Source organism: Lathyrus oleraceus, chromosome 2 (genome assembly GCF_024323335.1).
Source record: "Lathyrus oleraceus cultivar Zhongwan6 chromosome 2, CAAS_Psat_ZW6_1.0, whole genome shotgun sequence".
Lineage (NCBI taxonomy): Eukaryota > Viridiplantae > Streptophyta > Magnoliopsida > Fabales > Fabaceae > Lathyrus > Lathyrus oleraceus.
Window position 1 is genome coordinate 477977906 of NC_066580.1, and position 72089 is coordinate 478049994.

Consider the following 72089-nt stretch of genomic DNA (forward strand, 5'->3'; position numbering starts at 1 on the left):
TGATAAGCAATCTTCAGATTCATGATATGAATCTCAACGGAGATGAACCTGTAAAGAAATGAAAGTTTCTTGCTTTGAAATCTGTTGGTCAATCTACTAAGTCTCCTTAAGTCTAGGAATCTAAAGAAGATGCTCATGCAAGAGTTTTTAAAGAAGATTCAGATGATGAATAAATGGCTTTTATAATTAAAAGATTTAAGTATTCATCCAATAAGAACAAAATATTCTCAGACAGAAGTAGTGGCTTCAGAGGATCTAGTTCTAGAGACAGGAAATGTGACCAGAAGAGATGTTTCAACTGTAAGAAGTTTGGTCACTTTATTGCTAACTGTCCAGAGTTGCAGAAGGACAAGTCAAAGAAATGAAGCTGTCAGAAGGACAACTTCAGAAACAAAGCCAAGAAGAGTCTCATAGATACGTATGATGAACTTGATAAAGAAGAAGATTTCTATAAAAATGAGGAACAAACCAATCTAGCTATGGTGGCTCTTACATCTTTAGATATAAAATCCGACTCAGATTCTGGTTCAGAGTCTAAAGAAGAAGAGAAGGTATTTTCAAAATTATCTCGTTCTGATTTAATTATTCTTATTTAAGACTTTATGGGTCGATGTAAATATAAAGCCACGCATTTTGAAATTTTGAAAAAGAAATAGGAGCAAGTGTCAATTGAATTAAAATCTTCTCAAAGTAGAAATGAAATTTTAGAAAAATATCACATTGCTCAAGTAAAAATTATGTCTGAAAAATTTCTAGATGAGCATGAAGTTGCTCTTCAGGATTTTGTCATAAATGGCTTTAACAGGACAAAACTTGCATCTATGATTTATGTTGTAAGTAGGAGCAAAGGAGATGGTATTGGTTATTCACAAAAACCATTCAATCCAAGATTTGGAACAATGGTTAAACCAATAAAATATTCTTGTTCTAGCTCTGCTAAAAAATGGCTATATTCATATTTTGTACCAGTTGTCGACAAAGTAAAGGTTCTAAACCAGTTATAACCAAAAACTGTAGAGTTAAAGGTTCTAAAGAAACAAGAATCAGAGACTTCAAATTCAAAATTTCTGAAGAAAACAGAACCAGAGACTTCAAAGTCAAAGGTTCTGAAGAAGCCAAAACCAAAGACTATAAAGTCAAAAGTTCTTAACAGACCAAAACTTAAGACATCAGAGCCTAAGGTTCTAAAGGGTTCACAACCAAAGGCTAAGTATGATTCAAGACATAAAACTTTAAAACCAAGAGTCTTTAATGATCCCAAGCCCTACTACATGAAGGATAAGTAAAACAATAATAAAAATCCTTTCAGAACTAACCCAAAAAGACCCATAAGATTATGGGTACCTAAATCTGAAATTATTTTTGCATCAGATATGCTTTAAGGGAGAAGCAAAGCAACAATATTGGTACCTGCATAATGGTTGCTCATTTCCATACCCTAAAATTTATCCTCCTCTTTTTACTTTTCATCTAACATTTGGCTTGAGATTCATCTGTACTCATTCATGCCTCGTACATGTGCATCATTCATTCATGATTAGCACTTTCTAATAATCATCATAGATTCAAAGTTGGTGGTTATGGAAGCTAGGGTTTACTTGTGGATCAAGCCCTAGGATTATGGTATTGCTCTTCATTTGGAACCAAGAAAGGGTGAAACCCTGATTTCTTGTGCAATCATGGTTTTCATCTGTGCATCCAAACCCTAATTCTTGACTTTGCTACTATTGGATCATGTTGTTTGACCTTATGAGCTTGTGTTTGATCTTGAAACCCTAATTTTTGGGCCATTTATTAGAGATGCGATTATGGAGCTTTATGATTTGTTTGAAGCCCTTGATTTGATGGTTGACATCTTGAAACCCTAACCAGAGAGCCTTGGTACTTATGTCCCATGTTGGTTTTAATTTTGGTCTTGGGATTGACTTAAACCCTAATTCATTAGAATGTGGTTCTTTACCACTATGTCATGCATCATCAATCATCAAATGTGCTATTTGATCATGGAAATCATTCAGCATGTTTGCCATTTGACCTACATGTCTACATGCTTGAGGACTCATTTGATCCAAGGCCTTGTTTAACCATCCATACATGTGCATTATATTTGGCCATTCAAGTGCATTGGTTCATGATTCAAGTGCATAAGTCCATGGTCATTGGTTCATGATTCATAATTGCATTGGTTCATGATCTTTTGGTCCATTATTTTCATTATCGCATTATGATTCATGGTGCATAGTATGTCCATTAATTCTTGATTCATCATATGCCCTCAATCCACTTGTTTTAGTCCATTTAATTCATGTATTGTCATACATTCATAATCCTAATTATTCAAGTTTTTAAAGGTGTTGATTCATTTACTTCTAACTATGGATTAAACTTGGTTTTCAATGCAAAATGCATTGTGAAATTCAAACATGTTTTCAGTCATAAAGATCATTCATCAAATAAATGTCCATTCATTCATTAAAATAGCATGTACAATGTCCCTTACAAAAGAAAATATAAAAAAAATACATTTTTTTACAAAATTTGACTTTTGGTCAACTATTGATTTTTTGATCCACTAGTTGATCAAAGTCAACTATCACATTTTCCCATCCCTAAAACCCTAATACTAATTACGTCCTCCTTCTTGCATCATTTCTTGAGTTTCCGCCATCATGTTGCTTCAAGAGCAAGAAATCCCATTTTGCATCCATTTGGTCATGCCTTGGTTGGTCTCACTTTGCCATGCCTTGAATTTGCCTCGCCTTGCCATCATGCCACAAACCAAAAGCCATAGTAGCTCATGTTGAATCAACTAATAGCTGCAACATCTCATGACCTAGATTACACCTACAAGCATTCACCAAGCCAACCATGTACAATGTCAAAACATGTCAAATGTAGCAACTAGGACATATCCTGCAAGAAATCACCAGTAGCAAGGAAATGTAGTGGCAGCAGACGAAGAAGCAACATTCAGAATCAGCTCAATCATACATTAACACCACTTATATCATGTAAAAACTTACCATGGCATGAGAAAACCAACCACATGAGTACATCCTGCAGTAGTACACATAGGCAAGCATTGCATCAGATCATCACTAGCTCATGACACATAAACTTTGGCCTTGAAACTTATCTTGCCCTGCCACAGGTCCATTTACACCATCTAAAAGAACTTGTAGCCTTGGTTCATCATCATCATCTATCCACACCTACATCAGACATTTATGACCATGGCATATCCTGCAGAAATACACATTGAACATGACATGCAACCTACTAAGCTTGGCCAACGGTGTTCAAACAACCTGCCTACAAAATCCTACAACCTGTAAATTCCAAAACTTGACTTGTAATTAAACCAAAACTTATGTAGCAGGTAATCATCATGCCACATCCATGACCATTCCTTTAGGATAACCTACAACAACCAGTCAAAAGCTAACATTTAACTAACTGAAACTTTGGTTTTGAACTAACATTTCAATCGAGTCAGTTAACTTTTAACAATCAAACTCAGTTAACTGAACTTTCACTTTTCTCTAACATAATTTCACAAGCATAATTAACCTAACTAACTGAAACTAACACCGTGATCACTCCTGACCAATTTTTGATTCATTGAACTAACAGAAGTTGGATTTCTCAGTTAACTTTCTCCTAAAAAACCAATTCACCTTGCTCATTCACGAGGATCCTAATTCATTCATTTCACTATCCCCTAGTCGTCACAACCTCTCATTCTCTCAGAACTCAGAGCTCTCTTCCTCTCTAGAACTCACATTTCATCCATATGTTTTCTCAGATTCAGATTAAGATTCAGAAGAAGAAGCGGTAAGAAGAATATTAAGGAAGAGAAGATTCAAGAAGAAATAGTTTCGAAGGGTTCAGAGAAGTGTACATGAAATTTCCTTCGATCTGGATATTATAGAAGGTTTCAGGAGAATTTGGTTGTGGGTTTGGTTAGAGCATGAGAATTAGAGCATTTTGGCTTTTGTGATTTTGTGAGTGGTTTCTCCACCACCGTCGGTGGTGAGCTCCGGCTCGGCGTCTTCTCCGGTGAGTGCATTTCTTTCCTTCATAGATTCACTTCATGTTTGTTACCATGATGTAGAGGATGTTGAGGGGAGTCAAAGCCCTAACCTCTAGGGCTTTGATTCTAAGTATCCATCATTTAATTTTTGTTGCAATAGGTTGGGGTTCTTGGACATTTTCCTTCGATCTGGATATTATAGAAGGTTTCAAGAGAATTTGATTGTGGATTTGGTTAGAGCGTGAGAATTGGAGCATTTTGGCTTTTGTGATTTTGTGAATGGTTTCTCCTCCACTGTCGATGGTGAGCTCCGAGCGGTGGAGGGAGAAAGGAGGGAGAAGAAGTCATTTGAACTTGGAGAGCACGTGTAAAACGTGAATCATGTGTGGCACATTTAGTTTTTAGTCTGAAGCCCCTTTTTCCTTTCCCTTCTTCCTTTCCCTGCCAATTATGGATTGGGCCTGCACTCCCTTGGGCCCAATTTCTACTTCTTACACCCTAAGTCCAATAATACACCGTTGTTCCTACTATTCTCATATTATTTTCCATTTATTTTCATTTTTAATTGATATTAATTGTTTTAATATTATTTAAATTCAGTTATACATTTTTTTACATGAAATTTAATTTTTAGAATTAATACTTGATTTAATTAGTTTTATTGTAATTTTTTAATCATGTAAATAGAAAATAATTAGGATTTAATTATATATTAATTATATTTTTGATTAATTTGCAACTTAGGATTTAGAAATTAATCCATTTGATTGATCCATTATATATTGGCATTGTTGCGCTTAGGTTGTAGAAACCCTTAGGTTGTAGAAACCCTATGCAATTCACATGTTCCCTTAGTTTTAGGGTTTATTTAGAATCAAGATTAGTATAGTTTGATTAATTTATTAGATTGTTAGATCATTAATATTTTGTACATAATCCAATTGATTTTCATTCCCATTGATTGAGTTTATCAAAGTTCACTTTGATCAACCAAATTCTTTGATATGTGCTCAATCCCCAAGCTTATACAAGTGATAAAAAGACCATTGAACACTTAATAAGGCAAGTACCTTGTGTTGAAGTTGTATTGGATCTCATAAGTTCAAGACTCAAGTTCAATTTCAAGACTTCAAGTCAGTACAAGTCATTCACATTGCAGACATAATAGACTACTATTCAATCATAACAAAGGTGTATCAACATTTATCAATCATGATTCAAGTTGTGTGCCATGAGCCTTATGCAATAGAGAAGGGGTGAGAGGGAGCATCCATATCCTTATTCTGAATATCTTTGGGTACGGGACGAATGACCCAGTTGCTCAGAGTATTCACCTATATTCATAGACTTTAGTACAATTTAAATAAAATGATTGTCAATTCTCATTCTCCACAAACAACACTTCATCATAAGGAGCAACAAGGAAAGTCTTCTTAAACCACTTGCCAGTTATGATGAGTATCACATGCGATGAGCCTTAAGTAATAAAGAAGGGATGAGAGGGAGCATTCCTATCCTTATTCTAAATATATTTGGATATAGTACGAATAACCCAGTTGCTCAAAGTATTAATTTTTACTCGTAAAATTTAGTGTTGTTCAAGTCAAATGACTATCAAGTCTTGTGCAACTTCATTCACATTCCTCAGCAGCGATATACTATTTTATTAGGACTGAATACCATCTTCCTTTGGATTCCATATGTACCCTTTGGGTCAATAACCAATACCCACTTTTGAATCAAGAGCTCTTGTTTGTATTGTTAATCATAGTTGTTTAGACAAACATCCCTTTTGTTTCCTTGAAAGTCCTAATGTTAGGAAAAAAAACCCCTTCTTTTTAGCCATGCCATATATTGGTTCATGCCACCTTTACTCTTTGATTCAAACATCATTATGAAGGAGAATAGCGATCCAAAATGCAGCGCAATTTAAATTTTTTCTCCTTTAGTGATCCTTATGAATGGGCATGATCAGTGATAGAATCGTTACCTCTTGTTGCGATTGAAATCTTTGATACAAATCTAAGGAGTGATCACAAACTTTGAATGGTGACAACGCCTCTACTCAGTCCATACGAACGAATTCCTTCAGTCTCAGTGCTAGCTGTTATGAATGAAGGATTTAAGTGAGAAAGAGAGAAATGAAATTTCATATGAACAAATGCTTCTGCATAATGGTTCTAGTTATAGAACCACTTGTGTGGGTTGTAAGCTAAAAAGCCCATTTAAGTGTATGTGGCCCATATCTTATAATATACCAAAATCACTTAAGCGCGTGGTACCTTACCATATTTCATATTCTACTTAAGTGCACCGTACCTTACGATGTTCTACAATTAACTTAAGTGCACAGTACCTTACGGTGTTCCTTATTTGCTTTATCTCTCATCAATTCTTCCTTTTGTGTGTGACCCTGTAGGTTTTCGCGGTATTGGAAATTATATTAAATCACGTATTTAACATAATAAACAGTGAGCGGTATCTAGAAACACATCACTGTTACCCAAGACACGAAAATGTCATGTGATCTGATAAATCTTTTTATGATAATACTTGTGTGTACAATTAACCTTTTGCCCTTATGTCTATATTGAACACAAGGCATAGATGTGTCATCCTTGTCCAGTTCAATATTGGGCCCGTAGACATTTATCCTGTTACGCAGGATGGGCAAATTCCATCTAGATCACTCATGTCCCTTAACATGCTTCGTGGAGTGCCCATCAATTGTCATTATGGTCATCCAGTTACGGACAATGTTTGATCAACAATAAGGCACTCGACTCTACATCTAGGGTCTATAGTGGTTTCAGGTCGAAGGATGGTATACACCATTATCACCATGAGAATAACTTATGACACTTTGCATAACATTCTATATAGTATTCTTATGGCGGGTCAATCCAGTATAAATATTACTCTTAATATTCATACCTATGTTGAAGACTTGATAACTCCTTATCCATGATCCATGAGGTGTGATCGCCAGTCTATATACATAATAGTCTTAATGCTTTAATGTTATCCCACTTCATAACAAAGCTCAATTACAGATACTTTAAGAATAATGTCCTTATGTTTAATGGGATCTCATGATTAAGTCACACTTGATACATTAAACGGACTAGCTATTCTAGAGACTTTATTAAACAAATATAATAAAGAAAAATCCTTTTATTATTAATAAATAATTCGATACAAGTACCAAAAGTATTGACCTCTAGGGCTTACACCAACAATCTCCCACTAGCACTAGAGCCAATCAGGCATAACCCTAACGCCCATAGATCTAGTATGCCCATCATGCTTCTGCTGCGCAAGAGGCTTTGTCAGTGGGTCAACAATATTATCAAGTGTAGGTACTTTGCATATTTTCACATCTCCTCTATTTATTATCGCTCGAATGAGGTGATAACGCCTGAGTATGTGTTTGGATCGTTGGTGAGATCTAGGCTCCTTAGCTTGTGCAATAACACCATTGTTATCACAATAAAGACTAATGGGATCCACAATGCTAAGAACTACACCAAGTTCACTAATGAACTTTTTGATCCAAACATCTTCCTTTGTTGCACTTGAGGCAGCAATATACTCGACCTCGGTTGTAGAATCAGCAATTGTATCTTGCTTTGAACTTTTCCAGCTCATAGCGCCACCGTTTAAGCAAAACACATAACCAGATTGCGATCTAAAGTCATCCTTATCTGCCTGGAAGCTAGCATCGGTGTATCTAATTACATCAAGCTCTTCCTGACCTCCGTATATCAAGAATGAGTCCTTAGTCTTTCTCAAATACTTAAGGATATTCTTGACAGCTACCCAATGAGCATCATCGGGATCAGATTGGTACATACTCGTTGCACTTAAAGCATACGAGACATCTGGTCGAGTATATAACATGGCATACATGATAGATCCTATTGCAGATGCATATGGAATCTTATTCATGTAATCCCTTTCTTCCTTAGTTGAAGGGGATTGCGTTTTTGATAGACACAGGCCATGTTGCATATGTATGAATCCTTTTTTGGAAACATGCATATTAAAGCGTCTCAGTACTTTGTCTATGTATGTACTCTAACTTAGGCCAAATAGTTTTTGTGATCTATCTCTATAGATCATGATTCCTAATATATAGGTTTCTTCACCTAGGCCCTTCATAGAAAAGCATTTCCCCAACCAAGACTTTACTTGTTGCACGGTAGGGACATCGTTTCCAATGAGTAATATGTCATCTACATATAATACCAGGAAGACGATCATGACCCCACTAACCTTCTTGTAGACACAAGGCTCATCTTCATTCTTGATGAATCCATATTGTTTTACTGTTTCATCAAAACGAAGATTCCACCTTCTGGAAGCTTGCTTCAATCCATAGATTGATCTTTGTAACTTACATATCTTTTGGGCTTCTTTTGGTATGTCAAATCCTTCAGGATGCGTCATGTACACATCCTTAAGAAGATTCCTATTAAGGAAAACAGTTTTGACATCCATATGCCCTATTTCATAATCATGATATACATCAATAGCAAGTAAAATCTGAACAGATTTAAGCATTGCAACTGGTGAAAAGGTTTCATCATAGTCAATCCCATGAATTTGTTTATATCCTTTTGCAACCAATTTTGCCTTATAGGTGTTCAACTTACCATCAATGCCAGTCTTCTTTTTGAAGACCCACTTGCATCCTATATGGTTAACTCCTACAGGAGGCTCTACCAAGGTCCAAACCTGGTTTATATACATGGAATCCATTTCATATTTCATGGCTTCTAGCCACTTCTCAGACTCGGGACCAATTATGGCCTCTTGGTAGGTCACAGGCTCATCTTTATCCATGAGTAATACATTACCTTGATCAGTTATGAGATATCCATATCTCTCAGGTAGGTGACGTATCCTGCTTGACCTACGTTGGCCTTGTTCTACTTGAGCAGGTTGCTCTTCCACAACTACTTGTGTTTCTTTCTCTAATTCCTTCATAGGTGTATCAATGCTTTGTGATTCTCGAATTTCTTCAAGCTCTACTTTCCTCCCACTAATTCCTTTGGAAATAAAATCCTTTTCTAGGAAAACTCCAGTTCGAGCGACAAACACTTTGCCCTCAGAAGGATTGTAGAAGTAATACCCTCTTGTTTCTTTAGGATACCCCACAAATAAGCATTTGTCAGATTTGGGCTCAAGCTTAGTTAAAATTTGTCGTTTCACATAAACTTGCAACCCCAAATCTTCATGTAAGACATATGTGGTTTCTTACCACTCCATATCTCATATGGTGTCTTCTCAACCTTTTTGGATGGAACACGGTTAAGTGTGTAAGCTGCTGTCAATAGTGCATGTCCTCAAAAGGAGTTTGGAAGATCGGTGTGACTCATCATGGATCAAACCATGTCTAACAAGGTTCAATTTCTTCTCTTAGATACACCATTCCATTGGGGTGTTCCAGGAGGAGTAAGTTGGGATAGAATTCCACACTCTTTCAGATGGTCATCAAACTCTAGGCTTAAATATTCACCACCTCGATCTGATAGAAGATTTTTAATATTCTTACATATTTGGTTTTGTACTTCATTCTTGAATTCCTTGAACTTTTCAAAGGACTCTGATTTGTGTTTCATTAAATACACATAACCATATCTACTGAAATCATCAATAAATGTGATGAAGTACTGAAAGCCTCCTCTGACTGGTATGTTCAATGATCCACATACATCAGATGTATGAGGGCTAAAAGATCATTAGCTCTTTCACCTTTTCCTGTGAAATGAGACTTTGTCATCTTTCCAATTAAACAAGATCTACATGTCTCATATGATTCATAATCAAAAGAGTGTAAGCGTCCATTTTTATGGAGTTTGGAAATGTGTTTCTCATTTATGTGGCGTAATCGACAATGTCAAAGGTAAGTTAGATTTAACTCGTTAGATTTCATCCTTTTAGTATTAATGTTATAAATAGGCATTTCAAGATCAAGGACATATAGTTCATTATTCATTTGTGCAGTAGCATAGAATATATCATTCAAATAAATGGAGCAACAACTATTCTTTATTATAAATGAAAAACCAAACTTGTCTAAACAAGAAACGGAAATAATATTCCTGCTAATTGCAGGTTCATAATAACAGTTCTCTAACTGAATTATTAAACCACCAGCTAAAGTCAATACATAAGTTCCTACAGCTAAAGCAACAACCTTTGCTCCATTGCCAACTCGTAGGTCAACTTCACCTTTTGCCAAACCTCTACTCCTTTTTAGCCCATGCACATTGGTACAAATGTGAGAACCATATCCAATATCTAATACCCATGATGCAGAAGTAGATAAATTAATTTCAATAACAAAAACACTTGAAGTTGAAATCTCTACTCCATTCTTCTTATCTTCCAGGTACTTTGGGCAGTTTCTCTTCCAATGTCCGGTCTTACCACAAGGGAAGCAGGTGCCTTCCTTTGTTATTCCTCCACTAGGATTCAAAGCAAGAGCTATGGGTTTGAGTTTGGTAACTTCCTTTCCTTTCCCTTTACCTCCCTGCTTGGTGGGTCTTTTGTTCTATCTCTTTCCATTTTCGATCATCAGAATGGACTTCCCTTTTGACTTCAGATTCTTCTCAGCAGTTCTTAACATGGCTAGCAGTTCAGGAAGAGACTTGTTCATATCATTCATATTGAAATTAAGGAAAAATTGACTGGAGCTATTTGGAAACGATTGCAAGATCAAATAAGTCGCAAGTTCCTTTTCGAGGGGAAAACCCAACCTCTCAAGGTTCTCCACATACCCAATCATCTTGAGGACATGGGGACCTACAGGGGCTCCCTCAGCTAACTTGCCTTGAAAAAGGGATTTTGAAACTGCAAACCTTTCATGCCTTACCTGCTCTTGATAGAGCATCTTCAGGTGTTCGATCATATCGAACACTGCCATGTTCTCATGTTGCTTTTGCAACTCTGAGTTCATGGTAGCTAGCATGAGGCAAGCAATTTCATTGGCATCATCGACATGCTTCTTATAAGCATCTCTTTCTGCCTTAGGTGAAGAACTAGGAGGTTTCTCTTCAGGAACAGGTTTCTCCAAGACGTACAACTTTATATCATGTTTGAGGACAATCCTCAGATTTCGGTGTCAATCCAAAAAAATTGTCCCAGACAATTTTTCCTTATCAAGGATGGATCGCAAAATGTTGTTAGAGGTGTTTGTTGTCATGGTAATCTACATGAAAAATAATAAAAATATAAGTATCACTAAAATAACATATTTAATTAGGCCTTTAATTAAATATGCTCCCACTATTTTACTCAAAACAAATGACCCTCATCAATTTGCGGTTAGGTAATGTTAACCGAAGATTAATATCTAAGCTTAGCATGTTAAAACTTGTCAAAGGTTTTCCAGAACTCAATTATCACTCAGATGCTCTTTGTGGAGCATGCCAAGTAGGAACAGTTAATAAAAATTCTTTTAAATCAAAGAACATTATGTCTACCTCTAGACCCTCAGAACTAATTCACATTGATTTATTTGGTCCAATTGGTATTGCATAAATAAATAAGAAGAAATACATATTAGTTATAATTGATGACTATAGCAGATGTACTTGGGTCAAATTCCTTAGAACTAAAGATGAATCATATGATGTGTTTAGCATCTTCTGCATACAAGTACAAAATGAAAAGAATCAAAGATTTTAAAAAGTCAGAAGTGATCATGGAGGAGGATTTGAAAATGATCCATTTTAAATCTTTTGTGGAAAACATGGAATTCTTCATGAGTTCTCTTTTTCTAGAACTCCAGAATAAAATGAAGTTGAAGAAATAATGAACAAATCTTTACAACAAAATGGCTAAAACCATGATTCATGAAAATAATTTACCTAGGTACTTGTTGGAAGAAGTTTTAAACACAACATGTTATGTTCAGAACAGAATTTCTATTAGACCTATTCTGAACAAAACTTCATATGAGCTTTTTAAAGGAAGAAAGCCAAGTACTTCTTATTTTCACCAGTTTGGATGTATATGTTACATCCTAAACAACAAAATCCATCTAAAGAAATTTGATGCCAAAGCTCAAAAGGGTATCTTCTTAGGATACTCTGAACGCTCAAAGGCATACAAAGTATATAATTCGGAAACCAAATTATTTGAAGAGTTAATACACATCAAATTTGATGACAAAAAGCCTGACAATAAAATGTCAGAGCTAGTTAAAAGTTTTTTAGAATTTCACGTATATGAAGACACTTTAGAAGTTGGTGGTTCAGACACTACCAAAACTTCAGAAGATGAATGTCTAGAAAATGATGGTTCAGAAGATGATCCAACTTCTGAAGCTCATCCAGAGGAAGAAGCTTCTGATGAAGCCCATGATGACTCACAAGAGGAAACACAATCCAAGAAGACCTTCAAGTACAAGTCTTCACATCCAAAAGAGCAAATACATGGAAATAGAGATAGTCTTCTAAGAACAAGATTTTCATTCAGAGATGAACACTCAATGTTAGGACTAATCTCTATGATCGAACCTACTTATATTGATGAAACACTATCAGATAATGGCTGGATTATGACAATGCAAGAAGAGCTGAATCAATTTTGAAGGAATAATGTTTGGGATCTAGTACCCAAACCCCGTCAGAAGAATATTATTGGAATAAGATAGGTATTCAGAAATAAGCTAAATGAGCATGGAGAAGTGGTAAGAAATAAAGATAGATTTTCACCTTAAGGCTACAATCAACAATAAGGCATTAGTTTCTCTGAAACCTTTGCACCTATTGCAAGGTTATAGACAATCAAATTACTTTTTCGTATGTTATTAATCATAATATCACTTTATATCAAATGGATGGTAAGTGCACATTTTTAAATGATGTTATTTTTGAATAAATGTATGTCAAACAACCACCTATCTTTGAATTTAAGAAATCACTCTATGACCTCAAACAAGCTCCCAGAGCTTGGTATGAGAGACTAAGTAATTTCCTATTAAAAAATAATTTTCAAAAAGTACAAGTTGACACTACATTGTTAAGGAAGATACTGAAAAAATGACATCTTAATTATTCAAGTATATGTTGTTGATGATATCATTTTTGGTGCTACTAATGCTACTCTTGGAACACACGCTTACATGAAATTGAAATATATATATATATATATATATATATATATATATATATATATATATATATATATATATATATATATATATATATATATATATATATATATATATATATATATATATATATATATATATATATATATATATATATATATATAAAATTTAAATTCATTAAGTTATATTATGTTATCTCTGGAGGGGTCAATTAAGGGGAAAACCCTTCTGTTAAATATCACTAAAACAATTGGTAAACTCAACATAATACAAATAATAAAAAGTTTAGGTGACAATCTATTTACGGAAATATGGCACAACATATACACCATACTTGTAAATTATTCTCCCATAACTTATGTAGGTTGGAATCAAAACATATTAAACCAACCCGACTTAATTTTTTTCAAAACCCCTACAACTTCATAAGATATTAAAACAAGTTATTAGTAATAAAAGTCCAAATAATCTCTTCTTTGAAACTATCAAATTCAATTATCACGATAAACACGCGTCAATTTCTAGTTCACTGTACCATCCTCTACAACCAGGAACGCATCTCCACCTCCTTTAGTCACATTAGTGACATAACATAACTTTGTTTTTCCGCCTAAATAAACAAATAATCGTAATTTATTAGATAATTAAGAGCAACAAAATTATGGATTTTTCCTAGAAATTCAATACTCACTAAAGAAATCAAGTAATCACATTCCACGTCCATAAGAAAACCTTCATTCATGAAAGCTCTGCAAAATATATGAACGACATATTAGATAAACAATGAGATTCCTTCCGACTAAGATTCCTTCTCAGACTAACCTCAAGCTACTTTGTGAATTACCATGATAACAAAAGTCCAAAACTCACATCCATTATTGACCTAAGTCAATAACATGCACTCACTAACATCTATAACTATAGATAAAGGGGATACAATATTTTGACTTAATGTGAGTCTGTTTCTTCTTGATCATCATACTAATGTTAAATTTGATCAATGTGAAAACATTGACATCTTTGTGGTAACATTGTGAGAAATTGAGAAAAATATATATAAAATAAAGTGTAGTACGATCATTGAAGATCTCTCCGGTTAATATCTATGTGTTGGGGTTGACAACCATATTCTCCATTTTTTTTGATAGTGGCTTCCATGTTGATGTCATTGAAAATCCAAAAATCTTCCCTCTTTTCTTTCTCTTTTTTCCATCTTCTTTTCTCTTTATCCCAAAAAATTATTTATATTTTCATGTGCAATAAAACAGCACATAAAGGAAAAAATCAGTTTCTCATATGCAACACAACTTTAATATAAAACATAAAAATTAACTAATAATTCTATATATTTTAATAACAATTACAGTCAAATAAAAGAAGATAGAATAATTAGAAAGACAGGAAGAAAAAAAACTTAAATGGTGAAAATAAAAATTCAGTGCTAAATCACTTTTTAATTATAGATAAATCATTTCCCAAATTTCTCAATTTTCCTCTTTAAAATCAACTTTAAAGCAAGTACTATGGTGTAAGAATTCAGAGGGGGATAAAAATCACAAGGAGAATGAATTGGGATATAGACAAACATTTTAGATTTTAAAGAATAGTTAAAATCTGAATACAATAAAAAAAAATTGAACAAATTTTGCAAATAAATGATTACCACCATGTATGTCAGTTGTCTAGTCAGTTTTCACTCATGTTTGTTTCTCTTTCAATTTTTAACTCTACTTTGCTTACAAAATTTTATTAGGTAATTTTATTGTTGAAGTTATTATCACACAATTTTGTTTTATTATTTATTAAAAAAATTAAAAAATTAAATAAGAGTAATTTTGGAAATAATAAAAGTCACTTCAAAATATTGTATCTCTTTATCTATAGTTATAGATACCGACACATATGCTGATGTTTTCTTTTTTGTTTTTATTTGAGATTCAGTATAATGATCAACTATTGCATATTCTCATTGATGATTTATTTATTTGTATTATATGATATTTTTAATCTATGTTCAAATTTTCTTCTTTAATTTCTACCAATAATTTTTTTAAAGAACAAATATAACATGCCTATAATTACCAAATTTGTTAAAATATATCGTCTATTATTTCATTAAGTTTGTTATTTCAATTTATTTTACTTTATTATATTATTTCTGATTTTTAAAACATATAGTATTATATTTATTGATAATAGATGATTAATGATTATTATTTGTCTGACATTTAACTTGATTTGACTCTCATTCATACAATTTTTCGTCTCTTTTTTCTATTTAGTTAAAAATCGAAATAGATTTATGGACATAAAATTTTAAACAATTGTAAATTTTTTAATATAAAATATTAATTTATGTTGATATAATTTATATTTTTACATGTGTGCATATTAAAAAGGAGGAGAGAGAGATTAATTATAAATTAAGATAAATAATATGAGAGATATGATACTAAGAAAAAGAATAGGAAATAATTTAAAACAATTTAGAATTTAACGATTTAGAAGTACAATATGATTTTTAATTATTATAATATGCCCTTTGCATTATTAAATTGGTTCCTAGAACAATATTATTTATTTGAAATTTAACTTAAAATTTTATCATCTAACTTCTATTTCTAATAATATTGTCCAAACAATATTCTTTTTAGAGGATATATGTAAAAAACTTCGTACAAGACATACACACCTTAATTTAATAAAAAAAATAAAGAGAATCTGATTACAATGAAGTATTTCAAACAACCTATGACATTTTATTTTAAATTCTAATTAGTGTATTTATAACGGTCTATAATAGGGATATAGGGATATGCTATTTTGAAGTGATCTATTTTCGTTCCAATTATACCTTTATTCCAACCAACCCATTACTTATGGATTCCTGTTACCAATTAAAATATTCAACTTCCTCATTTAATTTAATTTAATTAAAACAAATAGTATTATCATGAGTACCATACACAACGCACTCATCAAAAATAAAATTAATAAATATTAAAAAAAGCTGACAAACGGGCACTCCCGTGCCCGTTTGAACGCTAGTGATAATAACCATGACAAATCATACGATACATTGGGAATCAATTGTAACAACCAGTACTAGATTGTGTCGGTGAGAGAGATGCAAATACGACGATAATGCCACAAGATAATCACAAATGAAGCAAAAATTGAGAAATGAAAGTACCTGAATTTTGATATTGTGAGTAGATACGAGAACTTCCTTCTTGATGTCACACTTGAGATCGGAAACTAAGAGAGAGGGAGGCGTCTGACTTCATATATATTTGATTGAAGCCAAAACCCATTTTTCTTGTAGTGATATTAAACCGACGCTATTAGCGTCGAAGTCGTGGGTGACGCTAAAATATTGAAGCCAAAACCCATTTTTCTTGTAATGAATGCCACATGCAAGATTACTTTTCTATTCTAAATTCAAGATCAAATCCTAAGGGAGAGGAAACTCACCTTAGAAGAAATAGATGATGGTGATGATGACGACGATAACGAAGACGATGAGTTATATCCCTTTATTAAGTACGCACGAGTAAAATTTAAAGCTTCATATGATTTTCAACCTTTGATGGAGTCAAGGATGATGCAATGAGTGGTGAACTTCTTGTGTCCTCCTTCCAAATTCGTGTGGCTCCTCAACCTTCACCTTGGTTCTTCACTTTTTTTATTTCCCATACAATGCTTTCTTATGAATTGCAACGCCTTCTCTAAGAATGACCAAGATTGTAGAGATGTGCATTACATGCAAGCAATGGGAGCTCGCACACAAGCTTACCTTTCAAGTTTCCTCTTCATCCAAGTGTGGAAGAAGATGATTGTAGAAGAGAAGAAAGAAATGAAAAAATATTTCGGTTTCTTCTACAAGACATGTGTATTTATTTGGAAGCATAAAGATTTTTATGCCCCTCACTTAACAAGTGTGAAATGACCATATTGCACTACTTTATAAATTATCTCTACTTGGCCTTATTAGATCTTCATTAAATACTTAGTGACGTAATTAATTCCTTAAATCCAATTTCACCCTAACTTGATTTAAGTTAACATAAGAAATACTTGAGAGTTTAATGTACACTTTATGTTTTACCCTTCTTTCTCAAAGTCTCTTTAATCTACGAAAAGGGATGAGATCAGAAATTTTGAGAAGTGGGGTCAATATAAAAAAATTCATATTTTTTATAAATATTTTATGTTTCTTATTATTAAAAACAAAATAAAAAAACAACACATGTAAAATTATTAGAGACGGTTCATCTAATATTATAAAATTAATTAAAAATATATAACAATTTCAAACAAACACAACAAAATTGTAAGAATATATTTTCTATCATTAACACAATCTCAAACTCAATAAATTAATAATATATTTTTACTCTTATAACAATAATAAAAATTTATAAGAGTAAAATATAAATATTTATCTTTTAAAAATCAACAATAAATAAGAGACTAGAAATAGAGAGATACTAAAAAATTAACAATAATAAAAAGACTGAAAATAGAAAGACACTTTAAGGTGTAAGGAGCAAAAATATGTATGTGATTTGTTTGTGCTTAGGAAAAGTCAAATGAATAAATATAAATAAAAAAAGGAAAAAAAATGAATTATTTCCAATTTTATTAAATGTTTTTATTTTATTTATTCATAGAAATAAGTATTTTTAAAAATATATAAGGATAAGTAAAAGTAACAATTAGTTAAAATTTTAATATAATAGAGTGATGATTTTTTAATATGTATTTATTAAGTATAGACTATTGTATACCCTTCTTTTAATTTACAATACATTTAATATATAAATAAATTATTTATGATACTGAAAGTTAAACTTATTATAAATATAATGGGGGCATATGCCCACCCCTGACCTTGATTATTAGTATAATTTGTATGTAATATAAAACCTTCATAGGTTCTGATGATATACTCCCACATGAATTAGGAGGTAGGTTGCAGTAGACGAAATAGGTTCCTTAATGACCATTTCGTTGTGTAACTGTGTTTCGTAAAATATTCTAATTATTTGTGCACCATAAAATCTTCGCCAAATGCGATGATATTCTTCCAAATGCAATGGGAGACCGCAAAAGAGACATAATGGGTGATTTACAGATCAATTTGTTGAGTAGTCATGTTTTGTAAAAGCCATAATTTAAAAAGATTTATTATAGGTTCAAACTTAGATTATTCACGTGAAAAGACAATTCAAGGGGGAATAAATATTTTTTAAGTAGTGTTACTTGCTAATTTGGAAATTAGTCAAATCAATTTAAGAATTGAATCAATTCAATAAATAATGGTTTTCTAAATTATGAAATGTTTTCATCTAAGAGAATACAAAGGGTGTGTTTGTTTTGAGTTATAAAATAGCATCTGTTGAAATCATATTTTCGAGATTATTATTTTCAGGAATAATATTTTTATGCATGTGTTTGGCCAAATATTAGATTTTTAAAAAATGCCTGCGAATTTAATTTAATTAAAATATTATACAAAATAAAAATAAAAATAAATGTGAATATTAGTGGAAAGTTAGAGTTAGTTGGACTTTATTCTCATAAAATTATGGATTCCCATCCTTTAACCTGAGAATAATTATAAAAAAATATGTATAAAATAAACTCTTGGGAATAAATAATCTCCATGAACAAACACACTCAAACAATCTATTCTTAATCCTTTTTTTTAATTAAAATTAATGTATCATGTAGATGATTTTATTCTAGCCGACAATGATATTAAGGAGATTATTGACATCAAAAGATTTTTTCATAATATAATTAAAATCAAACATCAAAATTGTTTGAAGAATTTTCTCGGATAGAAGATTTTAAGATCTTATTTCAGTATTTATATTTGTCAAAGAAAATATGCAATGAATGTTCTAATATGACATATTTATTTAAATAATATTTACCTATTTTATGATGACAACCAATCAACTCGTCACATAACGGCAAATTTCTCATTTTATATTTATACCTATAGATAAAGAGGATAAGTGTTTTTGGGCTGACCTATTTCTTTTCCAAACACACCCTTATGAAATTCATTTTATTCCAAAGTTACCCATATGTAACTCCCCAAAGAATTGCAAAAAACCGCTGCATGCGACTGATATATGTATTCGTTCATATATTAGTATTAAAATTGTCACTCAATGTTCACGTTTATTGTTGAAATGAACTTCACATGTGTTACGCACACATTCATATAATACATTATATACTTGCATTACTTCTTTTATTGATATCATTGAGAGAAGATATTCAAAAGTACGCTATCTTCTCTTTCATATCTTCATCTCTAACAATATATAAAAGAGGGATGTAGGTTTTCTCTTTGTGGGTTGGCCTACTTTTTTTTCAATTATCCAACGTTTTTCAAACACCATGTCAATTTCAAAATACTAACGGCTATATCTAAACACCAACCGTTTTTATTCTAAAACAAAAGGTTTTTTTAACTCACATTTCATTTAATACATTACTCGTGGGAGTTTCATTCTCTCACTCCTACAACTGCTGCACATCTATTAAAACCGCCGCATCAACAAAATTCTCATTCTTAATCAATAAGTATTTTTTACAAGAAAAAAAAAAGGCAAACAATGGTTGGAATAAAGAGTCAATTGATAAAGATTAAAGGTGATTCGAAGAATAAAAAGAGATAATTATTGAAATTTTTATAAAAGAAGATAATATGAGAGAAAGATGGAGGAATTTTATTCTCTAAAGCATTGTGAGAGGCATGAAATGCGGCCATTGGTAAGAGGAGTTTAAATTTTTTTTCATTTTTAAATTTTAATGTTTATCTACTTTTGATTTGTCATTATAATATAGTAGAGAAGAGACGGAAAGATGGGATAAGGGTGTCAATGTTTCACATGTTAATTATTCAGATTGATTTTTTTTTCTATTTTGATTGAATTTTTATTAGTTTTACAAGTTAAATTTTTTTTCAATGTCAATGTAAATGGTGTTTATACTTACAATCACACAAACCAAAAGGAAAATTACACAAAATCAACACATATTACTCATCTATTGTACATTTTTTGTTATCTCCGTTATTAAAAGTTACACACCAAAAAAACTAACTTGCAATTAAGAGTTAACCCAAATAAAGAAGAAAGGAAGGAGAAAAAATAGAGAGGAACAAGGAGGGAGGAGAAGAGGATTATTGAGGTGGAAGAAAAGTAAGGACAACATGTGATCAATGGAGTCAATTGAGACAATAGTTGTTTTTGGTATATCATAGAGTGATATGTCTTATGACATTTATATTGAAGTATTTTTTGCAAAATTCAAGTTCTAATATTTAAAGAATAAAAATGTGTGTGTTTGATTTCTCACTATATAGATCTATAATCTATTACTATCTATAAAGGGGATATGGGATTTTGGTGTGGCTTATTTTTCTTCCAAGTTTGCCCTTTATATAATTTATATTTACTAAAAAACCACAACAACAATAACTACCCACACTCTAGAATTAGGATGAGAAGAAACGGTTACAGCAATAATGGAATTTAGTAACAATTTTCTTATACTTTAAATAATGGAATTTAGTTTTTCACAAAAAAAAAACTGCTACAAGTTATGGGTGGTTTTTTTTTCATCTTATTTATAGCAAAAAAATTGTCATGAATTCGTATAATTACATAGCAATTTCTAATTTCTTTCTCTATTGCAATAGCAATTTGCATCTTTGGTGTACTATCATTATGGGCAAATTTCTACCGTAATTGGCATTGCTTATAACTACTGAATTTTATACTCCAATAGCAATTAGTATCATGTCGTATAATTGCTTTCTGCATATATCACAAAATCAAATTTCTAATTAATACCATATAATTTTTCTCACAAATCCATAATTCCAATCTCTTCTTTTTCAATGTATTGATTTGTGATTGAGAATGATAATCCGACAAGACGACGATATGCGTAGACAACACTACAACACAATTGTAAACAAAATAGCATAACGACCTAACAATGGTACGACGAGTAGTGACGGCGCTAATTAATCGGCCTGGTAGCGGTTAAGAATGCAATCAATGGTGGCAATCATGTGGCCGGAAGAAGAAGGAACAACAAGGCAATGAAAAGTGGTTTGAGTTTTTATTTTATGTTATTAATTTCATATATTTTATTTAATTGCAACCATTAGAGTTTGATTTATCAACATGTTAAAAAATCATTATATAAATCATTTTATGTAATTTAATTACAATTATTAAATTAAATTAAATTTGTTTTATGTAATTACAACCATTATAGTATAATTACATAGCAATTTCTAATTTCTTTCTCTATTGCAATAGCAATTTGCATCTTTTGTGTACTACCATTATGGGCAAATTTTTACAGTAATTGGCATTGCTTATAACTACTGAATTTATACTCCATGTCGTATAATTGCTATATATCACACAATCAAATTTCTAATTAATACCATATAATTTTTCTCACAAATCCACAATTCCAATCTCTTCTTTTTCAATGTATTGATTTGTGATTGAGAATGGTAATCCGACAAGACGACGATATGCGTAGACAACACTACAACACAATTGTTAACAAGATAGCATAACGACCTAACAATGGTACGACGAATAGTGACGGCGCCAATTAATCGGCCTGGTAGCGGTTAAGAATGCAATCAATGGTGGCAATCATGTGGCCGGATGAAGAAGGAACAACAAGGCAATGAAAAGTGGTTTGAGTTTTTATTTTATTTTATTAATTTCATATATTTTATTTATTTACAACCATTAGAGTTTGATTTATCAACATGTTAAAAAATCATTATATAAATCATTTTATGTAATTTAATTACAATCATTAAATTAAATTAAATTTGTTTTACGTAATTACAACCATTATAGTATAAACATTTTTTGTGTGCATGAATTGTAGAAAAATACTTAATAATTATTGATCGGATAATGATGATGATTTTTGATCATGTGGTGATTTTCGATCATGCGGGTTTATTTATATTTTATGATGGTTTATATATTTTTTGAACGTGTATTCTATGATGATTTATATATTTTTATGTCTATTTTAGGATAGTTTCTAAATTTGTATGGAAATGATGGTGATAATTTATATTTTAATGAACAAAAATGGTGACAATTAATTTTGTTCTTATATTTAAAATCACCATGACAATTATTGTTTATATCTAAATGGTGTATATATTTAAATGGTGCTTATATTTAGTTTTAGTTTGTGTTAAATGTTTTATCATTTATTATATTTGTTGTTGTTGTTTTCTTAAATATTTATCTTTGATTTAAATTGACGTTTACATGATGATATGTTTCTAGATATTATAACATGTATTAAAATAAAATATTAGATCATATAATCAATGAAATATTACACTCCACTTTTCCGAGGTCCATTAAAAAAATGCATACGTAATTAGATCATGAGCACATCTAAGATCAATAACAATAACATGAAAATGAGACAAAGACTTTGATGAAACACTTATTAAAATATTTTATGAAGTAAATTAAAATAAAAAATACTCATTTATATTTTGACGCGTGTGCACACTAAAAAAATGGACAAACGGGCACGTAGTGTTATATAAAAACAAACTGTCTTACCTATATATAAAGGGAATACACCTATTTGGAGTGGCCTATTTTTCTCCCGATTAAGTAGAAATAATTCAATTATTAAAATTATTAAATTATTAAATTATTAAAATTATTTTGAATGCGCATTAATTCAATTATTAAAATTATTTCTACTTAATCTAACCTAGGCCATCTAATATAAAGTCTAATAAATTAGATGATAAAGTTTTAAACTGACATACCAAAATATTTCCTTAACTTCTCAATATCAATGTTCTTACTATTGGCTGCTACAAAAACAATTACCAACCATATTTATCTTTCACCATAACATAAACCTTCATCTCTCACGTGAACCACCACCAACAACGATCCTACGAACATTCACGATTTTCATTTTTTTCATTTCCTCCGGTTACAGCAACAACCAAAAGCACCGCTGAACTTCCGACATCACCGTTGATACATCCAACAGTCAACCTTCGCGATTGAACTGCCTTGTCAGAAACTTCTTGAAGGTACGTGAAATTCTAACTTCTATCTATGACTTCTTTGCTCGAAAGCAACACTGGAATTTTTGTTAGGATTTGTTCATATTTGTATAATCAACTTTTTTCACTTATTTATAGTCCTCCATTATGCAATTGTGAAAGTGGAAAAGAAAAGTGCATTAACAAAAAGAAAGAAGGTGAACCACCACCACCAACGATCCTACGAACATTCAAGATTTTATAATTATGATGTTTTTAATAGTTCCTAATTTATAAACTCTATATTATATTAATTAAAAAGCATTAAGAAATTAGTACCACTTTGTATGTTCATATATTTAGGTACTCATATACCGGTTATTTTTAATAACCACGTTTTACTAATTTGTACCTTCGGACAAATTATTTAAAATACCTTTCACATAATTATTTGGACGGGACAAACATTATAGAAGTTATTTTAATAATAAATTAATAATTAAGAGAGACAAAATTTTATATGAGTACCTTCGGACAAAAGACCACCTATATATTAAGGTAACGGCCTAAACAAAATGCAACGGACAGAATCCACAACTCATTTAGCGGGGGTGTGATGTTCACAACTTAAATTGATTTAATGGACTGACATACTATAATAATTTAATTATTAATTAATTATTAAAATAATTAGTTGAACGAAATATTAACTAATAAATTGGTGGAAATTTTGGGTAACATAATATTTTATTACTTAAAAGAAAACAATATTAACGTATTTTGGGTAACATGATATTTATTGGTTAATATAAAACAATATTAACGTATTTTGGGTAACATACAAAGTGTAATGCTTATTTTAATATATTTTCATAATTTGAATAATAAAATCATCTTATTCACTGCAACACTTATTTTAACGTATTTTAGATAAAGTGTAATACAATAATATATTACATAATTATTACGTAAGTGATATATTTAATGTATTTTAACTAGGTTAGATTAAGTAGAAATAATTCAATTATTAAAATTATTTTGAATGCGCAAATTCAATATTATATGAAAAAAAATGGAAATGAAATCTCACTAAAAAAATTTATCAACATTTATGTACGTCATGCAACATTTATGTAGGTTATTTGCGGAAATCAACAACATATTTAAATTTATAGTATACTTGAAATTGTGTGGTGTTCTTATAAAAACCCTCAAAGTTTAATGCAGAAACATGAAAAAGATGCATGACTTAATTGAAGTTACTGAAATAATTTAAAGTTTCTAGAAAAGTAACCAAAAGAGATAAAAAGAAATTTAAAAATATAAGGGAATAGAAAGTGTTAGAGAGAAGAAAAGTATCACTCCCGTTTTCTTTGTATTGCATTTTGACTTTGTTCTCTCTTATAGAATACCATTTTTTTTTAATTTTAATTTTAAGATAAATTATTTATCAAGTTAAATTAGTATATAGAATGAAAATATATCAAGTTAAATTAGTATATAGTATGAAAATATTTCAAGTGAATAATATATCACGTTATTTATGCTTATTTTTTTAATTTTCATAATTTTTATTAAGCATATAAGCATTTTTTATAAGCATAATATAATGATTATATCAAGTTATTTTCATATAAGCATATATTATTCTATATACTATTTTTTACTGCGCTAATAGTATATAGAATACCATATCCAGTTATGAAAATAGTATATAGAATACCATATCAAGTTATGTTTATGTTTATTAATAATTTGATTATATGCTTATGTAATTTTTTATAAGCATAATATAATGATATAACTTAATAAAATAGTATATAGAATAATATAATGATTATATGTTATTCATGCTTATTTTTTTAATTTTCATAATTTTTTTTATTTTAATTTTATGTTTTTGTAGAGGATTCGGTATAGTTTCCAGTTGACAATTACATTAATAAAATGGAAAATAATACCCGTCAAATATCAAGTCAACAACAGAGGTCAAGAAAGTCCGAAAATGAGAGGAAGAGGAGACAAAATATAAGCAACGAGCAGAGAGAAAACAATTTGTCGAGACGACGTGAAAATTATAGGCGGCGAAAAGAGCAAGAGAAACAAGCTCAAACATCTCGCCCCTATAAACAGTCAGTCGAGAGGTTCATTTCAAAATTTTACAAATATGACTTTTCCAAGATCACACTTTCAAGGAACTCATGACAGTGAAGCCGGCCCAAGTAGAATATACACATGTTAATGATGTTGCACTTAGTTGGTGATTATCAATATATATATATATATATATATATATATATTATATATATATATATATATATATATATATATATAATATATATATATATATATATATATATATATATATATATATATATATATATATATATATATATATATATATATATATATATATATATATATATATATATATATATATATTATATATATTACATTTCTTAATTTTGTTCACTTTTGTCATATCTTATTTTATGTATTTAAACCTGCAGATCGTAATTCCACATCACCTAATCAACGAAACAACACGAGTCAATCTGATACAGGTATAAATGATATAGTTCTAAGTATGCGAGTATTAATTTTTACAAATGTATATATATTAATTATTATTTTTGTATCAGATGATATGGATGTTGATGAAGCTTTGGAGGATGCAGTAATATCATATGTTAGCATGGACGCCAGAGAAAATGGTGCATTATCACGTCGTCCTCAAGGTATGTTCGTAAAAGTTTTGCTTCAAATAAATGTAGCATTTGCTCATGTGACATAAAATTTAAAATCATGCAATATTAAAATATAACCTTCGGGAGAATCTATACGGTATCACCTTCGGAGGGAGATAAGTTTTACTTGCAACTATTGTTATCGCATGTCACAGGTCCAACCAGTTGGGAATATCTTCTTACAAATAACGGCATGACTTTCAGTACATTCAAAAAATCAGTCGAGGATAGGGGATTTCTAGAGACTGATCATAGTATTCGTGATTGTTTGGTTGAGGCTACGAGTCTCCGAATGCCATATGCTTTACGAAGGTTATTCGTGACGATTTTAATATTTTGTGAACCTACTGATGTTAGAGGCCTTTGGAATGAGTTTTTTACACATATGGTAGAGGATTATCAAACAGCTAACAATGTTGTGGAATCAGACTTAACTAATATGTTGTTGAAGGACTTGAATGAACTCTTAAACCTTCACGGTAAAAAGATTGATGATTATGACCTCCCATCTTTACCCCCTAATACAATAGACAGAGGTGCAGTTCCAAGTATCATACAAGAGGAGTTAGCGATCGATATCCCCAATGAAGATATTGAATCTATTGCTAAGTTAAATAATGATCAAATGATTGCATTCAACACCATTATGAATGTAATTGTTCAAAAACACGGTGGGGTATTTTTTGTTGATGGTCCAGGAGGAACAGGTAAAACATTCCTATATAGAACATTAATGGCAAGTTTAAGATGTAGAGGAGAAATTGTCTTAGCAACTGCATCATCTGATATAGCTGCAACATTGTTACCCGGTGGTAGGACTGCACACTCTCGATTTAAGATCCCTATTGATATTCAACCGAGTTCCATTTGTGGTATTGAAAAGCAAAAGGATCTTGCAAATCTCATTAGAGTTGCTGCCACAATCATTTGGGATGAAGCACCAATGACAAATAAAAATTGTTTAGAAGCCTTGGATCGATCATTACAAGACATTTGTAGCAACAATGCTCCATTTGATGGAAAAGTTCTGATAAGGGGGGGGGATTTTCGTCAAGTTCTTCCTGTTGTAAGAAAAGGTACTAAGGCACAAATGATTTCAGCGTGTATTGTTCAATCTCATTTATGGAATCATACCAAGATTTTGCGTTTGCGTCAAAATATGCGATCATTGCATGATCAAGAGTTTGCAGAATTTCTTATTCGCATTGGTGATGGTGTTGAACCTACCAAACCAGATGACATGGTGAGGTTACCTTTACATATTGCAATCCCATGGGAAGGTGAATATTTCATACAGGTACTTATCCAACATATTTTTCCTAATTTAGAATTGCATGGTTGGGATGCCCCATATATGGTACAAAGAGCTATTTTGACACCAACAAATGATGATGTCCAGAAATTGAATGATATGATTATCGATCAGTTTCCAGGAGAAGAACATAATTTTTTATCGTTTGACGAGGTTGAAGGAGATAATCATAATTTATACCAGCAAGAATTCTTAAACTCAATTGCACAAGGTAGTTTGCCACCACATACTCTAAAGATAAAAAAGGGTGCACCATTGATGTTATTACGAAATCTAGATCCTAGATATGGATTGTGTAATGGGACCCGGTTATTATGTCGTGGTTTATTTATGAATATGTTGGATGTGGAAATCCTAACAGGAAGCAACGCAGGAAAACGTGCTTTTTTGCCTAGAATTAAAATAAAAACATCTGCAAGTGATGGTCTGCCTTTTGTCCTTAGTAGAAAGCAGTTTCCTGTGCGGCTAAGTTTTGCAATTACAATAAATAAATCACAAGGACAAACCATTCCAAATGTTGGAATATATCTTCCACGACATCTTTTTAGTCATCGACAGTTATATGTGGCTTTATCCAGGGGTGTTTCACAGACTACAACAAGAGTTTTAACCAGGGAAGGAAAATTGAAAGGAGAAGATATATTCCAAATGTTGGAATATATCTTCCACGACATCTTTTTAGTCATCGACAGTTATATGTGGCTTTATCCAGGGGTGTTTCATAGACTACAATAAGAGTTTTAACCAGGGAAGGAAAATTGAAAGGAGAAGATGGTGACTACACAAAAAATGTAGTCTACAAACAAATTCTTTTATCGCACCCGCAGGTATTTATTAAGTACATTGAAAAAATTGCTCACACGTTGATTCCCATTTTGGTTACACGACATACCAGGCTTATATTGTATTATTTATATCATAGATATATAATAACTAAATATAATTTTCTTTTGCTTTAATATACAGCCAAACTAGAACACGATGAAATCTTTCAATTATGTAAGGAGTTGAGACGAAAGAATGTTGAAACTTGCTTCAACATGAAAGTAAGTTATACTTAATCATTTATTTTATGCTTTTATGTTAGATATAAATGGGGTGATAGTTATTCTCACTATTCTTATGCAATAAATTTTAGATAACAGACTTTGAAGATAAATGGAACACATGGAAGGATGAACAAAGTATTTCATCCATCGACAAACTCGATAATAAGGTGTATTTATCTTTTCCGTAATACGTATAAAAAAAATTCTTGCACTTTCATCACTCTTTCAGTAACATTTTTATCATCCTCATTGAAACAGGTCAAACGTTTGAAAATTTACTCCATCGGTTGGAGCTTCACAGTGATAACAGATAAAACACAACTTTGGAAAATGGTGAAAAGAGAAATAATATCTCAAAGGATGGAGAGGTTTTTTATTTTTGAATGCATGAATTTAACTGCTATTTGTGGTTTATGTAAATAAAACCATATATATTTACTAAGTCCATTGTTTTCCTTATTTACCATAAATCCAGGTAATTCAGAAACAAGTCATAACTGTTGTTCTACCAAATCTAGACTAAAACAAAGTATCTCCATTCTCCAGGTATTATTTGTGTCGCAATAAATCATATTATATTCAAACGAGTCATATGTTCTGAATGTATTTCTTTTATAATATGACATTTCGTCATGTATTTGTAGTTTTTTAAATCTCAAGAGCGCATTGATAAAGGGATGTACGAAGAATTGTTTCGAATCTTTATAAGGTAAGCAAAAGCTATATTACATAACTTTTTCTCTAAAAAAATTCTAATTTAAGAGTCTTACATTTTTTCTTTACTACGGAAAATAATTGCAGAGAAAAAGAAAATACTTCGAATAGAGATTTCATGTTCGGCATTCCTCTTAAAGAACGTCATTGATTGCACAGTATCAATATTACTTTGCATGCTTCGATATAATTTTGAATATCTTTATTTACCATTTTCAAAATATAATAATATTGTGCTTTAATGCGACCTATAGTAGAAACCTCATAAAAAGAAAAACAAATATTTATTTTTCTCTGCTGTGCGCATTAAAAAAAGCGGGCAGACGGGCACGGGAGTGCCCGTTTGAACGCTAGTTATAGATAAAGGGAATACAAAATTTTGGACTAGTTTATTTTCATTCCATATTTATCCTTGCAAGTTACATCCATTTAAGTGATAACTATAACATACCTTCTCACACACATTTTTCACTTTCATATTAATTGTCTCACTCATTTGCAAACTGTTTATCTACTTTTTCGAACATCTTACAAATTGACTTTCTCACTTTGTCAATCTACCTACAAAATAATTCTTTCTCTCCCAATTTGATAAACATACATGTTTTCTCACTCACTACAAAATCCTTAAATACAAAGTTATTTTATTACCTTATCATGTATCTATTTTATGTACTATAAATTTAATTCATTATCTCTATGTTGAAATGTCATTCCTTTGTTGACATAAATTAAAAAAATTGTTGAATGTTAGTATCTAAAAAATTAAAATGAATTGCATAAAAGGTTTTGCTATTGTGCAATATTTTCTATAAATGTGAATTTTTGTCCATCTTTCTTCGTGGGAATGTCTTTCAAGCCACACATGCTATTACATTATTTGTTCAATGTCTCTAATATTGGATTTTCATTCACTTTATTTAGGTGTTTCGGCTATTTTGTGTCTTTTAAATATTGTGTTTGGAAAAACAGTTTTAAATTTGTCTTTTATAAGTGGTAAACGTAATAATTTTATCAACTCAACTGTTTTCTTCATTGAACACTCTTTAATTAGTGGTTGGTTTTCGGTGACACACTTGCAATTTGGGAATTGAAATAGTATCACATTGATAGCAATAATGCACATAAAATGAAACTGTTTTTTCTACTCATTATTACATATTCATAGACTTTTATATTTTGATAACTTATAACGTGCATAAGTAATTCTATTTAATCTATGATATGTAGTGCTTGAAGAAGAAAATTTTATGGCAAATCATCTCCTGATGATACATCGGTTTTTGATCAATTGTTTATACACAGGATTCGGTACAGTTTCCAGTTGGCAGTGATTGAAGAACAAAATTTATGTCAAATCATCTTCTGATGATATATCGGTTTTCGATCAATTATTTCTGCAGAGGATTCGACAATTTGGGGATTGAAATAGTGTCACATTGATAGCAATAATGCACACAAAATGAAATTGTTTTTTCTACTCATTATTACATATTCATAGAATTTTATATTTTGATAGCTTATAACGGGCATAATTAATTCTATTTAGTCTATGATATATAGTGCTCGAAGAAGAAAATTTTATGGCAAATCATTTTCTGATGATATATCGGTTTTTGATCAATTGTTTATACCGAGGATTAGGTACAGTTTCCAGTTGACAGTCACCGAAGAACAAAATTTATGTCAAATCATTTTCGGATGATATATCGGTTTTCAATCAATTATTTCTGCAGAGGATTCGACAATTTGAGGATTGAAATAGTGTCACATTGATAGCAATAATGCACACAAAATGAAACAGTTTTTTCTACTCATTATTACATATTCGTAGACTTTTATATTTTGATAACTTATAACGTGCATAATTAATTCTATTTAGTATATGATATGTAGTGCTCGAAGAAGAAAATTTTATGGCAAATCATCTTCTGATGATATATCGGTTTTTTATCAATTGTTTATACACAGAATTCAGTACAGTTTTCAGTTGGTAGTGATTAAAGAACAAAATTTATGTCAAATCATCTTTTGATGATATATCGATTTTCGATCAATCATTTCTTCAGAGGATTCGGCAATTTGGGGATTGAAATAATGTCACATTGATAGCAATAATGCACACAAAATAAAACTGTTTTTTCTACTCATTATTACATATTCATAGACTTTTATATTTTGATAGCTTATAACGTGCATAATTAATTCTATTTAGTCTATGATATGTAGTGTTCGAAGAAGAAAATTTTATGGCAAATCATCTTCTAATGATATATTGGTTTTTGATCAATTGTTTATACAGAGGATTCGGTCCAGTTTCTAGTTGGCAGTGATTGAAGAACAAAATTTATGTCAAATCATTTTCTGATGATATATCAGTTTTCGATCGATTATTTTTGTAGAGGATTCAACAATTTGAGGATTGAAATAGTGTCACATTGATAGCAATAATGCACACAAAATGAAACTATTTTTTCTACTCATTATTACATATTCATAAACTTTTATATTTTGATAACTTATAACGTGCATTATGGCAAATCATCTTCTAATGATATATTGACTTTTGATCAATTATTTATACACGGGATTCGGTACAGTTTCCAGTTGGCAGTGATTGAAGAACAAAATTTATGTCAAATCATCTTCTGATGATATATCGGTTTTCAATCAATCATTTCTGCAGAGGATTCGGCATAGTTAACACAAACAAAATTCTAGAGCTTAAGTCTCCACCGCGAGCGTGCAAGTCCACATTTTTGATGAAGATAGGAATATTTATTTATTTCTTTATAAGAGAGAGAAAAAGAGAGAGAGAGAGAGAGAGAGAGAGAGAGAGAGAGAGAGAGAGAGAGAGAGAGAGAGAGAGAGAGAGAGAGAGAGAGAGAGAGAGAGAGAGAGAGAGAGAGAGAGAGAGAGAGAGAGAGAGAGAGAGAGAGAGAGAGAGAGAGAGAGAGGTATTCCGCATTTTTTAATGTTGATTTTTCAAATTTAAGTCATAATTTACTAAAACATGTTGAAAGTGAATATACATTATCTTATGAAATGTGTCAAAGTAATATTCTTTTTAACATGACATATGTGAAAAATATCATAAAAAATATACACACATTAATAAAAAAACGGACAAAGGAGTGCCCGTCTGAACGCTAGTAGACATAAAACACATCAAATTATTGAATACAAAGTTGGACAAGAAAAATTGTAGCAAAAATTATTTCATTTGCACATGACAAATTGCCTTACTAAACCTCTAAATCATCTTCCTTGAGAATGTTGTTCTTACATTAGACTCTACATCTACACCGTATTTTACGGTTCATTAATACGGTGAACAGTAAAATATTATAATAATTTTATTTTTTTTGTAAATTTAAAAATTATTATTTTTAAAATTTTTATTTATTATCAAAATGTTTATTAATCAATTTCATATTTTTTAACCAACTTTATAATTTGTATTACACAATTTTGATGGCTATTCAAAATTATTTTTAATATTTGAACGTTTATTAATCAATTTTATAGTTTCATTAACCAACTTTTTACTTTTCATATACAACTTTGATTTATCACTAAAAATTATTTTTAATATCTGGACGTTTATTAACTAACTTCTTCACTTCATTAACCAACCTTTTTACATTTAATTAAACAATTTTTTTCACTACTTTAATTCACTGTTCACATACATTGTTCATAGACACTGTTCACATATACTATTTATATACTGTTTATAGATATATTATTTTATTTTGAAAATACATTGTTTATCGAATAAATATGATAAACAATATATATGGTATAAATATTTGGTATAGAAAATGAATTAGGAATAACAATACTATTTTTTTTAATCACAATTATTTATCCTAAAAGTTTTGTGCTATAAAAAAACTGAGTGATCCCACATCAAGTAGTTGGAAAATTCAACTCATCAATATCTCATTAAAGTTATATCTTTCTATTGAAACTTTAAAAGTGTCGAACATAATGCCATCATTTATGAATCATATCTACCAGTCTCCCAAAAGTCCAGATCTCATTTCTTCTTCATTTATCAACCATCAATTATATCAACTCATTTTTTTCTAAATAAATTTAATTCTATCATAATGGTTCTATTATTTTCATTATCATAATATAGAATAAAATAATTATTATATTAATCTCAGAAATTTAAAGAAATTAATTAAAAATAATACATTGAAAATTAAAAATTACCCATTTTAATGAATCCATCAAAACGGGAACTGTTTCTACTAATTGGGAAACTAGTTAGAGTAGCATATAAGAAACTGATTAAAAAATTGCACAAACTAAACTTAAAAATTGTAATTGATTTTGAAATAACTTTTTTTTAAAAGTCATTCTGGTACTATATTATAAAGCTCCAATCAAGCTCTTTTTCCTTGTTTGTCTTCCGTGCCAGCAACAAACAAGTAGCAGTTTGTGGTTTGGATTATGAAGCTTCTGCGTCTTCCTCCTCTCGCTTCTCTCTTGATCTTCTTCTTCGTTTTCCCCATTTCACACTCAATACCATTCATTGTTCTTCACGGTAACTTTCTTTTCATTTTTCACTGTTTTAGTAACCATAATTATGCATGTATGAGAAGGATTCTTCATGAGTTGCAGGAATTTCTGATGAGTGCTCTAGTCATGGAGTCAAATCATTCACGGAGAAATTGATCAGTTACTCTGGTGTTCAGGGATTTTGCGTGTATGCTTTTTATATAACTTTCATTTCTTTACAATTTTTCAACTAATTTTGTTGTGTTTTCTTTAATACTGGACTCTGATTTGTGATGTTTTTTTATGGTTTTAGTTAGTAATTTTTACTTGTATTGTGGCTACTCTAATTTAGGGTATGTTTGGATGGAGGATTCTCAAGGCTAATTCTATATTTGAGTTTTTTTTAAGAGAATGAATGAATAACATGATAATTGATAAGAGTAAGTGATTATATAGCATTTCAATCACACTTAATTATTTTTTAGAAATATTTTATAGCTTTCTTAATTTAGAAAAGAAAAATAATCACTCTTATCCAAACATACAATAACACCACAAGTGAGCCTTATCCCGAGTCGGCTACATGGATCATCTTTCCAGATAGTTAATTTCGAGATTTTTTAAATAACTTCTCTAATAGTCTTTCTAGATCAGATAGTTGTTTGAATTCTCTTTATCTGATTTAGTCTCATAAGCACGGAATCTATGGACCTTCTCTATCCAAACATACCTTTAGTTTTTGTGACTAATGAAATCTCCCTATATTTTCAGGGAAGTAGGCAATGGATCATGGGATTCATGGTTTATACCTTTGCAAGAGCAGGTAATAGGGTGGAAGGATTTGATGTGTTCATGGTATTGTCTAATGCTGATACCGACTATTTGTAATTTGTTTTTTGTTTCATATGTCTGCAGACAGATATTGTTTGCCAGAAGGTGATGAAGAGACTCAAGCAATATTGCGGTAACATTTCTTTTCTTATTGTGCTTTTGAATTTAGTCTTTTTACTATTTTAAATGTCATATACAGGTGAAGGAAATGAAAGAATTGAAAGGAGGATACAACATTGTGGGACTCTCCCAGGTAAAACATGAGAATTGGGATTTTATTTATTTTTCTGTTGATGTAAATTGTCCTTATTGTTATTCCGTTGAGTGTCAATGGATGCTAATCATTGCTCTTTGTGAAAGAACTTGACCTTTACAAAGGTTTTAAACCGTTCCTCTTAGATGGCAACAACAAAGTTCGTAAAGTATAACTATGTCCATTTGTGGTTAAAATGATGACTGTTAAAGGATTTTGAAGGGGTTCATGGCAGTGCATCCCTCCTTCTTCTCCTTTCCTTTTTCCTTCATTGCAAAGAATGTTAAACTACCTTATTACATAATTCATCTTAAAGATGCTTATTTTTGGAATTTTGTTGTTTTTTATGCCTCATTGTTGAATTTCCCTTGTCCTACAGGGAAATTTGATCGGTCGAGGTGTGGTCGAGTTTTGTGAAGGAGGACCTCCCGTAAGAATCTACAGCTTTACAAGTGAATTGTTTTTTATAATAGTTAAACGTATTGTGCTGTCTATGTTTCTGCATATATCCATTACACAACAGTCTATGCTGCAAAATGATGTTTTCCATGAAATATCAACGAGAAATCTTGTCCATTGTTGAGAATTCAGGGAGTGGATTCTAATAAATCCATAGTAACATATTCATGTGCACATATTTTCCATAAATCAATCATTTACTTTGTCATCAATTGTTTATATTCCACACTTTTCCTTCTAAAATGAACTCACTTCGAAGGAACCAAGTTCTAAATTGTTATTTTTGTTTCTCCTTTGAGTATTTTGCTTTAAAATAACAGGGTGTAAAATAGTATTTAGATTTTGGTTTTTAACCACCTAGATCCTTACTTACCCTGGTCAACGTATTCATGAGATATTCTTCCTTGTTATTGTTGGAACAGGTTAAGAACTTTATCTCTTTAGCAGGCCCTCATGCTGGTACTGCTTCAGTTCCCCTGTGTGGTGTGAGTATCATCTTACTTTCCAGCACAATGCCTTTATTCTTTCTGTGTTATCGTATTGATTTTGGAAATACCAAATTCAATATTTGTCAATTGTTGAGTGCATATAAGGATGAGTATAATGCAATTGTTGAATGATTTTTTGTTTCTACAGACAGGTGTCTTTTGTGTCATTGCAGACAATCTCATCAAGGGAGAGGTTTATAGTAGCTATATTCAAGTATTCATCTCTATCTTCTATTTGCTTTGCCCAGAATTTGTTATATCATTACTTTGTCACTCATTATTTTTTTGCTCCCACTTCACAATCTCTAACATGCCCCAATTCAAAAAATTGCAGGAACACTTGGCTCCTAGTGGATATCTTAAATTACCAAATGTGAGTATCAATATTTGCAACCATTTAGCCTATCTGTTTCTTTCCTTAAAATTTTCTCAAACCATCGTATTAAAATCAGTTTTGATTTCAGGCTTTACCCAAATACTTGGAGAACTGTAGGTACCTCCCTAAGCTTAATAATGAAAAACCTGGTCAGAGGAATTCCACTTACAAGGAAAGATTTAGTAGCTTAAAGAATTTGGTACTTATCATGGTAAGTCCTCTATAGGTTTCTTTCTTTGATAATTGATATGTTAAGAATATTTCAAGCTGATTTCATGAGAGAAAAAAACTTGTTTATTTGTTTTCTTGTGTTATACTGCAACAGTTTGAGCAAGATACAGTTTTAATACCTCGAGAAACATCCTGGTTTGGTTATTATCCAGATGGCTCCTTCAAGCCAACATTACCACCGCAAAAGGTATTGTTTTTTTTCGACTTGTCTCGATATTTTCTATGATATATGGTGCCATAATCAAGCTTTTGTATCCTTTGATCGGTTTTGCAGACAAAACTCTACACTGAAGATTGGATTGGATTGAGAACTTTAGACAATGCTGGCCGCGTCCATTTCATTAGTGTTCAGGGAAAACATCTGGGAATATCAGATGCAGATATGAAGAAACATGTAGTGCCATATTTGAACGAAACATCAAGAGAAGATAGAGCTACTGAGGCTGGCTTTCGAAGGATGCGTGAAGTTAACCGAAGATTTATTCAATTTAACAGGATGGTGTAATATCATACAGTGGAAGAAGAATCATCAAGCTCCAGCCACAACATTACTACTATGGATTGATTATTGTCATTTAGGTAGTGTATACCACGCAAATTGAGATTATTAACTTTTTTTCCTTCAAATTTATTGAATAACTGATATATATAATATCTATATAGATTTAATATATCGATTATTTAATGAATATGAAAAGAAAATCTTTATTAAGAATAGCAACTAGCGAGAGTATTTACATAAATTACTTGATACATATGAGATTGTGATGCATCTTGATATTAGTACATGCATCAGCTTATTACAAATTGAGGAGAGAAAAAAGTTATAATCCTAGAGTATTTTTAAAAAAAGTATGATAAAAAGAGTTACTTTTGTAGTGACTTTTGTTGTCTAAGAGAAGTAATCCCCTCACTTCATTTTCTATATGAACCTTAATCCTATTAATGTACATTGTTGGTTTATGAGTAACTCCTTATAAATGTAGTTTTTGAATCAGTAAAAATATACAAATTAATCTCCTAATATGTATTTCGTTAGTCAAAGTGAGAGATCTTGGTTGTATTATTTAATGAGTTGATCATTTAAATATGTTTTTTTCTAAGTTGCCTTGACAAAAATGTGAGTAAATTACCCATTATGACATAGAGCCACTTATAAATAGACATGTGTAAATGAGAAAATAAAATTTTACTCTTAAATTAATAAAACATAGTATTCAATAGTGTGGTTAGAACATTTAATGTATCTTATTATTGAAATATATGTATCATGATTTGATTTAATTTGATTGAATATATGTCAAATGGATAAATTATCTATGTTTTCTTTACGAGGACAATCTAAGCCCAACCTTTATATATATATATATATATATATATATATATATATATATATATATATATATATATATATATATATATATATATATATATATATATATATATATATATTCTTCTAATAATTCTTTTAGTATTTCTCAACAATGTTGTTCTTCATAGTCATCGTTGTCAGTGAAGAACAAATGCTGGATAACTTATACAAGAGTAAATATTGAGGATTCTCGTTTCATTGATCTTGAGGAAGATCAAATGTAAGATATAAAATAAACAAAAAATTTACATAAATAAAATAAATATTCAGTTAAGAGATTATGTTAGAACACAAATCTTTGATCCAATTTTTTTTCTGCAGTTGCAATCTATCACATAAATCTTTGGCAAAATAAATACATTCTCACAATTTACATATTAAATAAACCTAAATTTTTTCTACTCTTGCAATTTATCACATTGATACTTTTACTTTGTAAAATCTCATGAAGCTGTGATTAAACATAGAGGGTTTCACAACAACGAATGAGTTTCTTGTGAATTCACTACTTTCAAATTCTAATATTCATAATGATATTATAATGAAGGTTTTAAATTTCACGAGGATCACTAATGACACTGTCTTGAGCATTGAAACTCATTAAATGGACGGTGAATATTTGTTTAAAAAATTGAATAAACACGTTTATATTTTACCTCGGTTATTACTCAAAACCGAGGTAAAATGTATTTTCTTTTTAAATAAAAAAAATAAAAATATATTTTTTTTGTTAAAAATCGAGGGGAAAAAGCTTTTTTAATACACAAAATATTGAAATAAATTGTTTAAACAAATCAAGAGTTTAACAATGATTATTGGAGAACAATCTATCTTTTTCAAATTTCTTGCAATCCATCACAAAGAGATTTCATTATCTTGATAATCTAATCCCTCTGTTATTAAATATAACTAAAAGAATTGATTATTAATTTAAAAATTAAAAAAAAAAAGTTCTTGGATGGTTGGAAATATGTGTTTTTCCCCTCGGTTATATAAAGAAACCAAGGTAATATGTGATTTTTATATTTTTTAAAAATAAAATATTGCGCCTTGAGATCATATCACTAGAATAGTGATGATGATTTATATTCAAAACACAACGTATATTTTATAGTATTGATTATTTATATTCTCTGATGGATTCACTTCCTCTTTTCCAATTTAATTATACACTATTCAGGTCTCATTTCATTTTCATCTCTATGTGTCTTTAAATCTAGTTTAAAAGTCTTTTCTTTTATTCAAAAAATGTCTACAAAAACAGTCAATGAAGATGAAAATCTTTTATTCGTTATCAATGAAAAATTTGTTGATTTCGGTGAGTTGAAAGACAAATATTTTGATCTAATGAAAACTATTCTCAAACAAAACTTTAAAGGTTATTTTGACATGCTTCATGGATCCATCTGCACTAATCTCGTAACAGAATTCTGGTTAAATGCCTCCGTTAAACAATTTGGTCAGAGAAATACAGTCCAATGTATATGGATTTTCAATCACCATTACTCAATCACTTATTGCCCAGACAATAAAGTGTGAAGAGAAAGGTATATGTGTTGAACATTATAGATTCAACAATGTCTTCTCAACCCACATTCACCTAATTTATGTAAACTACAATAAGCTCATCAGTCATGCTACTCTCATCCCAATTGCAAAAGGTTTGCATCAACTTCTAGTGTCAAGTCTCCTTTCAAGAGAGAAACAACTAGAAACACTTCATATGACAAGCATCTTTTGTATTTCTTTGTCTACAACGTCAAAATTAATCTTCTTCTTACTATTTTTAACTTATTATTGGTGTTCCGGACTGGGCCATGACCCTAGGCACGGCACGGCCCAATACTCGCCAAGCCCACGTCCAAACGGCCATGTCCACACGACCACGAGGACGCGTCAGGTGGACGACAGTCCGCCCGACGAACGTCTCCCCGGCCCCTTAAACACGTGTCGGACAGTGAGCGGGTCCTCCTCGTACGATCTCCATCCACTCACCGTCAACCCACGTCGCGGGCACCTCAGTTGTGTCGGGCAGGGCCTTAACGGCATCCCACTCACCACGTCACCCAACTCCCCTATATTGTCGCCTTAGGGATAGGGGCAGTTGGACCAGGGGGCAGACTTTGGTCTAGGTCTTAACGCTTCTTACGCGTCCCCTGGCAGCTCCTCCTTGGGCCTAGCTAATCCAGCCCATTAGGAGCCTTGGCCCAGCGCTGGGGGCTCACTATAAATACCCCTTTCATGGCAAAGGGGCAGGTATTCTAACTCACACTCTGATAACCTCATTTCTGTACCTTTTCTGACTTAAGCATTGGAGCACCTTGCAGGTACACCCCCCTCTCATTTCATTCTCCGGCCCATTAATCAAGACCGTGGAAGGCCCTCCTGATCAGGTGAGATCAGTGGCGCCGTCTGTGGGAACTAGCTATCCCCATCTTCATCAAACGAGGATCAAAAGCTCATTTGTTTCTGTCCTTCCAACATGGCCGGAGAACAACATAGCGATCACAGCCGTCCCCTCGTCAACTACAACATGGACGACGGCCCGCCATCCCATGAAGCGGACGTTCGGGACGGTCATCCATCCACCCCGTCTCCAGAGCCCCAAAACAACGGAGATGTCTCTCACGCCCACAATTTAGGGGCAGAGACATTTCGTCCCATTCCCGTTCCCGTTGAAGGAGACGCCGTAATGATTGCCATGGTGAATGCCCTCAATCAGGCCGGTTCTATGCTCCACCAGCAGCACGAACGAATCATGGCCCTCGAAGCCGAACGACAAGAGGCCCGGCCCCAGCCGGTGAGTAGGATACAACAACGTCCGGAGCCAACGAAGAAGCGAGGACGTCGCTCTCCCGAACCCCACGCCAGCAGGGCACGCGCCCATCGTGACGGTGGTCGAGCGAGAACATCACCAAGGCGCGGGCACAGCCCCGACAACAACGAACTGTCTCCCTTAAGGAGCGACGAGGAAGATTTGCATTGCCCCCTATCTCGGGCAATAATGGAAGCCCCGCTCCCCAAAGGCATGGAGAAACCGCCAAACCTAGCTGTGTACGACGGGACTACAGATCCCGACGATCACGTCGACAACGTCAACGCGATGCTCGACTACCGCAATGATATAACCGGGCACCTCAAATGCCGACTGTTCTCAACGACCCTCAGGAAAGGGGCCATGGCCTGGTACAAAAGCTTGGCCCCTGAGTCCATTACGTCATGGAGAGTCATGAGGTCCATGTTCACCCGGCACTTTACAGCCTCCCGTCGTCACCCCAAGACTGAGGCGACCCTTGAAGCCATAGTGCAGAAGAAGAATGAAACACTGCGCTCATACATCGAGCGATTCAACCAGGAAGCTGTCGAGGTAGATACCACCGAGCACATGAAGAAGTATCTCCTCGAGAGAGGTCTCTTACCCGGCAGTGAACTTAGCAGAGCCGTAGGGATCGAGCCTCCCCGCACCTTAAACGAGCTCCTGCATAAAGCCCAGGCCTACATCAGATACGAGGAAAAGCAGGTGGCACACAATGCCCGCAGCGGACGTAACGCTGGGGAGACCGAGCACTCAAAACGCGAGGACACGAGCATTTCCCGTCGCAACGGAGACAGACGAAGAGAAGAAAGACCTCGCGAGCTCCGGGAAGGAAGAGGCCCCGCGGGCAGATATAGCGAGTACACCTTACTGACAGCTCCTCGAGAGCGTATCCTCGCAGAATGTATCAACTCTGAATTCAAGCAGGGCAGGGTCAGGTTCCCAAAACCGTCTGCACCAAAGCCCCACACCGACAAATCAAAGTACTGCCGGTTCCACAGAAGTCACGGGCACGTGACCGAAGACTGCGTCCACCTGAAAGATGCGATTGAAATTTTAATCCAAGAGGGGCACCTGAAGCAGTACACGAGGAAGAACGAAGCTCCCAGACACGACGAGCCAGAGAAGAAGAGACCCCGGGAAAACACACCCCCCGACAACTCTCCCTATCAAGTGGCCCTCTGCGTGTCACGACCGGAAGATTTCTGCCTCCCCGAACCACTGCCCGAGGGCAAGATCACTGCACTCAGCCCCTGGGAAGACTTCCCTACCACACTGGTGATATCAGGAGGAGGAACTAACGGGGAATCCGCGGCCCTCTCCGTCAAACGTAAGTTCGACGAACTCCTACTGACTGCCCCCGAGCAGAAAGCGACATTGACAAAATACCGGGGGAAATCCAACCCAATATCCTTCTTCCTGGAGGAACTCCCGGGCGGATCCCCGAACTCGGCCATCCCACTATTGATAAGAGCAAAGATGGCCCGATTCGACGTACGACGCATCCTGGTCGACGAAGGCAGCTCAGTGGATATCATGTACGTCCACCTCTTCAAGACTCTGAAGCTAGACAAGACCAACTTAGCCCCCTACGTCGGATCGGATCTCCAAGGATTCAACGGAGCAACAACCAGACCGTGGGGATATGTTGAGCTCCTCGTCACCTTCGGCGAACAAGAAACGGCCAGGGAAGTCAAAATCCAATTCCTGGTCGTAGACTGTCCGTCTCTCTACAATTGCATCTTTGGACGCCCGACACTGGCCGAACTCACTGCGGTCCCTTCCACCGTCCACCTGAAGATGAAATACTACACCAAATTGGGACGTGTGGTCACCATCCATGGTGACATCGAAGCAGCCCGACGATGCTACGACGCCGCAGTAAAAGGACAGGCCGTAGTCAGCACGAAGAGCAACTGCAACAACAAAAAACTCAAGACCGAGGATCCCGCCCGAGGAGTCAACGCCATCGACCTCGACTGTCGCATCGGGCTGGACGAGACCGAAGAGGGGAGGTTCCCCAACGAACGCTCTCTCGAACACCCGGTCCGACCAATTCCCGACGGGGAGTTCGAACTCATTCCTCTTGGGGACGATCCGGAAAGGACGGTGAAGATAGGCAAGGGACTACCCGAGGAAACAAGAGAAGAGCTAGTAGCATGCCTCAAAGAGAACTCCGACCTCTTCGCGTGGAATGCCGCAGAAATGCCCGGGCTGGACCCCGAGATCGCGTGTCATAAGCTAGCTGTAGACCGGGCAGCCAAGCCCATAGCACAGCGTAGACGCAAGCAATCGCCCGAAAAGGCAGAGGCTGCCGAGCGAGCTGTAAAAGACCTCTTAGAGGCAAATTTTATTTCTGAAGCCCAGTACACAACCTGGCTCTCTAATGTAGTCCTCGTTAAGAAAAATAATGGAAAATGGCGTATGTGTGTTGATTATACTGATCTTAATAGGGCTTGCCCGAAAGATGCTTTCCCCCTCCCTAATATAGACTCGCTCGTTGACAACTCTGCAGGTTTTAAACTCTTGTCCTTCATGGACGCATATAGTGGATACAACCAGATCCCTATGTCGCCCGCAGACAAGAAACACACAGCGTTCATGACCCCAACGGGCAATTACTATTACAACGTGATGCCGTTCGGGCTCAAGAACGCTGGCGCTACATACCAACGCATGATGAACAAAGTCTTCAAGGACGAAATAGGGGACATGCTCGAAGTATACATGGACGACATGATCGTCAAATCACACGAGGAGATAACCCATGCTCGACACCTTACGAAGGTATTCGAGCAGGCGAGACAGTGTAAAATGAGGTTCAACCCCGAGAAATGCACGTTCGGTGTCCGGGCAGGCAAGTTCCTCGGTTTCTATCTCACCGAAAGAGGGATCGAGGCCAACCCCGACAAATGCCGGGCATTCTCGGAGTTTCCGACCCCGAAAACCAAAAAATCGATCCAGTCGCTCAATGGAGTGCTCGCCTCACTCTCCCGTTTCATCGCCAAGTCCGCCCAGCACGCATTGCCATTCTTCAGACTCCTTCGCAAAGAGGCTACCTTCGACTGGACCGATGAATGCGAGCAAGCGCTACTCCATCTAAAGAAGGTTCTGTCCCAACCCCCGGTCTTATCACGGCCGTCAGAAAAGGAAACCCTATACTTATACCTATCCGTGGCGACCGAGGCCGCCAGCGCCGTTCTAATAAGAGAAACCGACGAAGGACAAAAGCCCATCTATTTTACGAGTAAAGCACTCCAAGGTCCCGAGCTCCGATATCAGCAAATCGAAAAGGTCGCCCTGGCCCTCATCAACGCAGCGAGGAGACTACGATATTATTTCCTCGCACACACGATAAAGGTGAGGACCGATCAGCCAATCAAACAGCTGCTCGGGCGCCCGGATATGGCCGGGAGGATGCTCAAGTGGTCACTAGAACTCTCCGAATTCGACATACAATACGAAAATAGGAAAGCCTTGAAAGCTCAGGCGCTGGCCGACTTCGTCGCGGAGATGACCCACTGCCCGACTCCAGCAGAAAGCGCCCACAAATGGACGATCTTCGTCGATGGCGCCTCTAGCACATCAGGCAGCGGGGCCGGGATCATCCTCGAAAATGAAGAAGGGATCCTGATAGAGGTATCGTTAGCGCTAGCGTTCCCAACATCAAACAACCAAGCCGAATACGAAGCCTTCCTCGCAGGCCTGAGGTTAGCCGAGGACCTGGGAGCAAAAGAGGTAAAAATATCCACCGACTCCCAGCTCGTGGCCTCACAAGTGCGAGGAGAATACCAAACCAAGAACGACAACCTCCTCGGGTACTTGTCCCTCGTCAAAGAAAAACTTGATAGATTTGAAAAATGGGAAGTTCAACACATACCCCGCGAGCACAACACACGAGCAGACGTTCTCTCGAAACTAGCCAGCACGAGGAAAAAGGGTGGGAATAAATCAGTAATCCAAGAAATTCTCCCGCGGCCCAGCATCGACAAACTACCGCCTCCGCTCGAGGTCAACGCTATTGGAGATGCCCACTGTTGGATGACACCCATCTACAATTACCTCACACGAGACGAACTCCCGGCTGACCCGAAAGAGGCGACCACTGTCAAACGACGCGCATGCTCGTACGTACTCCTCGAAGGCAAACTCTACCGGAGAGGATTCTCCATCCCACTACTCAAATGCGTCGAGGAAGAGAAAGTCCCCGACATACTTGGAGAGATACACCGGGGAATTAACGCTCAACACCTCGGCGGACGATCGCTCGCACGAAAAGCCCTTCGAGCAGGCTACTACTGGCCGACCATGCAAAACGATTCGAAAGAGCACGTCAAAAGATGTGACAAATGCCAACGACATGCCGACATGCACCTCGCACCCCCGAACGACCTCAAATCACTGTCTTCCCCATGGCCCTTCGCGTGGTGGGGCATGGACATCCTCGGACCCTTCGTCACCGGATCATATCAGAATAAATACCTCATCGTCGGGGTGGATTACTTCACCAAATGGATCGAGGCGGAGGCACTGGCTAAAATAACCGCGCAGAACATTCTCCGGTTCTTCAAACGCAACATCCTCGCTCGGTTCGGTATACCCCAGGCACTTGTCACAGACAACGGGACACAGTTCACGGACGGAGGATTCCAGGACTTCATCGCCAGCCTGGGCACCACACAGCATTTCACGTCTGTCGAGCATCCGCAGACGAACGGGCAGGCAGAGGCGGCCAACAGGGTAATCTTACGTGGCCTCAAACGCAGACTCGGCGAGGCAAAGAGGGCATGGGTCGAGGAGCTACATAGCGTCCTATGGGCCTACCGCACGACACCACATTCTACCACCGGGGAAACCCCGTTCCGACTAACTTACGGCACCGAGGCAGTCATCCCGGTGGAGATACGGACGCCAACGAGGAGGACAGAGGAGCCCCTAGACGAGGAAATGAACGATGAAACCCTTAGAGCCGAGCTCGACCTAGTCGAGGAGATACGTTCCGAAGCAGCTCTCCGGGAAACAACCCTCAAACAAAAGATAGCACTACGCCATGACGCGAAAGTCATAAAAAGAGAGTTCCAGGTCGGCACCCTGGTCCTCAGAAGAAACCAGAAAAACCCGAGAGAGGGCAAACTGGCGGCCAACTGGGAAGGCCCTTACCGCGTCCGCGACAAAACGAGCAACGGGGCCTATTACCTAGAAAACCTACAAGGAGAACAACTCGCTCGACCATGGAACGCAGAAAAACTTAGACAATATTACAGCTAAATACGCCACGGGGAGACGTGGCAGGTACGACCACGCTCTTCGTCCCCAAAACCCCAGGGAGGAACCACGAGACCCGGGAACGATCCGGGGTCACGTAACAAACACAACCCTCCCCGGCGGTTGGGATCTTGACCAAGGCTCAACGTCGAAGTACCAAGACTGGCAGGGCACCCAGCTCGCGATGGGAGGACCCAAGCCTCGGGACCAGGGTTCGAACAACGGACCCGGGCTTCGATACCCACGGGCACAAAGCCCGACACTTCGTCGGTTCCCTAAACCGAGGAGATTAACAAAGTCGAGCAGAGTACGAATTCATACAAACAAGTATCAGACACAAACGAGCACAATGAATGATAACGAAAATATTCATGCATTAAAAACGATAAGAGTGGCCGAAGCCAAGTACGCCCGAAGGCCATATTACAACGCCCGAAGGCCAAAATACATAAGGCACGCAGGCCATGATAAGAAAAACATATAAACTAAGACTCCGCTCGGAGCTCCTCTTCATCCTCTTCTTCTTCTTCTCCCCCCAGCTCCTCCTCCACTTCAAACGGGCAGATGATCTCTCCATCCCGGACGCAGCAGTTATAGGCCGACCCTTCCGTCACCAACTCAGGGTTCAGAAGCCCGAGCTGCTCGACAGCATTGTCGAAACCCTCTTTGAAGCAGGCCACAAGATCTTGGTTGAGAGTCCGAATATGCCCTAGCAGCTCACCGCGCGAGCCAAAGGCGCGTTCCTCCTCGGTCTCGTCTGCCAGAGGACGGACCTTTCCCTCGAGAGACTCAACCTGAGCCCGTAGGTAGGCGTTGTCCTCGGTCAGCTTCTGATGGTCGACCACCTGCTCTTCCAGGCTCGCCTTAGCAGCCTTCAACTGGTCCCTCTCCCTTTCCACCTCCTCCAGCTTCTGGCGCAGCCCTTCCTGCAGCTGATGCTCTTCTTTGTAGTCCGACAGATCTTGAGATAGTCTTTCCTTCTCTGTCCGAACCTGCAAAAGGGCTTCCTCCAGCGAGGCGGTGGAGACCGAAGTGTCGGTCAGAACCATGGCCGTCTCCATCACCCGGATGACGGCAGCAATATCCCTGGCCAGATCTTTCCTCCGGGCAGCAACATCCTGGTCCAGAATAGCCTTGGCCTCAGGCGCAGGCACAGCAATCGACTCCTCGGCCTTGAAGAACGACCGTTCCACATAGCAGGGAGGCAGAAGATAGCTGCCCGGTCCATGCGAACCTCCTGGAGACGACCTGGTAAGGGCCCCAGCCGGACGCTTCCGTTTATGGAGGGGAGAAGCCGCTGGCGACGGACTGCTATCAGGAATGGTGATCGGGTTAAGCCGAGGAGGAGAGGAAGGAATCACGCTCGCCGCCTGCGAGGGACCGACCCCGGCATCGCCAGCAATCTCCGAGACACGGGCCGCAGTTTTCTTCTTCTTCTTGGGCACCCGGTCAGGAGCGCCGACCTGATTCGCCAGCTTCAGCACCCGATCACGAGCATTGGGCATGGCACCTGCAAATAAATTACACACAAACGTTAGCGACCGAAGTCATAAACAGAAATAAAAAGCTAAACAAAGTCTGCCTACTCAATAACGCCAGAGCTTCCTCCTCGGTATCACACTCGAGCAGAGCCTTCGTATTGATATAACGCGTCTCGGTGATTAGCTCCCCGGCCTCATCCAGGTAGGGCACGCCCTGTCGATTCGCCCAGAACGCCAAGCTGAAGCTCTGCACGTAATCGACCAGCTTCTTGTACGCGAGCCTATCCTCCTCGCCGAGCATCGCGTACTTGACCCGGTAATGCGCTGTGGAGAGATCGAAATGATCACGCTGCCACCTCAGCGGTATCTTCGACATCAGCGTCTCCTCCCCGTTGGGTTCCCGTTGATAGTAGTAGAGAGAGTGAAGGGCAGCCCGGGTAATCGGCATCACCACGTACCACCGGCTTTTGAAATGGCGAACAGAATCCTCGTACGTCTTGAACAGACGCACGGGCTGCTTGAAAGAAACCCAACTGTGGCGGCCACGGGAACCGGACCTCTGGAGATGGAACACGTGGAAGAAGAGAGCCCGGGTGCAACCAATGCCGAGGAACTGGCAAACTAACTCGAATGCCCGCATAAATGCGAGGGCATTAGGATGTAGTTGGGACGGCGCCAGCCGGAGCCACTTGAAGACCGACATCTGGAAGGAGCTGAAGGGCAGTCTCATCCCCGCCTCACGAAAAGCAAATTCATACATGGTGAACTGCTTCCCCGGGAAATGATGACAAATGCGGTCTTCTTCCTTGGGGGCGCAGCAATACCAGTTCGGTGGATCCTCCCGGTTTATGGCCTCGACCATAGCGTGAGCAGTGATGGCTTCGTCACAGAAGTCTGATTCCTCCTCCAAGGGCTCGTCCGCAACCCAGGAGAAGTCGACCTGCCCGGAAGAGGAGGCGTGTTCGGTACCATCTCGGACACTCCCATCCCCGACAGGGAGACGAGCGATTGTCGCGTCGTCGGTGGAGGACCCAGAATCTTCCTTCCTCGGTCGTAAGCGCCCGGTAACACCTGAAACGCAGACAGAAAGAGTGAATTCGACGTCGTATCAAATCCACCCTTCCACCGCAGGTCAAGTGAAAGGGCGTAACGGCGACGGACACTAACCGTGCTCAACTCGGTGGCCCGCGCATTCTATGGAGACCGGGCATAAACTTCATACAACCTATGCAAGTGTTGCCCGGCATATGAAGTTTATGCCCGGTACAGTAGGATCCCAACCCTATTTTCTACCATCTAATATACACCTACAGTCCACTACACTGTCCCTAAGTTAAACCTAACCACATTTCTACGAAAATAGCATGCGTTTGACAGAAAACAACAAGGAAAAAGAATGGGTCACAGTGGAAAACCATACCTGACATAGTTAAGTTGAAAAGGTACGGTGGTGTCCGAGCAGAAAACGGTGGTTCAGATAGGAGGACGGGCGGAGACGGCGGTCCAGACGGTTGAGAGAGCAAACGAGAGAGAATGTGGAGAACTCCGGTGAACGCGTGAGCAAAAAGAAAAAGTGGAAATGAAGTTACTCAACCCCTTTTTATAGGGCTTGGCACGTAGACCAACACGCTAGGTCATCATTACCTAGCCTGCCTACGCCGTCTTTGCGCGCGAAACGAAGCGACCCCACTAATTCTGAGACACGTCTGTCAAAGATGAGAAGCTGAAACGACCCGAGCACCTATCCATCTCCTCGACTCACCAAGACGCCACCTCCCCGCGTCATACCCACGTTTACTACAAGGAAGGCGCAGATCAACCGACCACCTCCATCCCCGACATTCCCGAAGAAAGGGTCGGTCATGAATAGGTCTGGCACGACCTCGCCTGTCTAACGGTCAAGCTTCCCCATCGTCGCGGGGAACCCTTAGTCGAAACATAAGTCATCCCTCTGGCTCAGAGACTCGACTTGGGGGGCTCCTGTTCCGGACTGGGCCATGACCCTAGGCACGGCACGGCCCAATACTCGCCAAGCCCACGTCCAAACGGCCATGTCCACACGACCACGAGGACGCGTCAGGTGGACGACAGTCCGCCCGACGAACGTCTCCCCGGCCCCTTAAACACGTGTCGGACAGTGAGCGGGTCCTCCTCGTACGATCTCCATCCACTCACCGTCAACCCACGTCGCGGGCACCTCAGTTGTGTCGGGCAGGGCCTTAACGGCATCCCACTCACCACGTCACCCAACTCCCCTATATTGTCGCCTTAGGGATAGGGGCAGTTGGACCAGGGGGCAGACTTTGGTCTAGGTCTTAACGCTTCTTACGCGTCCCCTGGCAGCTCCTCCTTGGGCCTAGCTAATCCAGCCCATTAGGAGCCTTGGCCCAGCGCTGGGGGCTCACTATAAATACCCCTTTCATGGCAAAGGGGCAGGTATTCTAACTCACACTCTGATAACCTCATTTCTGTACCTTTTCTGACTTAAGCATTGGAGCACCTTGCAGGTACACCCCCCTCTCATTTCATTCTCCGGCCCATTAATCAAGACCGTGGAAGGCCCTCCTGATCAGGTGAGATCAATTGGAAATGGTTGTGACCTCTCGCGAGGAATTGATTTCCCTCATACCATATGGAAAAATTCTTTCTGAATTTTTCTCTCAGTTAGGGATAGTTAAAAGGATAAAAAGAGCAGAATTAACTATTAAAGTTGAGTAGAGTCAAAAGTTTGAATATATATAATAGTTATTTGTTGTCCTGTTTTTTTATAATCTGTAATTGATTATCAATGAAAAAATTTCTTTCTTTTTCAATCGCGAGGAAGGAATATTTCATTAAAAAAAAACATACATACAAAAAATGAGGAGAAAAGGGTGAAGAGCCTTAAATATTTAAGTTAGACCGCCACGTTATTCGTGTGGATTTTACGAATTTGATCTCGTTATATTAAGTTTTTATGAATGTGAAGTCTAAGCCAAGGAGAATGGAAAGAAATGTGTCACGAAAAAAAATAAAAAGCTTATATAAAAACAAGGAGGAAGAAGAGATGAGCTTCTAAAGCTTTTAAGTTAGACTCCCACATTATTCGCGTTAATTTTATGAATTTAGTCATTAAATTTTTTTATCAATAATATATAAATAATTATATTTAGGGTTTATGATAAGCATGGACAAAACAACAGACAAATTTAATCTCTTTAGATGGTTTCATTTAAGTCAACTTAAGTGGCTAAGTCTAATCCGACCTAACTTTTTTGTGGAATGATTTGTAAAAATAATAATTTTTTAAATATTTTTCAATATTAGAAATCATATATAAATATTTAGTACTTTAACAAACTTTGAATTTATTTTGACAAAGTTAATTAATGAAATTTTTCATTGTTATATTTTAAATATATTTCTCTTATATTTGGAGGACAAGTCAAATGGATTAGTTCATATGGGCCGGTCTATTAGACCCGAAAAATTATAGGATTGGATCTTAAAATTAAAGTTCATATTTTTTAGGACTTTTTTATCTCGGCCTTAAAAGGCCCACCAAATTCATTTATTTATGATCGAATAGTCCATTTTAGGTCCACCAAAATCAATCTATTTAAAGTCGGATAATCCATTTTGACAACTGATTGAAAATAATTGAAGAGTATAATAAACTAATATATAAAGAAAATGGGGCTTGGATCATTCCTTTCTTTTTTTTTTCCCTCACCTCCCTCTCTATTATAACATTATTTTTGCTTTAAAAAGAGAGTGAGAATAAGAGAGAAATAGGGAGAGAAAAGAGAGAAAGAAGATGGTTGAAAGTTGAAAGAATGAAATGAGCGACCATAACATAGTTTGAATCGTGTTCATTTGGAAAAAAAAAGAAGGAAACTTTCAAAATTACCTTTAACATTTATTTTTTGTTAGTGATTTACTAATGAGTCACTATTATTTGGTTAGTTGAGTTATTATTTAGTAATACTTATTCAAAAATATGTGATATTTTATTTAACGTGTGTATCAACATGCTCCACTCACCCAATTTCTTTAACAAGTTAAACAAATTGGTTTGACGAGGTTTTACTAGCCCCTAATAATAAGTGAGAAAGAACGTAACAAAGTAGACTATAGCTAATTTTATTAAAAAAAATCAAAAATAACTTTATTAAATTGTTCTTTATTAGTGACATAAATAATTTTAAAAAAATTATAATAATAAGAATAATAATAAATAATAGAATAGAAAAAAAAATATTATTTAAATTTAATTAATATATACTGACAATATAAAAATATTTTATATTATCAATTAATTGTATTTAAGATATTTGATCTTTTTTTCAATTTTTTTTTAAATGATATATTTGAATATTAAGATGTACTGTATTGATGATGAAAAAGTTTTAGAAGACACATACATAACAATTAAAGTAAGTTAAGTATAATTTAATGCAACTCCTTTTGACAAAGTACTAATAGTAACTTACCATAATTTGAAGGAGAATGGGGGCCATTTTTTTTTTAGAGACGAATAAAAACCAAATGTATAAATTTTACAAGTCAGTCAATGATGACAATTGATGAAAATAAGATTCTCTCCCCTTCTTCAATTAGAAGGAGACATCAATGGGGACCCATAATACCCCTAAATTCTTGAACTAATGTTTGGCCATTTGGGACAATCTCCTTTATAATTGTTCTACTTTCCATATTATTCCCATAAAAATTCTCACCCAACCCATCAAGGATCTTTTCAACATTTCATAAATTTCCAAATTTTAAATTTGACTTTTATGTCCATCAAAAATATCTACTACTATACTTGAATTAATTAGATAATCACTTAACTTTACATAAAATCTCTAATTAATCATGAGAAATAGGAACATAGAAAGTATTTAAAAAAACAAAAAAAAACTCCTAGCTAACACTAGACCTAAAATAGGCCATGCCCCCAAACCCAAAAAAAGACAAATGGGTCAAATAAAAAACATCATAGACCCACAAAATCATTTCTTCTAACCACCATATCTTAAACAGTACTATGAACACAGACATCACAGAACGCTGTTTCAACTAAAACTTAGTACATGTTACAACTGTTTTTTTATTATTGCATAACCGTACACGTTAAGATCTATTAGGACGAAGCGTATCAAATGGCCTATGCTGAACCGTTGGATACACGGGAAATGTACGACTATGATTTTGAACCATAGGATGACGACGCGTGGCAGCATCGACGGCAGATGTTGGAACAGCGACACGCTCACAAGAAGGGCACATGGTAAGCGTTGTAGGCGGTGTCATTTGCATGTAGAATTGTGGGGAAAGTTTCAGTGCTCTAAGCTCTTGAACTTCTTTTTGCAACCGCCGATTTTCATCCGTTAGATTCTCACAACATCTCTTCAAAAACTCACAATCTACCTCCGTTTGTTTCAGCTTAGTCCTGAAATAAATAAATTCAAAAACCGTAAATAAATAAATAAATAATTAATAAATTATTAAACTAATCATTGATAAAAATTAAATAGATTATTAATTAAATAAATAAAACAAACCTTGCTCTACGATTTTGAAACCACACTTCAACTTGTCTTGCACGAAGGCCTAATTGTTTTGCAAGTGCCAATTTTTGTTTCTGCAAATAAAATAAAAAATTAGCTAAAAATGAACTAATTAGGATTAAGAGAGTTAATTAATGGTGATTAATTAGTACTTACGGGGTTAAGAGTGTTGTGTTCTTTGAAACTTTCTTCAAGGATAATAGATTGGTCTTTGGTGAGTCTGAGTTTTTTTCTGGAAGTTTCAGCGTCTTCTTCATCGCTGATTCCTCTTGAACAATCTCTCTCCATGTCAAGATCTTCGCCGGTGATTTCTCTTTCGCTTCGTTTACCGCTCACACTTGAAACCGTGCTGTTGGGAGATGAGACGCCTGCTTCTTCTTCGCAGTTAGCGTCGGAAGGTAACCGGTTCACGTCGATTCCTCGGAGGAGTAACGGTCGTTCTTCGCCGCCTCTGCATGGTTCTGAATCCCGATCTGCATGTAAAAGTAAGATCGTTAAAGGGTGGAAATATTTCGATGAAGTGGACTAGATCTGCAGGATGGAATGATAGATATACCTGAAGATGTGAAAGCATTGATCCAAGAAGGTTTGTTGTGAGGATTGTAGGTGGAAGGAGAAGAGGAATGAGTTGAAGAAGACATGAGATTAAGGTATTGAGGTTTGGGTGGATTTTGAGGGAAGTTTAAGCTTAGGCTCAAACCCAAATCTTCCTTTTCAACTGTCATGTTTTGTAACCTTGTAAGACAAGAAAGAAAACTAAAGTGTTTTGTTTTTGGGAACTAAGAAACTGAGTTTTTTTGAGTTACTTGGGAGAGAAATTGGGGAAGAGAAGAGTGAAAGAGAAGAAGCTTTTTGAAAAGAGAGAGAGAAATGGGAGAGATGAATACAAAGTGGAGAGGGAAGGTTGTGGGGAATATATAGAAAGGAGAGGAAATGGGGGGTAGTGGGGAGTGGTGAGTTCAACCATGACTTTATGTCAGGTCATCAAGTCCAATTATGAATTATCTGAATCATGGGTCTTGCCTCCCTACCCCAAATAATGATACTCTATGCTTTTTGACCATTTTTCTTATGTCATTTTTATTTTTTATTTGGAAAAAAAAATGTATTAATCGCTTATCTTCATTCTTAAGTTTCAAATATTTAAATTTTTTGTTCAAAAATATACAAATTCAAATTAATTTTTACTTTGTTTTAATTTTAGTTGTTGCGCTTCATTTTTGTTTTAAAATATAATAATTTTATAATTTTTAAATAAAGATAATAAGTTGTTATATTTGACTATATTACTCATCCTCATCACAATGTGACACATTTTAGAGTTAGCTTCTTTTTATTTAAAAAAAAAATATTAAAAATATTAATATTTGAAGAGATAAATAAAATGAGATTTTTTTTTAATTATTAGAAAAGTATCGATGAAAAAGTTGAATACTACATTTTGTTTATATATATACACCAGCCAGCGTGAGAAAGCAGAAGAAGTCTATGATTTGGATGAAAGTCGGGTAGTGATTAGAGTTAGATTACAGACTTGCTTAAAGGATATCCGAGGTATAATACGGCTTAACGAAATCATCGTCTGGCCGGTTCAGGGGTCATGATGGGCCGAGGTGGAGATCTCTGTGTCGTCGGATATGGAACCCGAATAGGTCGAGATAATAGTCAAGAAAGGCCGTCATTTGAAAACAGTCCCGGGAAATGAAATGTCATAACGGTAGCATGATGATACAGACATTACAAACCATGAATAAGTGAATAAATGATAAGCGACGATAGTTTTTTAAGCTTTGAAGGTAGGAAGGAAGATGAAAGGGCTTTTTCATAAGTGTTAGGGGTGAGGAATGGGTCTATATAAAAGACATTAAGAAATGAAGAAAGGAGAATTAGGAACTACTTGGAAAAACATTCACAGACACTTAACCAATTGAGGCTCTCCCTGACTAGCATCGGAGAAGTCAATTTTTTAGTGTTTTTAGCAAGAACATTTGACGCCCACTATAAGGCCTAAGTAAAAATATTATTTTAAGAAAGATCATCCTTAATTTAGAACTTGAATGTTCAACTATTCTTGTATAAATAAAGCATCTTGCTCAATTCCAAATCAAATCAAAAACATATTCACATTATACAAATTTTTGAATCAATTAATAACCAATTTTAAGATATTACAAGATTTTAAATAAATAAAAAAATTGTTTTATATTTAAATTTATAAATAAATAGTTTTAAAACGTGTTTTTATAAATAAATAAAAATATTTTAAACCGGATTTATATATAAGAAAAGTGATTATATAACCATAACCAAGTTTATAATCGATTTCGCTTGAAATGTGGTTATGATGATGAACCCATCCTATTTAAATGATTTTAAAATGGTTATATTTTGGTTTTAAAAATAACCAACAATGCACACCTCTATTTTCAACAATTGTTATGAGAGATTACAAATGAGTTACACGATAATAACTACTCAAGTTCTCAACAACGAACCTTACTTTATATTTTAAAAGTTTCGTAATCTCTCAAACTCTCTATATATGATCACACAAATTAAAAAAAAAATAGAAGTGTTTGTTGAATTCTAAGAACTTCAAGGAAGTTCTAGATTTTCCCCTCTATGTTTCCAAACTAGGATTGTCATATACTTCCTTTATCTTTCTTATTGCATTCTGAATGTTGTTTTGACAAGAATAAGAATAATAATAGAGATACATAGTATAACAACTGAAATAAAACAAATTCATAACGAGGTTAAAACATGACTCATTTATAAACAGATCAGTGAACCGAAACCACCAGGTCAGATACACACCAAACGCCTAAACCGAACTTGTTACCACGACCGTCTTTGAGAGTGTGCAAGGTGACCTACGGCACATGGACTCATTATTTTTCAAGATTATGCTATGGCAAAAAGGACCTCGATACATATATTTCACGGTTAATTTACGATTAAGATGACTTATTAAAAAAGTTTAACAAGCTTACTCCAACTTCTTACACAGGGTCTTTCAAAAGTTTGAGACGACTCTACTTGTTATCTAAGGACCATCGACTATCGTACTTGGCCATCGCAGAATATCAGGGTTTCGTTACCGCCACCACCACTGACCAAACTACAATGCAACCAGCGACACAATTGGACCTCGTTGGACCACCATTACATATGGCAAAAGACCACCAGACCGCCTCCAACTGCCACCGTAGATAACTAGAATCAGCCGCCGCCGACTCTTCCTTTCGCCATCATTAACTTTGATCGCATGTTAGACATCAGTCATCGTCAATCGCTACACCAGACCGCCACTTCGTGGCTTCAACATTGTTTACTTTCTATCCATTTTTTAGTATCTTAATTTCTAACCATCTCAAAATATATTTTTCTCTCTCTTCGTTTTAAGGCATTCTTCCACCCTTTCAGAGACGGAGTTATGTACAGAAGTAAGGGGGCATATGCCCCCGTTAATATTTAATTAATATTCTACCCATGTACTAATATATAATAATAATACATACAAATAATATTATGTTTTATATGAAAAAATTTCAAAAACTCAAATTCAATCACATAGTTAAATGTATTTTATATGTAATACCTATTAATATAAAATAGCTAGTATGTTTTTAATATCTATTGCATATAATTAATTATATTTTTAAGATAAGACAATTGATAATTATAAATTAAAATTGAAATTACTATATTATATCAATAATTTAATATATTATATTTTTTATTCATAATTTTTATATTATAAATTGTAATATTTATTTATCAATAAACAAGATTTAATATTGTCTCTAAAATTTTATATTAATAAATGATAAATATTATAACTTTGATTTGAATTTGAATATGAAATCTCATAATTATATAACTTTAGTAATTGTTATCATTTGGTTTAAAGAAATAATATTTATTTTTTAAAGTTAAATATACTTTACATACAAAATTAATATATTATTATTATTTAAATATAATTTAATTAGTATGCATATTGTTTTTAATAAAAAGATTACACTTATGTTTAATTATCTCACAGAGCTAAATATTTGACCAAATATTTTATAAGTAATATAAGAAAGTGTCATAATAATAAAAAATAATTTAATATATGTACTACTAATTTTTACGTTATGAAAAAATATATAATAGAATTAAAGTTTAATTTAATTTATCCCTATAAAATTAGTTTTAAGGATGAAGAGTGTCACTCTATATAAAAATTTTATGGATTATATCTTTAATCTATGATTAACATATGTGGGACTTGAATTTTTTCAATAATATATAATATATATTACCCCCACATCTTAAATCTTCTAACTCCGTCTCTGCACCGTTTTACTGCTTAGATCACATAGTAATATTTATTAGAGAACCATATGCATGCATCTTCATATTAATTCAATCTAATATCGGATTGGACTTAAGCTCATTCATTCTAGATGATGGTGTTCCCACATATCACAAATACTAACACGGATTCTCTTCATTTTGATTTGAACTTGATTGACAATGAAAATAGAAGTAAAAGAAGTAGCCCTAAAAATTTGACGAGTCAATCCATCCATCCATCCAACAACCTGAATTAAACTCTCGTGTTTGGTCCATTTCGTGATGTCAAATTACAAATCACAAAAAATATTGAGCATTTAATTCAGCGGGCCAGTGTGCATCTGAAAACTTCCCCTAATTGAGAAGCACCTCCTACATCAACGGCTAAGGTCAAATATGAATGATGGAGACACCATCATCACAACATTATTTTTCTTACAAATTCATCAACATTGCGAATTTTCATGATTGTAACCAAACATCAACACTAGTATCTCCTCGTTATTTTTCTTGTCCCTTATTTGGTTCCAATTATTCCTAATTTTCATTCACTTATCATAAAGTCCGTGATTTACCGCACCTACAAATAATTGGTCAACACTGGTTGTTGAAAATTACGTAATGAACACTCACATTCAAAAGAATAGGTCTCATCCATCATTGCAACGACGATGCATCGAATTCAATCATGACCGTAGAAAATATCTCTTTGAATTTTCCTTTCTACAAGTCGTTAATGGTTATAGCGTACGAAAAGCCAAAACAAATTGATTCATGGAAGATTGGAGAGAGAAAGAGAGAGAGGAGAGAGAGAGAGGAGACAAGTATGCGTGGATTTCACGTGGGATGGAGAGGTAGAGAAATGAAGATAGCGTGAAGCATAAATTGAACCACAACTCACGTGGACCAACATGCCTGCTTTTCTGCAAGACACGTGCTGTAACAGACAACTCAACCCCACACGTGGGACCACCATTCCGGGACAATTTCGTGTGTGTCATCCTGTCCCTTCACGCACCGACATCTTCCTCATCACAATCATTTGAACTCGCTCCTCCTCATTATTCATTCTTTACTGTTCCTTCACCTCTTTCTTCTAGCGCGTACCATTCACGCTCCACGATTCGTGAATTATGATTTTACTAGTGACAGTGTGTGATGTACTGATTTGATGGGTATTAATTTTCTAATGGTTGCTAGCTAATGTGGTTAAAGTTTGGTGCGAATCCATTGTTAAGCCATAGCCGGGGACAATATAAACAAGCATTTCATGCATTGACACGTCTAGAGGAGAGTGAGTGATTTTTTAGAGACAATCATGGGCAAAGAGAGTGGGGGAAAGTGCTCCATATCAGATTTATAAAGATCAAGAACATTTTGTGCTTTATGTTTTCACTTCAAATTTTCCTTTACTATTTTTGAGAAAATTTAAATCAACCATGTTACAAAAGCAATGACTTGCACTCATATTAAATTTAATTATGAAGGAAATTGGTTTGATTCCACTAGTAAAAAAATTGAGAAAAGATAGTTTAAATTGTATTTTTCTTAAAACATAACTTGATATTACAAGTCTAGACATTATCATGTGTAATATGAAAACAATTAAAATGTTAATTATTTAAAATTTAAATAATAATTATTTTGTTTACTTGTTAATATTGAGAAAAACAAGCGTGAGTTGAAAGTGTTAAAAAACATATATGAAAAAGTCTTATGTTGATTTAACAAGTGAAAATTGAGCAGTTTATAAGTGATAGAACTCACACACCTATTATTTTAAGATTTTGGTGAATATGTGATGTGATGTGTTTCTCATAAATTGTCTTGCTCACAAAGAAATGTCATAAAAAATGCTCTTTCATGTTGACCATCTCAAATTAATGATTCTAACAGTGATATCATAATTCAAATTCAAATGAAAGACCGACTCATTTGTATCAAAAATTATTCCCACATGGTGGTGAGTAGGAGTAAGGACGAATGCAAATTAAGACAGACCGTGACTAAAGCCACACCAAATTTATTTTTTTCTTCTTTATATATATATATATATATATATATATATATATATATATATATATATATATATATATATATATCGCAATCACAATTGTAGGCGCAATAATACAATGTGATAACCTCTGCAACCACATAGGACCACAATTACGGTGTGATTTAAGATCATACGTCCTACTAAATTAGAAATCATATCAGACAATTCCAGTTATATTTTTTCAAGTATTTTTTTATTATCAAATCTCAAATTTTCAAACTCTAAAACTTAATTTACTTTGATATATTGAAAAATATTAAACATTACATGTTTTTCAACATTGTATTTCAAGCACCACTCAATCACAATTTACACCGCGATATGCATCGCAACAACCATAATGACCGCAATCACAAGACCCACAACCGCAATTTGAACCCAAACACCAATTTAAAACCAAAATATATATCTGAATCTTAAGGTTTTGGATGAATATGTGGTGCGTCTCTCACAAATTATGTTACTAATAAATTAAGACTCCAATATAAAAATGCTCTCTCATATTGACCCCCTAATTGATGACCCAACAGTTAAAAGTATAATAGTCAAAGAACGAGAATTTGCTCAAGTGGTTGTTATGAGGGATCTATACTTTTTTCTTTCAGAATTTGTTTATCTCTAACCTTGAAGGTTTGGGATATTTATAGAAACATATGAGCCAACCTCCCTTTGCGGCAATCACTTGGGCCACCAGATGGTGTGTGAACCGCAAGTGCACAGTTGCGTTAAGTAATACAAAAGTTTGATCCCACGGGGAGATGTGTTATTACCAAATTATATCTCAATTGTGCTTATCTAAGGTAATCGCAAGTGGTTTGTTTGATGCAGATTAAAAAATAAAGTTTTAACAGCTAACATAAAATAATACTAGAAATTGTGATTCGTCCATCTAGACTCACCTCTATGATTTGTGTATGTTTTGAATTACGAGAAGTTCTAAGCAATTTCTATAGAAAGTAAGATAAATATGTGTGTCACCCACTTTAGTGGTGTGCGCATCTGAACGTGTTTTAAGCACAGGCAATTAAATCAATCAAGAGCGTTATGTCTTGTCACGTGACGGCAGATCTTGATTGTTTCTAAACTGAGATCAAGTCTCCTTGTCAGTGGCGCCTTGGACTAGGTTGTTTAGCAACTCACTTCTGGATGTCGATTCATTATCTTTCAATACATGAATGACATATTTATTGCTTTGCTTTTGCAACCGTCATAGATGTAAAAATAATACTCGAGTTCTAAAATAAATAAAGCCTAAACTTCTCATAATTTCAAAGACATAGATTTAGTAGAGATTTGTCATAAGATAGACTCACATGACCCCATATCTCTAAGAATATACTCACTCGTGGTAAGATGAGCAACAACAATAATAGAGAATAGAAACATTGCATGAAAAGTAAAGGATTAAAGATAAATAAAGCAAATTACAAAATATGAATAAGATGAAAGCAAGAATCTAATAACAAAATTCTCAAAGTTACAATGTAACCAAACTTAAAGCTATCAGACTTAAGAGAATAACAAGTTTTGCAAGAATTTCTAGTGAAAAGTCATGGATCCTCCTTAAGTGTCACCTTTAGGTGTCTCCCCCCTTTTTCTCTCAAGCTTCAGGCCTCTATTTATAATAAACTAGGCCACAAGTAACCAATAATTTATAGTTATTTCGAGTATAATTATCACTTAACACTAATCATAAAAGAAATAGAGGTTATAGATGCAAAAAAGTCATAAACTTAGCCAAGAAGTCAACAATCTGTAACTGCTTGAGGTGCTGACACGAGTTATGCCAGGAAACACATGTTGGTCGTGTCATCCTCGGGTTTGACATATGAAGGGGGCTTCATGGGGGTAACACGTCCCATGTCATGGGACACGACCATGATGTGTTGTCCCCGAAACATTTGCATTTGAAGGCTCCGTTTCATGCATTCTTGGGCCTTTTTTCGCTCCATTGACTTCTTATTCACTAAAAAACAAACATATGAGACAAAAAAGAATTTAAAAAATTAGAAAGATGAAAACAAACATAAATTAAAATGGAAAACAAGCAAAAAAACATGACACATTTACCGCATGTCACCACCTTATCCTCAGGGAAGGAGTTAGGCTCCCACCTCTAGATCTTCAGGGCCCGAGACTCATTAAGCGCCTCGCCCTCAGGTAGTCTTTTACCCCCTAGTTAGCAGACTTTTAGAGCGGCTTTGAGGGTTATCCGAGCTTGAGTGCTAAGTTTTATTCTTGGCAGACGCTCCCTCATCTTGTCAAGGGAAATCTTTGACATCTTCTATGCAATAAAGGCAAGAAGAAATAATCAACATAAGTTATGTAAGCAATAAAAAAGGATAACGCCATTGAAACTTACTTATATATTTGTCCATGGATCCATCATCCCTTTGGTCTAAAATAATCATGATGTGTGACTCCATGAATTTAAATTCGTCCAGAGTTCAGACCATCTCAGCCTCGTCGTAGTAAGAAAATTATAGTTGTTCCCAATGATCGCCACATGACTAATCTTCCATATGAGGGGAAATTTAGGGGCACCATCCGCCCCAACAATAACTGAAGAGGAATTGTTTTGTTTCCTCATCTTCACAAGTTTGTCCTTCCAATCTTTAAAGTGGTTTGGAATAAGGATTGAATAAGGCTCTCCCAAGAAAACCGGACAATGTTACCTAACCCAAACGAACATACATTTTGGTGCCATAAAAAGAGAAAATAATCTCGACGGTTGGGTAAGCCCCTAGCCGATGGCATATAATCTCAAATTCCTTAATCAGGCTCCTATCTTTGGGTGTAATTTGGAAGGGGCCCACATTAAGCACCATAAGAACCTTCATCACGAAAGAGGAGAATGGGAGATGAATCTCAACCTCGTGAGTAATGAGTAAGTAGGAGTAAAAGGAAGAAGTGGAAGAGGCGTCAAAAATGACCATGTTGGCCCTATCCTTAAGAGAGCACGCCTTCATAATAACTTCTTATTCATCATCGAAGGAATAGAAAGTAAGTTGATGTTGAAGGAATGTTATTTGGTCATCTCTAGTGTAGATGAATCCAACTTCCCTTACATCATTGGGCTCAATGTTGCAGGTGGCCATAATCTTCTTGCTTTCTGGGAAAACAAAAGAAAATGAGTAGTCTTTATCACTACCATCATTAATATCACTATCGGAATTAAGAGAACGCTTATAACTTTCAAACATGCCTAGTTCCATTAATCTACAATCAACAGTTCTGTCAAGACGCCTAACATTCATATAACAATAGTTTCACAAGGCTATACGCTCATCACGAGTTAAGGATTCAACCATATTTCCATCCTCATCTAAATACCTAATAATTGCCCTAAAGAAAAAGGGAAAAGGGATTATCAAACATATACATGTGTATGGTATGAACTTGAGCTCGTAGAGATGCGACAATTGTTCAAATTAGAAGAAATGTTTTGAAAATTTTAGCAAGAAAATGTATGGAAAGGTGGAAGAGTTGTGGTTCATCCCCTTAAATTAGAGAGAAAATAATTAAAGGTCATATAGGTTTTCAATCATATGTGAAAGATTCAACATGTTTCGACACGTGCTATAAAAATAAGGTCAATGGGGCATCCCAAGGTTAAGTCATCATTTATGGGATTAAATGTCTCGTATGCTTCTCCCTTCAACAAACATTTTGAGATTTCCAATTGACGTATGACTTACAGTCGACGTATGACTTACAGTCGACGTATGACTTACAGTCTAGACATATGTAAATGTGTGGGAGGCTTGTCTCTCTCCTAAGGGACTAAGCTAGCATTTCGCCTAATGGACTCAACTAATGTCTCGCTTGAGAGACTCAACTAGTGTATCTCCCGAAGGGTTCCACTAGAACTTCATATAAAGAGTTCAACTTAAGATTATGTCGCTTACGATTCTCCTAGATTTTCCAGATAGGAAGACTAAACTAAATCACTTTGCCATTTCTCAAGCCCGCGTGCTTCAGGGATTGTATATTAGTATATTTTAGTGAAGGTCATAGGAGACGACATGGGAATTCTTAATCGCCCTTTTATCAAATCAATTTCCTATTTATTAGATATGTCGTCCTTCTATTGGATATCTCGTCTTCCTCAAGGATAAGTTTCCCAATACGAAATTGGGGAGTGAGGTGTCCTCGTCCCGTAACAACATGGAAGAAGTCATGAGGAAATTGGGTCATGCTTCTTTGAATATCATGAGATAAACTATCAACTTGCTCAGTAGTTGTTATTTTCAATGAAGTCTTGGATCTAGGTCATATTCGGCTATAAATACCTCAATATTGTGATAGGGGAAAAACCAAATTCAAGGCAGAAATACACTCATATAGAGTTTCTCACCCCACATGAGCTAGCTCCGAATCTCATAACAACCTGAAAGCATCTGGAAATCCTTAATAGTTATGAATTGTCAAGAATCTAACTCTCGTAGGGTGGCAAGGATTTTCATTTGTTACAATTTGCGAACGATACTGATTTGATTGGAGAGGGATCTTGGAAGAATCTTTGGACCATTAAAGTCTTGCTAAGACGATCTGAGTTAGCTTCGGGTCTTCAGGTGAATTTGTCCAAAAGAAAATTGTTTGGTATTAACCTTGACACTGACTTTTTGCAGGCAACCACAACTTTTTTGTCTTGTGGGTTTGGTTTGATTCCCTTTGTGCTTCTTAGAATTCATATTGGCATTAATCATAGAAGAAAAGATTATTTGGCTCCGATTATTTCCAAGTTTAAAAGAAGGTTGGTGGTCTGGCACAATAGATTATTGTCTACTGGAGATAGGTGATTCTTTTAAATTCCATTTTACCCAACATTCCCATCTTTTTCTTCTCTTTCTACAAGGCTCATAAGGTGATCATTAATGAGATCATTAATATCCAAATAGAGTTTTTATGGGGAGAGTGTGATGATGTTAAGAAGATTAGTTGAGTGAGTTGGGACTCTATTTGTTTACTAAGGAGGAAGGAGGTTTGGGGGGTTAAACATTGCGGTTTGTTTAATCTTTCTTTGTTAAGTAAGTGAAAATGGGGGATTCTAAATGAGGAATCTTCTTTATGGTCCGATCTTTTCTCTTGTAGGTATGGTAACGTGAAGTGGGAGGTTTTAGGTGGAGAGTGTTTGAGTAGGAAGTCGTCTTTGTAGTGGAAGGACTTGTGCTTTATTGGGGAACATGTGGATAACTTATCTCCTATTAATTAGTTTTCTTATTCCATCTCTTGTAATCTTGGAAATAGTAGGTTTTTAGATTTTTTGAGTAATCATTGGTTAGTTTCCTCCTTTATTAAAAAGTCTTATTTCCCACTTTATTTTTGTATTGTGTTTTGTCTCGGCTTAAAGTGGGAAAGGCGGGGGCTTGGTCAAATAACTCTTGGGTGTGGGAATTGGATTCAATAGAGTGACCTTGAGTGGATTTGATACTTTGATGTTATAGGAGCTTCTTTTGCTTTTGAATGTGGTCGAGCCTAAGCCTCTTGATAACGACTATTTCGTGTGGTGGAGGCATACAAATGGGGTTTCATTGTTATAAGAGGATTTATAAAGCTTGTGTTTCGGTGCCTATTTGGGATCCTCTAAAAGGTAAAGTGTTAGCTTGTGTTTGGAAATCTAAAGTTCATAGAAAATTCTTTATTTTTGGTTGGAGACTAGTTGTCAATAATGTGGTTTGTCCTTATGTTTTTTGAAAGAGAAGGACATGGAACACTTGTTTGATTCTTGTTCTTTCTCTAATCTCTTATGGAAAAAGTTTTGCTTGTGGATTGGTGTTGATGTTATGTCAATTGCAGTTTTTTTGTTGGTGAAGCTTCAAAATTAAAAATTTCCCATCTCTTTTTGTTTTTTTGGTCTTGCGCCTTTTATTGGTCTATTTGGTCTTGTAAAAATTTCATTCTTTTTAAGGGTTGTACTCTTATAAGTTTGGATTTGTTGAGGTTTATTAAGGCTTTAGCCTGTGATTGGTTAAATGCTTTCCATAGGAAAGGGAGGAACATTACTTGGGTTGATTGATGTAATAATTCAGGAGCTTGTTAGGGGTAGTTCTACTTTTGTGGTTGGTTGTTGTTTGAGTTTGTTCTTGGTTTCTTGGTTGTGTAAGGGTGAGTACCCTTGGTGCTTCTTTTTAATGTCAACTTGTCTATTGTTTATCAAAAAATATATATAGTTTAATTGAACAATGTAATCAAGTTATCGTGTTTCTTGTCTTTTATCTTTTTCTAACTTTTCACTTTTGACATATTATTGTGTTGTTTTCAATTATTTATTTCGGTTGTCATCGTTTTTTATCGCACGCATCAATTTTTTTAAAATATTCCTTCTATTTTTCACATTAATATATGTGCGTCCAAATATGAATGTGGTGTTGTAATTGAATTAGTATGAAAAAAATAATTAAAATGCACATTAGTTGAAATAATCATAAATATTTAATATATTATTTTTTTATAATAATTTTTATTTTTATTTTATTTTATTATTGACCAAATAATTTATAACTATGTAAATTAACCTTTACATAAAAGAGAGAGAAAAAATTTATTCAGATTCAAACTTAAAATTTTATATAAAAGTATTATCATATCAAACTACCCTGCTAACAACTAGAAATTAAATTTATTCATAATAAATTTTATATTTATATTTTTTTTTACACAAGTTTTGTAATTTTTTTGTTACAATAGATAAACTAATTTAAAAAAAAAATGACATAGAAAAGATCTTAAATCTAAGAGAGGGCCCCAATAAGAATAAGTCCTCTTTAAAATTGGTAAGGGGACATCAATTGGATTAAAGTCTTCTCTTAAATTTATATGGACGCCAATCAGGATCGATCATATTCAAGTGCAGCATGTGCTACAGCACAAGGTCCCACATTTTAGAAGGTTTCAAATTTTGAAATTTTAAATATTTTTTAATAATATTAATAAATAAATAAAAATTATAAAAAAAGTTAATAATTAAAATAAATATTACCTCCGTTCCTTTATATGTGTCACTTTTGCAACAAATATTTGTTCTTATTTAATTGTCACTTTAAGAGTATAAGATTGTAATTTGTTAATTATACCCTTACTTTTTTAATTAAGTTTACTTACATATTTACTTATAATTACTCCACCATTTTGAAATTGACTTATCAATTTCAATGTCTGAGATTGATGTAGCGGGCATATTAGTATATGTTACCACCAATGGAATTTCAAGAGGTTCACTTCTAAAAAAATCAAGATTGATCAAAATTCAAAATAATTATAATTAAATTTATTTTTGATTAATACATAATTATATTTTTGATATATATATTTTTAATTATTATAATTATATTTTTTTTAAAATTGAGCTCATTTTTAAAATTAGAACAGGGTCTCCGAGATGATTGAGCCGACTCTGGCGCCAATAGAAATAAAATCACCTCTAAAATCAACAAAAGGGAGTTTTGATCCTATTGACATCTCCCTTTTAAATTTTAGATGAGACTTTATTTTTAGGGTTAAATACACTTTTCCCCCCTGTAATGTTAGCGAGTTTAGGATTACCCCCCTGTAAAAATATTTTTTGTAAACCCCCCCTTATGTTATGTAGATTCCTTCATAGAACTCCCTAATATCCAGGTGGCATGGAATCTAATAAGAGGTCCTACACCTGGCATATTTTTAATTTTGTTAAAGTGATTATGTGTCATTTTACACTTTTTAATTTCAAATACCCCCTTAGAAAATTAGGGTTCTGAACATAGCAGGGAAGACGAAGACGAAATTTCCAGGGGAAGACGAAGACGAAGAAGAAGAATGCAGGGAACGAAGCAAACGAGAAAGACGACCGCAGTGAAGACGAAGATGAAGACAACCTCAGCGAATACGAAGAAGCGATCCAGCTCAGGATCCCAATGCACTTAAAAGAAAGGTAATTCATTGTGATATACATTTTGTCTTACATTCTACATTCTGTCTTACATTCTTCATTGTGATATGCATTGTGATGACAACCATACATTGTGTCTTACATTGTAGAGAAAACCTAAAAAAGGACATGTGCCAACTGCAACTGATATGCCAACTGCAAATGATATGCCAACTGCATCTGATATGCCTGCCCCAACTGCAACTGATATGACTGTTCCAACAAATGTGCCTGTTCCAACTGATCCACAGCCTCCAACTGATATGCCTGTTCCAACTATTATGAGTCAAACAGGATCTAGTGTGGCTGCCTCAATCACAAAACAATCCAGAAAAAGGGTTGAAAAAAAACCTATCATCAAAAGAAGGCAAAGTGAGAGGATCAAGTTGAGTTGGTTTAAAAGACCCATAACAGGTGAAGGAATATCTAGTGACAAACCAATTACCCTACCAGAAAATGAAGACATACCCACTTCAAAATGAGGGACTGATTATTATGTTTCTGCTATGTATTTTGTAATCCTTTTGGAAAACTCTTTTGTAATGCCAACTGATCTTTGAAGACATGTATTTTGTAATCCTTTTGTAACAAACATATGCACTTACTGTGATGATCAATTCTAATGTATCAGTTTAACATTATTGGTGTGTATTGTCTATAAAACACAATGGCTAGTCTGTCACATTTTTTTCTTGTTTTTCATAAACCATGAATTCTGCAGAGAGCCATGGCTAGTCTGTGCACTAATCTTACAACAAAACCATGAATTCTGCAGGACCTAAAGAAAAAGCCAAAGTATTTAATTACATTCACCTTGAATTCTGCACTGAAAAAGTTTAAGAGATAGACTACATTAATATATTTCAATTTATTTATATGTTTACTATGTCATATTTTCTTTAGAATTACTGACTATAAAATTGTTCTGTAGTTTTCTGATGATTTTGCAATTTTGCTCTTTCATTATGATATAACTTTTTTCTGTCATTATTGGTAGATTGAATGCTGAAAGTTTAATCAAATAATGATGCTGCACTGACAGTTTAAGATTGATGAACAGATTACATTTCATTGATGAACACATTACAAGTTCAACATTACATTGCTGAAAAACACTAATGACATAACAATTACATGACAGACTCATTAGACTAACTTAACCATAGCTGCTATCAACATCCATGACAGACCAATTACAAACATTAACCATAAATTTTTCCTCTTTTCCATTGCAATCTTTTTCTTCAGTTTTTCTAACTTGTTAAGCTTTCCGACTCTGCAATCTATCTCCTCAACAATCTCTTTAGCAAATTCAATCAAATAAGCCTTGTTGACTTCACATTGGCGGCATCCGGACGGATTGGTTTCTTTCACTGCAAACTCACTGACCAAATCATCCCACAAAAATAAACCGCACCCATTCTGCAATTTGAGACAAACACCACCAACAATTAATTTAGAAATCAAACTCAAAATAATAAAATGCTTCAAAATTGCTCACCATATAATTCCTGCATTTCCAAAATTTGCGACCGGGGTTTTCAATTGACTTGGAGACCAACAACTTCATGGTTTCATTGCATCCACATCTTGGTAAGCCGTTTCCAACTTCACTCGTGGAAGATGCCTTGCTGCCACCCATAACCCAGATGAAGGGGACACGGACGAAGATGAAGAGAGGGATGGATTTGGGGTAGGGATGGATTTCACGAAGAGAGAGAGGGATGGATTTGGGATAGGGATGGATTTCACGAAGAGAGAGAGGGATGGATTTGGAACCCTAATTTCTAGTTTATGCCATGCTGGAGATCTAATGAAGATTCACATGTGAAAATAAAAAAATTAAAAAGCCACGTCTGAAATAAAAAACCAAGATTCCATGCCACCTGGATATTAGGGGGTTCTATGAAGGAATCTACATAACATAAGGGGGGTATTGAAAAAATAACTTTACCAGGGGGGTAACCCTAAACTCGCTAACATTACAGGGGGTAAAGTGTATTTAACCCTTATTTTTATTGATGTTCTCGAACAAATTTAAGAGGAGATTTTAATTCAATCAGCACCCATTTATAAATTCTAAAAAGAGTTTTATTTCTATTGATGTCCTTTACAAATTTAAGAGGAACTTTATTTCTATTAGTGCCTCATCCTAGGTGTAATTTTTTATTTTATTTAAAAGTTGGATATATTAATATTTACGAGGAAATGATGGTTGGTTTGAATAATAAAGAATAAAAAGACATGGTTATTGTGATAAAAAGTTCCGAGTCTGTGGGTGCAAAATTATAGATTATAATGAATCGCTTTCCTCGTAAAGGAAAAGAAATACTTTTACTTTTGCTAAAATAAAAGGACTTTATAAAAACAAACTCCATCAGAACTAAAAGACCTTTTTGTCTATGAGGAATAAACCACCTGCGTTTGTATTTCTATTCTATACTTTTGTCACGTTAATTTAGAGAAATGTTTTTAATTTTACTAACTATATATATATGATAAATGAATAACAATAATTTATATCCATTGATATATTTACATTATTATTAATGTAGAGTAATAAAAAAACAAGTTTGGTGTGAGGTGGTGTGATGATGCAGGCAATAATGAGAAGATAATTAAACGACAACTCAAATAATATTTCATCCTCTGGGTCCGTACATCATGTGAGTCACACGTGAACTCTGGACCATGATGTTTATTTTCATCCATTTATATGACGAAATTGCCCTTGCATAGGATCAATGATTGGTTGTGGTACCATTTAAGTTGTTTATTTCTCTCACGTGTAGGACCATATAGCACACTTACCCACGCGCATGCACGCATCCTCTTTTTCATGATTAGACTTCACACCTCTCTTACTCATTCATGTCTTTTTTTCTAACTCTTATAAATATTAGTGCTATCTATCATAGAGAAGGATAGGAGAGACAAAATGAAATATTAATAAATGTTGACATAAGGCCAACCAAAACACGATAACTAGGGAGTGTCAACATACATCAATGTCATCAATTTTTATCTTAAAGGGCCAATAATTCTTGGGTTTTACTCCATCTTTCACCAATTAAGGGTTTCACAAAGTTGCTTCAATATTGAATGGATTATTACACTAACCACTACTATACTCTCATCTCTCTGCCCCCGTCTTGTCCAAAAAGATCTCTTTGTTCCCCTAAAAATGTAAGCATAAATATGGGATGGCCAGTCAGAAAATGGGTAGGGAGTAATAAGTTGCTTCTAACTATAAAAAAACTTGTTGAATCATTAATAATAATCTACTCCCTCTTTCTTAAATTATAGTACTTCGGTCTGATTTATAAAAAAAAAAGACAACTTTCACGTTTATTAAGAATAATAATTAAGTATATTTAATTTTTTTGATTTCATGTAAAAAAGATAACCCAATTACTAATATAACCTTAACTAAATTCTCATTTAAATAATTAATGCACTTATAGTTTTAGAATAAAGGCATTAAATGAACATAAATTTGTTGATATTTGCTTATATTTAAGGTCAAAAAAATTTAGAAGATTTTTACTTATAAATCAATTAATCTAAAACCATTCACTTGTAGGATTCTCGTTTAGGAAAAGAAAATAAACTTATAATGAATCGCTTTCCTCGTACAGGAAAAGAAATAGTTTTATATGCGTAAATTGAATTGGAATTTTTTGAAAAGAAAAATAAATTCTTCAAAAATTTCCCTTTATAAAATCCTCAACTCTTTCTACTTTTATTAATATTTTTAGATTGTATAACTATTTATATAAATTTTATTCAATTAATTATTAGATACACCATAATTTATTCAAGTACTTTAGTAGTGTACTCAAATTACATTAAAAATAATATTCACAAAATTATTTTACAATTTTATGCACTCTAGATTTTAGGGTCTTGTTTTCGCATAAACCATGTTGTCGTTGCAGTATCTTTCTAATTCTTGACCGTTTTATACTTGTGATAGTGATTCGAATGTTTTATCCATCGCTTGAGAAAAGATAAAAGTTCATGTTACTCCATGTATAGATATCGTTTTTTTAATATGTCTTCTTTAAACGTCTTTTCATCTAGTGCCAGAGTTTTATTTTAGTTATTGATTATGTGAGAATGTCATCATATGTTGAAGAAGCGTCAAGAAATAAAAGTTGGGTTGAAGCTATGGATGAGAAAATGAAAGCACTTAAGAAAAATGGTACTCAAGATATTATTTTGAGGTAACGAGGAAATAAGACAATTAGATGCAAACGAATCGATACTATAAAGTATAAATTAGATGATACTTTGATTGTTACTACACACAACTATTGGGAAAAGGCTGCACTCATACATATGACATTGGTTACGAGGAGACAATTGTGTCAATAGCAAAGATAAATATTGTTCAAATCTTACTATCTCTTGTTGTTTACTTTGGATGAAAATTACAACAATTTGATGTTAAAACACGTTATTGTAAGAAGACTTAGAGAAAGAGGTGTATATGGATATCACATCTTGTTTCACCTAATTAGTGGAGCCAGTAAAATATGTTGGTTGAAGCAAGGCGTATATTGAGTAAAGAAGTTCCCTCGAGTATGGTTTGGAAGATTCACAATGCAATAATGTGTTAAGGCTATAAGAAAAGTGACAAGTGCCAAATTTATGTAAAATATGTAAGCACTTATTAAATTATTTTACAAATAATCAATATAAAATCCCCTAATTTGTATATAAAAAGTGATAGAACACATGTTTAGACTTTCCTAGCATGTAATAACTAAAAACATGGAAAAATGACTGGAAAACCACAATTCATCACACAAAGACAAAGCTAGAGCAAATCCTTGTAAAGCAAGGTATGCTAGGATATAATCATAGGCGCACCTAACGAGCTCAGGAGGCCAGACGACACTTCAAGACTAAAGTACTTCATGGTGAAGAAACGGGTTATACACTAAGCATAAGGGCAACTAAGGCCATCTACTAGATAATTAACATTGCTTAATCCCAAAAAAAAGCAAGCTCTCTAGGTGTAGATGGGCAGTGCACCCAACGAAGCATCATAGCTAGGGCCACCTA

At 34.7% G+C, this 72089-nt stretch overlaps 4 protein-coding genes and 1 long non-coding RNA gene across 6 annotated transcripts; 2 read left to right on the forward strand and 3 right to left on the reverse strand.

Moving 5' to 3' along the window:
- Positions 1-13411: 13411 nt before the first annotated feature.
- Positions 13412-17005, reverse strand: LOC127121562 (uncharacterized). 2 transcript variants are annotated; one of them, XR_007803490.1, is made up of 4 exons: positions 16632-17005; positions 16351-16525; positions 13849-13906; positions 13412-13767 (listed from the first exon to the last, which is right to left on the reverse strand). It is a non-coding gene; the product is annotated as an uncharacterized LOC127121562 (long non-coding RNA). The 2 variants fall into 2 exon arrangements; XR_007803489.1 differs by having other exon boundaries at positions 16351-17005.
- An 8415-nt stretch (positions 17006-25420) lies between these two features.
- LOC127123835 (uncharacterized) lies at positions 25421-29226 on the forward strand. Its single transcript, XM_051054011.1, has 8 exons — positions 25421-25475; positions 25764-25817; positions 25896-25991; positions 26156-28003; positions 28279-28358; positions 28451-28528; positions 29006-29070; positions 29163-29226. The coding sequence occupies exons 1-8, from the start codon at positions 25421-25423 to the stop codon at positions 29224-29226; spliced, it is 2340 nt and encodes a 779-aa protein (XP_050909968.1).
- Positions 29227-33380: 4154 nt separating this feature from the next.
- LOC127120588 (uncharacterized) lies at positions 33381-36940 on the forward strand. Its single transcript, XM_051051064.1, has 12 exons — positions 33381-33633; positions 33711-33795; positions 34359-34410; positions 34503-34523; positions 34618-34671; positions 35051-35101; positions 35553-35615; positions 35767-35832; positions 35953-35991; positions 36083-36205; positions 36320-36412; positions 36500-36940. The coding sequence occupies exons 1-12, from the start codon at positions 33540-33542 to the stop codon at positions 36728-36730; spliced, it is 972 nt and encodes a 323-aa protein (XP_050907021.1). The 5' UTR covers positions 33381-33539; the 3' UTR covers positions 36731-36940.
- Positions 36941-51986: 15046 nt separating this feature from the next.
- Positions 51987-53739, reverse strand: LOC127120589 (homeobox-leucine zipper protein HAT4). The gene is made up of 4 exons (XM_051051065.1): positions 53267-53739; positions 52867-53183; positions 52705-52784; positions 51987-52592 (listed from the first exon to the last, which is right to left on the reverse strand). The coding sequence occupies exons 1-4, from the start codon at positions 53433-53435 to the stop codon at positions 52274-52276; spliced, it is 885 nt and encodes a 294-aa protein (XP_050907022.1). The 5' UTR covers positions 53436-53739; the 3' UTR covers positions 51987-52273.
- Positions 53740-68165: 14426 nt separating this feature from the next.
- LOC127123836 (uncharacterized) lies at positions 68166-68876 on the reverse strand. The gene is made up of 2 exons (XM_051054012.1): positions 68521-68876; positions 68166-68441 (listed from the first exon to the last, which is right to left on the reverse strand). Exons 1-2 carry the CDS (start codon positions 68659-68661, stop codon positions 68166-68168), a joined length of 417 nt encoding a protein of 138 aa, XP_050909969.1. The 5' UTR covers positions 68662-68876.
- Between the last annotated feature and the right edge of the window lie 3213 nt (positions 68877-72089).

Excerpts from the sequence above, each read along its gene's own strand:
- LOC127123836 (XM_051054012.1), bottom strand. The coding sequence starts at position 68,661 with ATGGGTGGCAGCAAGGCATCTTCCACGAGTGAAGTTGGAAACGGCTTA. Across the intron at positions 68,442-68,520 it reads GGAAATGCAGGAATTATATG|AATGGGTGCGGTTTATTTTT; the intron begins GTGAGCAATTTT and ends CTCAAATTGCAG.
- LOC127120588 (XM_051051064.1), top strand. The coding sequence starts at position 33,540 with ATGAAGCTTCTGCGTCTTCCTCCTCTCGCTTCTCTCTTGATCTTCTTC. Across the intron at positions 34,524-34,617 it reads CAGATATTGTTTGCCAGAAG|GTGAAGGAAATGAAAGAATT; the intron begins GTGATGAAGAGA and ends TGTCATATACAG. Across the intron at positions 35,992-36,082 it reads GATATCTTAAATTACCAAAT|GCTTTACCCAAATACTTGGA; the intron begins GTGAGTATCAAT and ends TTTTGATTTCAG.
- LOC127120589 (XM_051051065.1), bottom strand. The coding sequence starts at position 53,435 with ATGACAGTTGAAAAGGAAGATTTGGGTTTGAGCCTAAGCTTAAACTTC. Across the intron at positions 53,184-53,266 it reads CAATGCTTTCACATCTTCAG|ATCGGGATTCAGAACCATGC; the intron begins GTATATCTATCA and ends TTTTACATGCAG. Across the intron at positions 52,593-52,704 it reads TTTCAAAATCGTAGAGCAAG|GACTAAGCTGAAACAAACGG; the intron begins GTTTGTTTTATT and ends TATTTATTTCAG.
- LOC127123835 (XM_051054011.1), top strand. The coding sequence starts at position 25,421 with ATGACTTTTCCAAGATCACACTTTCAAGGAACTCATGACAGTGAAGCC. Across the intron at positions 25,476-25,763 it reads TGACAGTGAAGCCGGCCCAA|ATCGTAATTCCACATCACCT; the intron begins GTAGAATATACA and ends TTAAACCTGCAG. Across the intron at positions 28,359-28,450 it reads AAACTTGCTTCAACATGAAA|ATAACAGACTTTGAAGATAA; the intron begins GTAAGTTATACT and ends AATAAATTTTAG.